Below are 51,181 nucleotides of genomic sequence, written 5' to 3' on the forward strand. Positions count from 1 at the left end.
TTGATAGAGAATTGTCTCTCGCTTTCTTTCAATATCCAAACATACTTCGAAAGTTCCGTTTCTGTCGAGTAGCGCGCGTTGTTGAATGACTTTTTGTGGTTAGAGAAACGGTTCTTGAAGCTTCCTGCTTCAAAACGAAACGAACCATCCAGCGAGAGAAACTGCAACTGTCGCGTCAAAGAAGAATGTCCATTATCAGGAAAATGCTTGTCAGAGAGCGTGGTTTACAAAGCTGAAATTACGCCAACCGACGACGGCGATACGAAAGAATATGTTGGAATGACAGCAGGAAGCTTCAAGAACCGTTTCTCTAACCACAAAAAGTCATTCAACAACGCGCGCTACTCGACAGAAGCGGAACTTTCGAAGTATGTTTGGATATTGAAAGAAAGCGAGAGACAATTCTCTATCAAGTGGTCCCTTTTAAAGCAAGTCCCGGCGTGTAGAGCTGGTGGAAAAAGATGTAATCTGTGTTTGGAGGAGAAACTTCATATCCTTGAATTGAGCAAAGACAGAGCGTTGAATAAACGATCGGAATTGTTTGCGAAGTGTAGACACCGCAATAAATTCAGCGCGCAAAAATTCAAAATCGCAAACGCACGCGCAAGTCATCTCAACGCGTCAGCAAACCGTTAGTTATAAAATCATAGTATCCATTCGCCTGAAGATCGCTTTTAAGCGTGAAACACAGTGTAGCGATGAAAATATTTTAAGATTAAATATAAATATATATATATATATATATATATATATATATATATATATATATATATATATATATATATATATACACACCCGTTTGCAAAAACGTTGGCCGCAGATAGATATATAGATAGATACCCGAAATCTAATTAGAATTGCATATGTTGTGAAATATTATTGAAATCCCATGCAAATGTAATCATATGCAATTTTAAATTGCATATGTTGTGTAATATGATTGAAATCCCTTGCAAATGTCATAATATGCAATTCTAATTAGGCTTCGAGTATCTATCTATCTATCTATCTGCGGCCAACGTTTTTGCAAATGGGTGTACATTGTTTACACATGTTGTATATATATATATATATATATATATATATATATATATATATATATATATATATATATATATATATATATATATGTATATGTTTATAATAATCCCACAATTTTTGGTCAACGCAGACAAGCTGCCCACCTGTTGAGACAGGAAATATGGGGGTTTTCGAGGAAATCTCGGGATATTTTGTTAGCTTACTCGGGATTTTTGCACAATTACAGCTGGCAACTATCCTCCCCTGCGTGTTTCTGTTTATATTAATTGTGCAATTATTGTCTCGCGGGTTGGCAACATCACAAGGCTTTCGGAACATTTGGATCCACTAAAAAGCGCAGTTTCGAAACACTTAATGTACTGTGACGACGTTAACTACCTACTTAACATGAACAATCTTTTTGACAACCTTAATGATTCTGGCTCCTTTTACTCTTACGCTGAACTCGTACCTTACATTACAAAAATACTTCAGTCTCTCAACCACACCAGTCACCATACTAACTCTAATCTGTTGTTGTTCCTCGAGGCACTGCATATAAAGTTTAAAAAGCCAGAACTCAATAGCGGTTTAAAGGCATCAAGGGAACTTATAGTTTTTCCTTAGACTGTATCACTATATGCATGAGAGTATCTCGTGAGGCCATGTTCTCGTATTTCTTGTTAACTTACTGATTTACGTCATCCTTACTTCCTGTCAAATTTGTATAAAGATCGTTTTGACAATGACTTTGAAATAGAGCCGAAATATCAACTTGAATATTGTGTCTTGTTTTTTAACAGCTCATGCATATCTTGAGTTTATATTTTCGGAGTATGTTTTCTCTTATATCTCGTAAAATTGTTTCCTGGAAAAGGTTTTTGGATTAAATTCTAAAGATGTGCGGTCGGAAACTTTTGCGAGAGGATAAATTAACATTAGACAAAACACTGAATAAAAGTTGCTCACACAAATGAAATCTCTAAAGCTGAAATGAAAAAAGAAGAAAATGAGAAAGGGGTATATCTTTAGTCAAAAATGGCAAAGGGAGAATAAACAGGTTGGCCAGAAAAAAGTTAAAGCAGAAAGATGTATGTCAAGACCAGGGTTTATTCTTTTCGCGTAGTAGGAAAAGGATCCTGCACTAGATGTGGAAAAGAGCATTCACAACAGTCAACAGGATACATGACAAGCGGTGGGGAGATTTGCTTCAAGTGTAATAATTAAGATGTCTCCACCATATGCCAAAATTCAAAGTGTGGAACAGGAATTTGGTTCTCAGATTAGGAGGTGACGGTTTTGTTCCCAACACTATAACTTGTGATCTTAGTGGAAAGTGAAGCTTTTACTAGCTGAAGTTTTAACCAGTGTAGCTATTACACTAAAAGAATTTTTTTTGGATAGAGGGAGCGTTAACTTAGATTTTGGTATATTACAATTTTACCTCAAAATTAACGGATTGACTAAATTGTGGAAAAATCGCAGTATAGCAGCTAATAATGAGAAAAACATTGCTTCCATTTAAGAAAAACTTGGGCATTATTCTAACTTATATTTAAATAAATCAGTTATCGTGATAATTTGTGGTGGTATATCAAAATTCAACAGTTTGTTTAGTGTCTACTGCATGTTAATAGTGCAGTGCGTACTTCATTTCAGCCAAAATTAATTTATTAATATTGCGTATTTTGCATATTTTAGAGACATTCCAAGCTAATGTACCGAATTTGAGGACTAATATCCCCATGAATTTCCTTATAAAATACAACTATAAAATATCAAAATCTAATTTGTTCTTTCCTCTGAATAATGAAAGTTGTCTCATTTCGATAACGTTACTGGATAAGAGGCTATTTTGAATCAAACCGGAGTATACTTTCTTTGGTACACCCGGTAGTCTAATGCTGAATACGCGCGTCTCCAAAATTTTCATCCTTATATTGTGACATGATAATAAGCGAAACTAGAGAACAGATATGAAGGATTGAATTAATCCGTTAGACCTATTCTGGAGATTTAACGTTAAAAAAGGACTATATAAGAAGTGAGTAATCATCAATAAGCTGAGCCGTAAACCACAAGAATCAGGCCAAATCTTGAAACTAAAAAACAAATTCTTAAGTTTGCATAGCATTGAAAAATTCCGAACCTAAATTTAGAATTACTTAATAAATCAAATCAACATATACAACAATATCTCCTGGATTTGATTACTTCTTCGTTTATGTATAACTCACCCTTCAATGGGATCAAATGTTATATCCTCATGATAACGAGTTCCAATTAACAACCTGCTGTCTTTGCCGTCAAGAGTAGCCACGTAAATTCTACTGCTCGGGATATCAATCCAGAATATACGACGTCCAATCCAGTCGATTGTTGATGCCCTTGCCTTAGCATCCTTCACTGCGCTCTCTTTGTACGTTCCGTCATAATTTGCCCTACGAATCTCCTTATCCCATTCTGCAAAGTAAATTTTTTTGCCAAATGCATCAAAATCCAACGTCGCAAGAATTTGTTTGCCGTCAACAATGACTTTTGTATCATATGTCGTTAAATCCATGGCCAGGATTGAAGTCCCGGCAGCCAATAGTACATATTCCTCAGGGTAAGGTCCTGGAAGAGATTACTGCTAAAGTCAAATATTATTTCAAAACCACGCATAACTCAGGAAATATGAATACATATTGCATGAATAAATACATTATTATATATAATTTCCTCGTTCTCAAAGTGGCGAAAAGCCAATCAAAATTGAAACGTAAAAATAATCAAATAATCGAAAGCGACATGACCGAAATAAAATATTTTCCCTCCGATTAAACAACGAGTCAATACAGGCCTCTAGCAAAGCCTCTGGATATGTTAGTGATGGATATACTATTCTGAGTGCACGCTTTTGTAACTTCTCCAAATCGTCTGATAGGTATTGGAGCAGCGAGTCATGGAAGACTGGGCAGGCGTATTCTGTAACTGACCCGTATGCATGTTAAAAAAATGGTATCAAATCCTTCACAGAAACTTTAGCACATTTTAACTGTGAAAGGAAATACAGCCTTTCAGAAATCTTTTAGAGACTCCCTCTCAATCTCTAGTACTGTAGTACATGTAGATTCTACTTGAGGTCATGTGATATTATTAGATTTATCAAAGGCTTTCAACAGTGTAAACCACGCCTTCCTTCTTGAAAAGCTCAGCAGTGCTGGAGCTTGTCTAAGCGTGACAAAGTGGTTTGAGAGCTACCTGACCGGAAGAACACAATCGGTCAGAATCGGTTCCACTGTCTCCACCCCTCTCCCTGTTTCATATGGCGTACCTCAGGGGGCAATCCTATCACCTTTACTCTTTAGCATTTATACTATTTATACCTCGACTCTTATTTGTCGTATGACCACCATATCACCAACTTAGTCTCTGCATGTATGAATTCTCTGTGCCAAATAAATCGAGTAAAAAAATGCTTCGATAAAGAAGCCTTAATTCTTATCATCTCGGCACTCGTTACGAACAAAATGTTTTACTGTTCAACGGTTTGGTCAAACACATCGTCCACTAACATCAAGAAACTACAGTTGGTCCAAAATTTTGCCCAAAAGTACTTTGTCTTGATATTTTATATAAATGTCTTATTTATTAGCGTAGATTAATTTCAAATTTTAAAAATTGTAAATAGATTAATTAACATCTTATTCATTGTAAATTAGTGTTGAAAAACCCTGCTTGGGAACACAATAAAGTTTGTATTGTATTGTATTGTATTAATTCAATCCCAGTAACATGCATGACACGACGTCTAATGGTTTATTATTCGCGGTAATATAGGAGCAAAAGTCCGTGAACGCCAAAGCGTTCTTTGCATTTGAAATATATGGAGTTCTTGGCATTTAGTTTTGTTTAACTGAAATTTGTTATTAGTTGACTGTTTTTGAAGTTTAAACACATGCAGGTGATTGCAATGTATTTATTTCATGTTCGTCAACCACTTCCCATATTGACGTATCATCAACATACTTCCAAGTGTCGGTGCCTTCAATTTCGAGGCATTTCATCATGCATTATGGCAAACAGCCATACCCCCTTGCGGTACATACAACCATATTCCCTTGCGGTACCCCCGCTGGGAACGCAGCCCATTCCAAACAACAATCCGAATTCAACTTCACTCTGTGCCTGCGATCTGTGAGAAAGTTCACTATCCTGCCTCAACACTAAGTAGTATATTAAGGGTAGCCAGTTTCCTCACGGGAATGTTATGATCAGATCAAACGCTTTTTTGAAGTCAAGTAAGTCAACAATTCGTACTGTGGAGCCATTTCCGTCAGTTTTCTCAGTCCACTTATGCATCATACATATTAAATCGTGAGTAGTAGATGACTTTGCGATTGTTCCAAACTGGTTGTTATCGATCCTTGTGGCTGCGGGCTGTTTGTAATTCTCAACCACTAATTCTTTCGCGAGTTCAGATAATATTGACGTAAGCGAAATGGGGCGTACACTACTGTGCAGAAATATCCTAACAAAAACCGAAGTCAACCTAGGTCAAACCTCGGTCCGATCGCGCTAGAACCGAGGTCAACCTGGTTGCCGTGAACTCGTTAACTTCAATTCCTAAACGGGATAATTTCTTTGGTTTTCAATAATAGTATTCAAGATTGGTCAAAACTAAATCAAGGACATTGTTACCGCGGGTTAGAATATGTGCAATTTCTCTTTACTTAGTTTGCGGTATGTAGAGTATCCATAGTTTGCATAAGTTGACTTAATATTCGATAACGAGTCGAATAAATAGTCCGACATCTCAGAATTATCCCATTCCCAGGTTGGTACACAATACCCACAAAGATATACTTATAGTCCCTTGGCAAACGAATTGGAAATAATTGGACCAATAGCAGCACTTCAAACGAAGAATTCCTCCTTCCTTCCGAAGTATTTTATATTGAAGTTTACCAAACGCTATTTGAAATTAGTTCGCAAAGTGTAAATCAAATTACTAACGTTCTCATTGAAATACAAACTTTTTGTCTTAGCTTTTTGTGTTGCCAATGGGCGACTTGCGCTAAAGCAAAGCATCACGGTAGTTTAGTTACACAGTAGAATTTTCCAATATGGCGATCGCGATGTGCTTTGTTGTGTTAACCGCGAATAACTCAACAATCCACGAGTAATTTTTTTATCTAGTTTAAGTAAAAAGCTTTTATAAATTCCTTAAGGCTTTTTCAGGCCTTTACCGTCTCATGGAATTTTTACAAGCTTTATATTTTGTAATATTCAACACCGTTGACAAGCGTGCGAAGTGAAACATGGCTTCGATTGAACATGGAGGAGCAGACATTTGCCTTTTCTTCACACTTAGGAGGTAGGTAAATGGATAAAAATCATTTTAAATGAAAGGCTCACTCTTGTTCGTTACGTGCGAGAAATATCTCGGCGATCACGCTGTTTTCAGCAACTTGAGGGGCTAAAATGTTCGTACAACTAGCCATCTAAAACAACACATGCTTTGATCAAGCGTTCCATTTTCAAACCAAAACATTGAGTTTGTTTGGCGGGAAAAATATCCGTTGAAATTGTTTGACATTTCATTTTTAAACATTCACATTGTTGATATTGTTAAAAAGTACTTTTAAACACCATTGGTTGCTCGTTTACAATTCTGGAGGATTAAAAAAAAATATTTTACGTATACTTGAAATACTCGAGCGTTGCCGCCGTCTATTTTAACGAATTTTCGACGTGTCTTGTTGCTCTCTTTTTACGAAAATATTATGGAGGAAACGGATAGTAAATCTCCTGGTACAAGCATACAGTGGACAAAATTACTTATTGGCATGCCTCCGTTCACACATGAACTGCTTAAACAACACCTAATTACTGACACCTCAGCTAAACATGGAAAACCACCAAATGCTATCAAACATAAAAAGTATGGCTATCAACTTTTCAAAGAAAAAATGGTCACGAAAGTACAAGTTAAGGCTAATGTAATGAAAGGCACTGAGCATTTCTTTCTTGTGAAAAGCGAGGTTCATGCATCAATGAAGAAGGCACAATATAATGTGTATGTTCATTTACACCAGGACACTGGTAAAGTTTCGCACGCAAGTTGTTCTTGTATTGCTGGAAAGGGTGGTTGCTGCAAGCATGTAGCTGCCTTATTATTTCAAATTCTTGACTTCATTCAACTTGAATTAAATGAAGTTCCAGATGACCTATCTTGTACACAACTGCTACAACAGTGGCATGTACCAGCAAGTGAATACACAAAATCTGCTGTACTTTTTGATCATGTCAAATTTACCAAAGCCACTTCAAAAAAGAGACCTTACTCAACTACCTTGTTAACTGACAATAACCCAGCACCTGCTTTTGCTAAGAATGCAAATCAAAGTGACATTATAAGACTAAAGAATGGGCTAAAATCTGCTAACACAAGCAATTATTTTGAAAGCCTTTTGGAATCAAACAATTGTAAACCATTCGATTACAAGGAGTTTCAAGAAGCTCTGCCCTCAAAAAAAAGATTTACTGAGGCTGGACAGAGGGCCAATCTTCTATATAATGTGGAAATTAGAGATAAAATCTTGAATGCAATTACGATTCCCAGCCTTGCTGAAGTGTGTAAGAATGTGCCCTGTCCTCCACAGCATACACCTTTTGTTCAGGAAAAACTTTTTAAAACAAAACAACAATTGCATGATATTGAATGCAGCACAAGAGGGCAGTCAAACAATGAACTTTGGTTTGCGGAGAGGCGTCTTCGTTTAACAGCCTCAAATTTTGGCCTAGTTTTAAAACGTCGGGAAAATATTTTTCCAAAATCATTACTTTCAAAGCAGTTTTCATCGGCTGGCAGCAAAACAAAAGCACCACAATCATGTGAATGGGGACGTAACAATGAACAAAATGCAATCATGACACATTTAGAAAACTGTCTTGACAATGGACAACAAATCAAAGCATGTGTTGAGTGTGGATTGGTAGTCAATGCACAAGCTCCATGGCTAGGTGCAAGTCCAGATTTTTTATTGTATGACCCCAGTGAAGAGAATCCATATGGTATTGGAGAGGTCAAGTGTCCATTTTCCAAAAGGGACATGAACATTGAAGAAGCCTGCACGGATCCTTCATTTTATCTGCAAGTGGCAGATGTGAAGGACCCTAAACCTATGTTGAAAAGAAGTCATGCATATTATTTTCAGGTGCAGGGCACCATGGCTTCATGCAACGTAGAATGGACTGACTTTGTGGTATATACTACAAAGGAAGTCCATTGTGAACGGATATACTTTGATCATGAATTGTGGAGCAAAACTATGCTTCCAAAACTTACTTCTTTTTACTTTAGTTACATTTATGCTGAACTCAAAGATTAATTAAATTATCAAATTACAGAATATTATGTGCCCTCAGTAATTGTTTCCTCAGATGGCTTATCGTTTATTAAGGGTGGCTGGAAAAGTGTTAGATATGAACAAATTACCCAAATTTTGTTCAGTTCTGGTGCCATGCTCAAAGGGAAAGTGTTTTTTATTATTCTGAAACATTTAATGCGCTAATGCTGAATTGCTCTTTCTACATGCACCCTAACTGCAGCTATTGTTCTTGTTTCACTCTCATCATTCACTGAAAGTTGATCAGCTCCATTTAGGAATGGTGGGATATTTAAGCCAATTCCACTAGGCATATCATCCTCAATATTAAACCCCCGATCAGCCATGATGTCATCTCCCGGCTCAAGCAAATTCAGAATGCCACAATCTTTTGTAATTTGTTTATCACTGGACCTCCCAGTATAAAGCTCAGATACAAATGTTGGATATCCAGCAGGTGATATCCCAATGAGCCCTTTAGCAGTATTGTGATTTTTATAAGAGGAATAAGTTGCAGACTGACTTCTAAATGATGTTGGCATTTCAATATAAATTTCTGTACAGTCAATTATAACACGGGTATTAGGATAGCTATCTTTGAAGGCTTGTGGCATGGTCTCCTGAACATGTTTACGTGGTGCCCAAATGGGGAGAGCCCTCATTCGGTGGTAAAGAAACCCCAACCAAGTGGTTTCAATGCGTGAGTACTGGGTGTGTGAAATTCCAAACCTGTTGGCAATGTCAAGTCCTAACAATCCACATCTCAACCGAACTAATACCATGAACAGTTCTTGTTCTGGGGAAAGTGACCGTGGCCGTCCGTGCTTTTGTTTTGTTGGCTCTACATGTTCCATGTTACATGATCCAGCATACATTAAAAAATTACAAGCTGGTTGCAAGTAGTCAAAAAATGCTTTGAATGTTGCATAATTCGGAAAACTAGTATAAAACTTGAAATTTGCATCACTTGCAATAACATGTTCTAAGCGTAGTACACACTGGCTGTATTTCATTAACAATTCCTCATGTTTGGTTTTTAATTCAGCAAGTTCAGTTTTTGGGTCATTGTATAGAGGCTCATCTTCATCTTCAGTCAACTGCTGTTTGTCAAGGATAGGGACACTGGTACTATCATTGCTGGTACTATCATTGCTGGCACTATTATTACTGCCCCGACCTTCATTGCTATTTTTGGTTGGTCTATGTGATGACATAGGACCAGTTGGGAATGCATCCAACACTTTCTTACCACCCGGGAAATGTAGTGAACATACTTTGTGGCTTTTTAAAGGCTGTTTTTGTATGCCTAACAAGTTTAGCCATTTTTCTTTCTTATGTGACTCCGAAGGAAATTTGTAAAAAGACAAATTCTTGTTCTTCACACTATTGCTGGAACAAAGTGGTACACAACCAGGTTGTTCCTCCTCTAGTTTTTAAAGCTACCTCCGTTTCCTCCATAATATTTTCGTAAAAAGAGAGCAACAAGACACGTCGAAAATTCGTTAAAATAGACGGCGGCAACGCTCGAGTATTTCAAGTATACGTAAAATTTTTTTTTTAATCCTCCAGAATTGTAAACGAGCAACCAATGGTGTTTAAAAGTACTTTTTAACAATATCAACAATGTGAATGTTTAAAAATGAAATGTCAAACAATTTCAACGGATATTTTTCCCGCCAAACAAACTCAATGTTTTGGTTTGAAAATGGAACGCTTGATCAAAGCATGTGTTGTTTTAGCTGGCTAGTTGTACGAACATTTTAGCCCCTCAAGTTGCTGAAAACAGCGCGATCGCCGAGATATTTCTCGCACGTAACGAACAAGAGTGAGCCTTTCATTTAAAATGATTTTTATCCATTTACCTACCTCCTAAGTGTGAAGAAAAGGCAAATGTCTGCTCCTCCATGTTCAATCGAAGCCATGTTTCACTTCGCACGCTTGTCAACGGTGTTGAATATTGCAAAATATAAAGCTTGTAAAAATTCCATGAGACGGTAAAGGCCTGAAAAAGCCTTAAGGAATTTATAAAAGCTTTTTACTTAAACTAGATAAAAAAATTACTCGTGGATTGTTGAGTTATTCGCGGTTAACACAACAAAGCACATCGCGATCGCCATATTGGAAAATTCTACTGTGTAACTAAACTACCGTGATGCTTTGCTTTAGCGCAAGTCGCCCATTACCATTCTTTACCTCTATGCCAGCGCCAGTGAATAATAACACACAAGTATTCACACAAGAATTAGTACCCTCGTACGGCGCTTCGCGCCGGCGAGAGTGAAAAGAGGTGATAAAACGGTTAAATCAGTAAGTAAAAAAGAGAAGTGTTTTAAATAACATCAAAAAGCATATGTTAAGACCATAACGATTTTGCTAAATACCATGGCACTTGCCACAATCCGTGATTATGCCAGATGCATGCCATGCATGGTATTTAGCCTGATGCCAATGTAATAAGAAAATCGATTAACTTACCTTCATAAAAGCACATGTTTGAATGCATACGCATTCTTTCCTTCAGGTACTTATTTTCGGCTCGGCAATATGAAGAATTTGATTCGCGGCGACCGTTGACAAAATTTGGTTTAATGTCTTTTAAATTCCCCAGACTCTCTTTCACACATATTTTTTCCCAGTTTTTCATGTCTTCTTTGAGCTGTTTCAATTGCATGTCACAAATAGGAATATCTTCATTGCAATTGATCATAATTCCGCCAAAGTATAGCAAGATCGTTAGGGTAAACAACATTTTGGTGGAAACGAGATTCATCCTCCACATCTCTGTGTATTTCGACAGAGAAGATAAAGAAATTATCTAAACAGAAAAAATTATGAAATAAAACTCCTGTGAGCAAATTATAGCAATTATTTATTGCAAGAGAAGAAAAAATATCATTTTAGGCCGCTTTCACGGTTTGAGAAACGCCACAAGTAAACAACTTCAGTAGAGACTGTTGTTGTATGATGGCAGAAAAAAGGCCGTTAAAACTAGATGTAAAGATACTGAATTAGCGAAGCTATAACACCAAAAATAATTATCCGTTGAGTTATTTGTACTTCCTGTGCTTTTCTATGGAACCGGGGCCGGTTGTATAAAGCTCTTAATCACGTTTTAATCACTATTTTTGTAGTTAAAACGTGGTTAACTCGAATCACGTAGTTAAGCCAGTTGTATAAAAGGGTAGTTAAAGTAGCCTTAATCCTAGTTAAAACATGCTTAAAGTTAATCATCCTCAAGGGCATCGTTAACTTTCCAAAACATAGTTAAAAATGGCGTGATGAACTTTTCAGCAGCGAGAAAACATTAAAATAAAAAACATGTTTTCTACCCTTATCCGCTCAGAAACTGAAGACCACATTAAAACTTGTAAACATTCAAAATGCTTTATTTTTGTCATTTGAGCAGCAACAGAATATATTTTTGAACCATGCATATAAAATCAGAACGTCATTTTCACCAAAAACTCCCTAATCATAACTCAATTCAAAATATGAGACCTCATGTCGTAACATTGCTCTTTAACTAGAAAGAATATCATTGCCGTTTAAACTTTGCGTGAAATACAACGAGTTTGCTATTGAACACAATGAACACGCGAATGCGAAGTATTTGAGCACAACGACAACGCGAAGTCGTTAAATCGAACGAATTTGAAAATCATCAGGCTTATATGAAATGCGTTGCACGGATCTTTACGATAACTTGTTCCTCGAGAATTCAGAATTAAAGTGGAGAGGTGACCTTACTGTCCTAAAACAACTCATAAAAAACGAATTAAACTCATAGCATGGAATTATCCAATACTTTTTCTTTATGTTTGCAACGGTTGTTGCAATAACTGAGTGACCGTTTTGGTGGAATTTACGAGGTATCAGTAGCGATATCCTGTGTTCACGTGAGTGTGAAACTGGGTTTCGTACGATGTCATGGCTTTGTTTACACGTCCTCCGACTCTGATCGTTCCGTTGCCATCGGGTTATTCCTTTCAGTTCTCCCTTTCTAATGCGATTATGGAGTGACTTCTGGCTTCGCTTTATCCAGTATAACTCGGCGTCTTCTAACCCGGTGCCGATATTGAAATAGTTCTTCTGAAGTATTTTCTGGCCGGGTCGACTGGGTTGTTTCTGTTTTCTCTTTGGTTTGACGACGGTTTTGTAGCTTCTTTATGAATCGAAACACGCAGCCGGTGAATCGAATAAGTTTTTTCCAAGCTCAAAATTTCTTACCTGGAATAATTTCTGACGGTTGAGTAACTTGCAATACAGGTGCAGGTTTTCGGCTTTCCGATTGATCAACTTCCTTAGGCCGTACTTCCATCTGCCGATCAATTGTAGAGCAGGTATTCTTCTCGATACATCGTCAGCGAAATCGTTTGCTCTCCAGGAACATGCCTCCATTGCTCTGGATTATAGACTTGCTCTGGACTAGACTTGCTCTAGATCTCGGCGATTCGATCTGAAACGAATGGTTAAAATTCTCTGGGTTGGATTCGGATCCATGAAAGGACAGTGTGGCTGTCTGAGAAGAAGATTATCTTTACAAACTGCATCCGAGACTCTTCGAGAATGAAACAACACAATCGTACTGCCAGGACTGCTTCTTGTAGCTCTAAGCGAGGTATGATCGGCGACTTCAGTGGGCTACTCTTGACTTTGCTGCGATGAATCTGGTTGCGAAAGTGTTGGTTTCTTTGCATCTCCCATGCGAAGGGGACGTTGTTTAGGTCGTTCATCTCTTGGAAGAATCGAATCCTCGCTGTTTGGCTCTTTTTGGTAGTTCCTCATCCCATCGCAATCCTTCTGGCCATAGTTTTTGCATTTCTATTTTGGCACGAATTAGGAGAGCTGCAGCTGCTCCAAAACGAACGTAAATTCGAGCTACTTGACTTAAAATTGCTCTCTTTGTAAATTTGGTTGGTTCAGGAGGATTTACTTTGAATTCAAATACGTCGTTGTGGTGATACGAGACCATTCCTAGGACTTTCTCTTCAACAGGACCTTTTATCTTTTCATCATTCTTCTTCATTAAAACCACCGTTGCGAAGGATTTCAATAATTTCTGAAGAAACTTTCTTAGCTTCTTCTTCTAAGTTCACGGAATCGTATATGTCGTCCATACATGCATGTAGGTGTTTTCCCTTATAACTTCAGCTATTTTGGGATAACAAAGACAAAAGTTGTGTAGTATTCTGATTATTATACTGGCCTAACCTGTATGTAGTAACATATAGAAAATAGTTATATGTCCTATATAAATAACATCACAACAAAAAATGAATTTCTTAAGAAATTGAATTTTTTTAATTTAAGAAAATATTTTCTTGTTTCAAGAAATAATGTTCTTAAATTGAGAAAATATTTTCTTAAGATTTTTTTCTTCTTAATTTGAGAAAACATTTTTTTGAAATAAGAAAATTATTTCTCGAGAAAATATCAGAGATATCACTTTCTTATCATAAGAAAATGTTTTTCTTAAAATGAGAAAATGTTTTCTTAAGAAAATATTGAGATATCAATTTCTTGTTATAAGAAATATATATTCTTAAACTAAGAAAATGCTCTTCGCATTAAATTTGAAGAATTTCAGCTGAGAGTACTTCAAAATTACTTGTGTTTCAAATGTTCTTTACTGTTGAAGTTTGCTGATTTCAAAAAGTTATATATGGTTCATATTTTATTGTTTTTCGTTCCGATCATTAGATGATTTTATTAATTTATCGCTAGCTAATTACATCAGTATGAGAAAAGTGCCCTAGTCAACAATGAAGCTTTTCGTACTAGCACTTTACAAGCATGGCGTGACATATTCGGTCAAGAACCGTTAAAATAGAACAAAGTCCTAATATAATGTTTGCAAAATGCTGCTTTCATTTACGGAACCCAGCGTGAGATAATTCAAAGCATTCAAAGGTTTAATACTTATAATTATATGGTCCAGCCTGACGCAGAGCCTGATTATTCAATTTATCCCATTATGCTTTTCGAGCGTAGCCCACGAGGGAAATTTGAATACTTAGCGAAACAACCTATACGCTATTATAAACGCATATTAAAGAAATATTGTTTTTTACGGCGAATATGGCATTTGTATCTTGTTATTATATATTACCGATAAAGATATGGACGTTTAGGATGTGAGAAAATATACACTATATCGGCGCAAATTTGTGGTATTTCATAAGGTGAGTTGATGTTTCATGATGTCATATGCCAACATGCTGATCGAGTGTGTTATTATATACAACGTATAAGCCTTTATTTGTTAGCCTTCGTTAGCCTTTATTCCACCCTATTATAGATCAAGAATTGTATTTAGGTCTTTCTGCATCGGTTAATGATTTGCGCTATGATTTTCCATGTTATTATCTGTTTATATAGTCAAATAGTTGGCTATAGCAGGGATAGCTAAACAATACCTTAGAATTCCTCAGCAATTATGGCCTAGAATACCTCAGAGGAGCAACATAGAATAGTCCAATGTTGTGATATATAACTAAGGAGCAGCATATGGCAGTGTTTCTAATGTCTTTGTTTGAAATGTAGGATTAGAGTTGAGTTGTATTTTCATATTGATACTAAATCCAGAGGGGTTATTAAATGTAACAGTGCTTCTCCACAGTAGGGTTGCGACTGTTCCAAAGGGTATAAATTGTGCATCAAAGTCTGCCTATATCATTAAAATTATCACAAAGCTCTCTATTTTGCCTTCAGATACATTTATCCATACATATTTTGTTAGGGACAATTTTTGGATTTAACACCATTTGATTTCATTGGATAAGGCCTCTATCTATATATTGTTTGAATTAATTTTATGCATTTTCATGGTGAATTGATTGGAATTAAACTATCATAGGGAAGTAAAAAAGCAGTGTAGAATGGGTTGAAGGATGGGTGTATTTGATAATGGTCTCAAAGTAGTTTCCTTAAAGATGCCGGTATTGCAAGCGATAGCTAAAGAATAGCTTAAAATTCCCCAGAGTAGCTAACTTATCATTTACCAGTATTTTTTGTTTGATATACTCAATTCCAGGGCCGTAGCTAGACCGCTTAATTGGGGGGGTGTATATTCATATATTCATGTTTATATACCATAGGAACAATAGCATACAAAAGAAGTCATTCGGGCATATGACGAATATATGAATATGCACCCCCCCAATTAAGCTTCTAGCTACGGCCCTGCTCAATTCCTAACATGATTGCAAAGTTTTATTTCAAGTTAAGTGTGATTTAGGATTTACTTCACACCAATTTTTAAATTATTTACTCTCAAATTTATCTGATGATGTCTCATCTGATTTTAAGCACCACAAAAATCCTTTTCCAATAATTGATCTGTACTGCAATAATTGATATTTAAAAACATATCAAATAAACACTTGACAAATACAAAACCTAAAACCTTCAAAGCCGTGATGCAATATTATATATAATAATTTCTCTGTATTTCTATATAATCATGTAGGGCCTATAATTCTCATGTATTAATGTCTGCTGTGTATTCTATATTATGACTCATGGATATTTTAGTAAATTTACAATACATTCTTACTTATAACAAAATATCATGTCAGAGTTTCTAGGGTTTCTTGAGAATAACTTTGTTGGAAATATTTCTTATATTAAGAAAAATTTCTTAAGAAAATTTTTCTCATTATGAACATTCTGTAAGAAATTTTGGACTAATTTCAAGAAAATTTTCTTAAACTGAGAAATTAATTGTGTGCAACTTTTCTTATTTTGAGAAAATTTTCTCAAGAAAAAAATTCTTAAGAAAAAAAGTAAGAAAATTTTCTTATTATTCTCCCAAGAAAATTTGAACTCATTTTAAGAAAATTTTCTTAAAATGAGTTTTTTTTTCTTGAAATAAGAAAATGATTTTTTGCTTTCTATATATAGAAAAAATATTTTTACGATTGAAATTGTATAAGAAATAACTTATGCAGTTCTTAAAAAAAATGAACATGAGAGGCAATTCACATCAATGATAAAACTAACATATATATCCTATACCAAAAGACACCAAGTTCTTTCCAGTGAACAGGAACTTGAGATATGAAGTCCACACAGCAAAAAATCATTTTCTTATTTCAAGAAAAAAAAACTCATTTTAAGAAAATTTTCTTAAAATGAGTTCAAATTTTCTTGGGAGAATAATAAGAAAATTTTCTTACTTTTTTTCTTAAGAAATTTTTTCTTAAGAAAATTTTCTTAGAATAAGAAAAATTGCACACAAATAATTTCTCAGTTTAAGAAAATTTTCTTGAAATTAGTCCAAAATTTCTTATAGAATGTTCATATAGAGAAAAATTTTCTTAAGAAATTTGTCTTAAGAAATATTTCCAAGAAAATATTTTCTTATAATAAGAAAAGTTAATTCTCAAGAAACCCTAGAACCTCTGACATGATATTTTGTTATAAGTAAGAATGTAATGTAAATTTACTAAAATATTCATCAGTCATAATATAGAATACACAGCAGACATTAATACATGAGAATTATAGGCCCTACATGATTATATAGAAATACAGAGAAATGCATGATTATATATAATATTGCACTCCGGCTTTGAAGGTTTTGTATTTGTCCAGTGTTTATGGACAGGCGTTCGGAAACTCTATATGAAGTACGTGCTTACCATATCGCAGGCTCTAGAAAAACAACGTGGGTTGTAACGTTTTGCTTTGAAAATTGAGTTGTGGTAAAAGAATTTGGACAATTTGAACGTTTTCTGATGGACATCCTTTGTTATTAGACTGTTTTCGGTATCGTTCTGTTATTTGGCTTGAACTGAAGAAGATTTGACTGTGTTTGAACGGTAAAATAAGCATGATTTCACTGATTTATTTACGTCGTGAAAAGTGCCAAGTGACAGTCATAGTATTTAATTTGTATTGTCTTATTTTCCTTGTTTATGTTCTTTGTAAGGTTAATATGTTTGTTTAGATATTTATGTCCTATTTTACTTTGTAATTTTATATAATTTGTCCTTTTTAGCGTGAAATAAACCGTTCGTTATTCTGTGTGTACTTCATGTAACATTGCACTAATTGCAAAATATCGAAGGCGCTTGGGTTGGTCGTCAACTAAACATTGAAACGAGGCCTAACGCTGTGAACATTTTGGTCCTTCGAGCCGGATGAGAGTTAACTAGACAGAACTGACAAAAGCTAAATAATTTTGGAACAATACAATGTCTGTAGCTGAAAATACAAGATCGCGAAAGGATAAAAGGTCTCAAAAGGATGAAACGGAGCATGAGGAGACAAGGCAAACCTCTCAAGCTGATCAGAACGTCGAGAAGGTAGATAACTCAAGAAATGTTAGGGAAGACCCATCAACCCCCCTCTCCGAAGTAATTAAAGGTATTCGCTTTAAGAGACGTGTTGCGATAGGTGTTATCAACAGATATATTGATGCGACCAACAAAATGATGGAAGAAAAACGTAGCCGAACTGCTATAAAGAGAAATCTACAAGACATCCAAAGTAGATTCAAAGAAGTAGTAGCCTACAATGACCAGCTCGAAAAGTATCTTGAAGGGGATGAAGAAATACTTGCAGACATGTATATCCTCACCGACTTAACAGTGGATGTAAACTGCATAACCGGAATGGTACAGGAACATTTAGAAGATCGAGCCGGTGAGACCTCGACACATACTGGTTCGGAGACTAGTTCGCAGCATGGTAGTCCACCCCCTGAACCCCAAGTGGAAGGCGATGATCAAGATAAAATTGACAAGCAGCAACTGAAAGACCTTGAAGCTGAACAGAAAAGAAAAGATGAAGCAGCCCATCTCTCGGAATTAGCCCACCAAAAAAGAACTGAAGCCGCTCAACTTGAAGCAGAAGCCGAGGAAGCTGAAAGGCAGTCAGAAGCGATTGGAGGTATGTGTGACCAGTCAAGGCCGAAACTGCCCGTAAACCTGCCTACACAACCGGCGATATGTGGTGAAGAAAAGGCTGCGCTTTATGTACAACACCTTGAAAAGGTCAAGACGCAGGGAGCCCAATCTGAGAATCCTAGTACAGAAGATTGGATTGTTGAATTCCGAAAGACACTGGAAGTTGATGTTCAATCAGTGAACCCTGGAAAGCTTCCTGTAAGAGCGGACGTGCCCATTTATTATGGTGATCCATTAAAATGGTTGTCATGGAGTGGTCTCTTCAAAGCGCTTGTACACAACACGAAGATGACCTCGGAGGCCAAGATGGGATTTCTTCACACGAAACTGTCTAAAGAATGTGACCAAGTGATCGCGGGTCTATTCCCAGATGACGAAGGATACGCCGAAGCCCTGATGCTGTTACGGGACAGATATGGGCATCCAACTACGCTACAAGCAGCTCATCTACAAGTACTAAAGTCACTACCCGTGGTTGATTCCAGAGGCTCAGACAATTCAGCACTTAGTTTCCAGTCCTTCGTTGATCAAGCGAGAAGTCACCTTTCTGTACTTAAACGATATAGTAAAGGAGAATCTCCATTCGTGTCATCTCTTATTTATGAACTGACTGATAAGTTACCACAGGAGGATGCCAAAGCCTGGCGGTCAAAAGTTGGTGAAGGTCAAGTGAAGATGACGCTAGAATCATTTAGTACATGGTTGGGAGCAAGAGGAAGGTGCTATTGGAGTGCATTACCCCCACAAAATGCTCGAAGAAAAGAGAATCGGAACAACCGAAATCGCCCCAGGAGATCTCTATTTGGCCAGCAGGTTGCCAAGTGCTCGAAATGTGATGACAAACACAGGACGGAGAACTGTACTAAGTTTAAAGAGCTGTCAGCAGACAACCGTCTCAACCTTGTGAAAGAGAAGCGCCTTTGTTTTGGTTGCTTAGAAGAATCTCACATTTCTCGAAATTGCCCAAAGAAAAAGGAATGCGGCATAGGGAACTGCAAAAAGAAACATCACCCGTTATTACATCAAGAAGAAAATGTACATGCAACCACCACGAAGACACCACAGTCCGGTGTAGCCTTTGGAGTTGTGGAAGTTTCCGTTGTTGGTGCTGGTGGAACTCAGGTGAAAGGAAACCTTTTGTTCGACGATGGTTCAGACACAACGCTGGTATCAGAATCTTTCATGAGGAAGCTGGGATTGCGGGGAAAGAAGACCACGCTCAACATTTCAGGTGTTGGAGGCAAAGAAAGCAAGAGAACATCTTCTCAAGTCACTCTCCGTGTTAAGACACCAGAGGGTGATGCTGAATATGTTAATCTCACAGCCTGGAGCCTTCCAAGATCTGTCAGCCAGTTGGAACAGTTCCATGGCCTGATATTAAAGGAAAGTGGACGCATCTGGAGAACATCAACCTAAAAGCCATTGGCGGTGAAATTGATATCCTGCTTGGCCTGGATCATGCTGATTTGTTGATACCTTTGGATGTAAAGATGGGGAAACCACGAGAACCCGTAGCAAAAAAGACAAGTTTCGGCTGGATGGCAGTTGGACTGGTCAGTGAGTCTCATGGTAACATCCACAACTATCATATTGCTCGGGCTGGGCCAGAATCACTAGATGTTGCCTTTAAGCGGTTCTGGGACAGTGAGTCGTTCGGAACCGGGACAACTAATGCACCACACTACTCCAAGGATGAACAGCGGGCCTTGGATATATTGGAACGCGAGACCAAGAAGTTGGAGAACGGTTATGAGGTCCCATTGTTATGGAAAGAAAACGAGCCACAGCTTCAAAACAATCGAGAAGTCGCGCAAAAGAGACTGGAAGGCTTGCAACGGCGATTTGAGCGAGACCCACAGTATGAGAAGGACTATCGTAAAGCAGTAAGCAAGTATGTAGAAGACGGATATGCGCACAAAGTGGACAAAGAAGACAATCTTGGTGGACCGAACCAGTGGTATCTCCCCCATCACGGAGTGTATAAGAAATCATCCGCCGAGAGAAAGCTACGAGTAGTATTTGATGCCTCAGCTAAGTACAAAGGTAAATGTTTGAACGATGCTCTGCTACCAGGCCCAGTTTTACAGAACGAACTTCCGCAGGTTCTCACAAAGTTTCGAGAAGGTGATGTTGCGTTCGGAGCTGACATTGAGGCAATGTTTAGCCGAGTAAGATTGCAGAAACAAGACGCAAGATACCATCGCTTTCTGTGGAAGGAGGAAAACAGTGATGTTGTGGACACTTATCAGATGGACAGATTAGCATTTGGGGACACTTCGTCGCCATGTGAAGCAATTTACGTCACTCGCCGAGCTGCTAAAGATTTTGGCCAGGGACAAGAAGATGCTGTAAAAGCTATCAACGAGAACTTGTATGTGGATGATTATCTTGACTCTGCAGAGACAACGGAACGAGCAATAGAGAGAGGACAGCAAGTAAAGGAAATCTTAGCGAAGGGTGATTTACATTTAAGGAAGTGGACTTCCAACGTCCCGGAAGTAGTATCTGAGCTCGGAGAAGAAAGAAACAGGATGTCGACGCTGTGACCAATCTTGTCGAACATGAACCAGAAAAGAAAATTCTCGGGGTCAAATGGAACACTGAAACAGACGAACTTACATTCGCAGTTGCACCTGTTGAAGATGTAACCTACACACGACGAGGACTCCTCAGTAAGTTAGCCGGTGTATTTGACCCCCTTGGGTTAGCTTCGCCATTCATCATCAAGGCAAAGATCCTAACACAACAGTTGTGTCTACTCGGCCTCGATTGGGATGACCCCATTCCTAATTCCCACCTGACCAAATGGAAAACTTGGTTGCAAAGACTGCCGGAGCTAGAGCGAGTGAGTGTACCACGATGCATACAACCTAAGAAGAAAAACGTGATTGAATCAGAGCTTCATACGTTTTGTGATGCCTCGGAGGAAGCCTTTGCAACCGTGGTCTACTTGAGAAGCATTTACGACGATGACGACATACGGTGCTCCTTCCTGATGGCCAAAACAAAAGTAGCTCCAAAGAAAGCTTTGAGTGTAGCAAGACTTGAATTGCAAGCTGCTCTTCTAGGTGCCCGCCTGGCAAATTATGTTAAAGAAGCTATGACACGACACATCGATCGCGTCTTCTTTTGGACGGACAGTAAATGTGCTATCGGTTGGATACGGTCTACCGCAGTCTGGTACAAACCATTCATTGCGCACCGAGTTGGTGAGATCCAAACCCTGACAGACCCGAAGTCTTGGCGCCACGTACCTGGCAAACTGAATGTGAGCGATTGTGCTACCCGTTCGAGATTCGATGAGCGATCGGAATTGATCCCTGTTCGTTGGTTCACAGCTCCAGATTTCCTTTATCAAGGTGAAGATAATTGGCCAAAGGAAATTCCTGTTGAGGAACTACAGCAACACGAAGAAATCAAACCAAGCAAAGTATTCGTTGCCAAATCCAATCCTGAGCGTGTTCCCGTCTATGCTGACGTCGATTTAGAACGACTTTCTTCTTTGTGGAAAGCACAGCGAGTGGCAGCACAAGTTCATCGCTTTTTCAATATATGTAAAGGAAAGAAACAGCAGAGTGGTGTCCTAACTGTAGAGGAATTACGAGTCGGACTGACCGCCCTAGTACGGCAATGTCAACGAGAAGCATTCCCCGACGAGCTCCAATCCTTGAAAAGAACCAAAAGTGTCAGCAAACGATCGAAGTTGTTATCATTTACTCCCTACCTTGACGAAAGTAACGTAATCCGCGTTGGAGGAAGACTTGACCGTGCTCGATTACCCTACGAAATACGACACCCGATCCTCTTGCCTCAGAAACACCGTTTGACCGAACTGATTGTCCAGAGCTATCATCGTTCAGAAAACCACGGAGGAACTGATCACGTTTTGGCTGCAGTTCGTCAAAAGTTCTGGATAATTCGTGGACGACAGGAAGTCAAGAGTTTCAAAAGAAAGTGCACCGAGTGTAAGAAAGAACGAGCGAAGCCTGGCAGTCAGCTTCTAAGTGAACTTCCTATTGAAAGAATAACTGCCATGCAACCAGCATTTTACCATACTTCTGTGGACTATTTCGGGCCAATCGAAGTTAAGTTGACTCGCAACACGACGGCGAAAAGATACGGCGCCCTGTTTACATGCATGACGACCCGATGTGTTCATTTGGAAGTCGCAGAATCGTTGTCCACCCCTGATTTTCTGCAAGTCCTTCATAATATGATTGCGAGACGCGGAGAGCCAAGAACCATCTACAGTGACAATGGCACAAACTTCGTCGGCGCAGTATCTGAATTGAAATCGCTGGTCAGAGAATTGAATCATAGTGAAGAACTCCAAAACCGCCTAGCTAGAATTGGAGAAGGGATCACCTGGAAGTTTCAGCCACCCGCAAGTCCTCACTGGGGAGGAGTACACGAGAGTTTAGTTAAGTCAGTCAAGACAGCACTTAACCGTACCCTGAATCCAAAAGGAGGACCGAAGATAAGTAACCCTACAGATTTGCAGTTGTCTGCCCTATTTGCGGAAGTCGAGCGATTCGTCAATTCACGACCGATAACCTACGTCAGCAACGACCCTGAAGACATAGAGGCTTTGACACCTTACCACTTTTGGTTACACCGACGCTCGCCAGTTGTCCCACTCGGAGAGTATAGCCGACCAAACTTGCAAGATCGTTTCAAACGGACTCAGCACTTAGCAAATCTCGTGTGGCAGCAGTGGGTGAAGCTCTACCTACCTAACCTCATCTCTCGGAAGAAGTGGCGTAAAGAGGAAAGGAACATTTCAGTTAATGACGTTGTTCTTATAGCCGATCCGGGTGTTTTACGTGGTGAGTGGAAGTTAGGACGAGTCGTTGAAACATGCCCTGGAAAAGACGGACGAGTTCGAGCTGCTAAAGTGAAGACCAACAATGGCGTTTACACTAGACCTGTTACAAAATTATGTCTTCTCGAACAGGACTGCGGGTACGATCGTCGCCCCGAAGAAATCGAGACGAACGATGGGGAGGAGTGATGGACAGGCGTTCGGAAACTCTATATGAAGTACGTGCTTACCATATCGCAGGCTCTAGAAAAACAACGTGGGTTGTAACGTTTTGCTTTGAAAATTGAGTTGTGGTAAAAGAATTTGGACAATTTGAACGTTTTCTGATGGACATCCTTTGTTATTAGACTGTTTTCGGTATCGTTCTGTTATTTGGCTTGAACTGAAGAAGATTTGACTGTGTTTGAACGGTAAAATAAGCATGATTTCACTGATTTATTTACGTCGTGAAAAGTGCCAAGTGACAGTCATAGTATTTAATTTGTATTGTCTTATTTTCCTTGTTTATGTTCTTTGTAAGGTTAATATGTTTGTTTAGATATTTATGTCCTATTTTACTTTGTAATTTTATAAATATTTGTCCTTTTTAGCGTGAAAATAAAACCGTTCGTTATTCTGTGTGTACTTCATGTAACATTGCACATAATTGCAAAATATCGAAGGCGCTTGGGTTGGTCGTCAACTAAACATTGAAACGAGGCCTAACGCGTGAACAGTTTATTTGACATGTTTCCAAATATCAATTATTGCAGTACAAATCAATTATTGCAAAAGGATTTTTGTGGTCCTTAAAATCAGACGAGACATCATCAGATAAATTTGAGAGTAAATAATTTAAAAATTGGTGTGAAGTAAATCCTAAGTTCACACTTAACTTAAAATAAAACTTTGCAATCATGTTAGGAATTGAGTACATCAAACAAAAAATACTGGTAAATAATAATTTAGCTACTCTGGGGAATTTTAAGCTATTCTTTAGCTATCGCTTGCAATACCGGCATCTTTAAGAAAACTACTTTAAGACCATTATCAAATATGCCCATTCTTAAACCCATTCTACACTGCTTTTCTACCTCCCTATGATAGTTTAAATTCCAATCAATTTACCATGAAAATACATGTAATTAATTCAAACAATATATAGATAGAGGCCTTATCCAATGAAATCAAATGGTGTTAAATCCAAAAATTGTCCCTAACAAAATATGGATGGATAAATGTATCTGAAGGCAAAATAGACAGACTCTGATGCACAATTTATACCCTTTGGAACATTCTCAACCCTACTGTGGAGAAGCACTGTTAAATTAGTTAACCCCTCTGGATTTAGTAATTAGTATCAATCTGAAAATACAACTCAACTCCTATCCTTCATTTCAAACAAAGACATTAGAAACACTGCCATATGCTGCTCCTTAGTTATATATATCACAACATTGGACTATTCTATTTTGCTCCTCTGAGGTATTCTAGGCCATAATTGCTGAGGAATTCTAAGGTATTTTTTAGCTATTCCTGCTATATTAGTGCTATAGCCAACTATTTAACTATATAAACAGATAATAACATGGAAAATCATAGCGCAAATCATTGAACGATGAAAATACAATTCTTGATCTATAATAGGGTGGAATAAAGACTAACGAAGGCTAGCAAATAAAGGCTTATACGTTGTATATAATAACACACTCGATCAGCATGTTGGCATATGACATCATGAAACATCAACTCACCTTATGAAATACCACAAATTTGCGCCGATATAGTGTATATTTTCTCACATCCTAAACGTCCATATCTTTATCGGTAATATATAAAGTTAATAACAAGATACAAATGCCATATTCGCCGTAAAAAACAATATTTCTTTACTATGCGTTAATAGCGTTAAAGGTTGTTTCGCTAAGTATTCAAATTTCCCTCGTGGTCTACGCCTGAAAGGCATAATGGGATAAATGGAATAATCAGGCTCTGCGTCAGGCTGGACCATATAATTATAAACAATTATTGAATGAGGTTGAGCAGGATATTACGAATTATTAAGGCCGAGGTTTGTGTTATCTGCCGAAGCCGAAGGCTGAGGCGGATAACACAAACCGAGGCCTTGATAATTCCTCATATCCTGCGAGAACCGAATTCAATAATTGTTTTATTATTTATTTGCAAAAATTTACCTTTTCTTTGATTTAGCCATTCGTATCTTCCCGCTTTTAGGTTTTGGCACAAGCCGCATAAATTAGCGTGACGTCATACCGTGCAATAATTTTTTTCATATCTGACGAAGTGACGTCAAACGTGCAATAATTTTTTTCATATCCGACGAAGTGACGTCACTGTCCAAATTTGGGCAGCTGCCAGCGGATATGACGATTTCGCCAACAGCTGCTGGCCAATCAAAACTCTTGACTCATTTTCAATAAATAATAATAAGTATTAACTTGGAATGCTTTGAATTCTCTCACGCTGGATTTCCGTAAATGAAAACAGCATTTTGCAAACACTGATTATATTATGACTTTGTTCTTTTTTAAGGGTTCTTGACCGAATATGTCACGCCATGCTTGTAAAGTGCAAGTACGAAAGCTTCATTGTTGACTCATACGGATGTAGTTAGCCAGCGCTAAATTAATAAAATCATCTAATGATCGGAACTAAAAACAATAAAATATGAACCATATATAACTTTTTGAAATCAACAAACTTCAATAATAAGGAACATTTGAAACACAATTAATTTTGAAGTTTACTCTTAGCTGAAATTCTTCACATTTAATGCGAAGAGCATTTTCTTAGTTTAAGAATATATATTTCTTATAACAAGAAATTGATATCTCAATATTTTCTTAAGAAAACAATTTCTCATTTTAAGAAAAACATTTTCTTATGATAAGAAAGTGATATCTCTGATATTTTCTCGAGAAATAATTTTCTTATTTCAAGAAAATGTTTTCTCAAATTAAGAAGAAAAAAATCTTAAGAAAATATTTTCTCAAAATGAGAACATTATTTCTTGAAACAAGTAAATATTTTCTTAAATTAAGAAAATTCAATTTCTTAAGAAATTCATTTTTTGCTGTGCAGAAGATGTCCAGAGTTGAAGATACTGTATAGTGTGCTGGTGCATGCGTAATTATTTATCATTAAATACATGGACACGCTGTGAAAAGGCTCGAAAAAATATATGTTTTTATATGACATTGCTTTGGCACACTTAAACTATGTTCAAAGAAAAATTTAAACCTTTCAACCGCGCTGGGATGCAAATACAAACGCGTTTAGAGTTTTCGTGATAAAAATGCAAATGCAAACAAATGCAAACAACATCAACGGTAGAATATCGCCCGTCGTATAGTCTAAACCACACATCCCTTGACAAGCAGAATAAAACTTATGTTGCCAATGATTCAATATTATATATATTATATATATATATATATATATATATATTGAATCCCATTTTTTTAAACATATATATATAAAATATATAAATATATATATATATATATATATATATATATATATATATATATATATATATATATATATATACACGTATAAGTAAAATCCTACATAGACTACTCTCGAGCTATCAGATTCAGCTATAATGAATGTCCTTTTTAGGGGTAATGTGACAATCCCATGGGTGTAGGTTCTATTTCCGCGAAAGGGTCTTTAAGTTGCACTAGCTTTTCGCCATGTTCCTGGTTACTCTGGTTAGGTCTTAAGAATCCTATGAATAATTTTTCTTTCGTTGTCCTAAAAAACCATCAACATGAGTGCTCGAGGCAATCCACACCAATGACAAAAACTCACATATATCCTAGACTAAGAGATATGAAGCCCATGCAGAAGATGTCCAGACTCCAGAGTTGAAGATCCTGTATAGTGTGCGCTTACTTATGGACACGCTGTAAAGAGTGAGAGAGCTCGAAAAAATATATGTTTTTATATGACGTTGCTTTGGTAACACACTTCAATTATGTTCAAAGAAAAATTTGGACTTTTAAACCGTGCTGGGATACAGATACAAACGCGTTTAGAGTTTTCGTGATAAAAGAAACAATAAAGAAGCAGGCAAGATGCAATTAAATATTGCTTGAAGAATTATTGCCACATGCGTATATTGTAAATTACTATATTAAAGCTGATGAATCCGTATCTTGGCCTTTTATAATGTTTTTTCAAAGCAATAGGTCCACATCATTCGCTGATAAAACAATTTCTATATTTCAATGGCAAACAAATGCAAACAACATCAACAGTAAAATATCGCCTGTCGTAGACTAAACTCGACATCCCTTGACAAACAGAATAAAACTTATAGGTTGCCAATAATTTACGGAGCTTTTAGATCTAAGACACAACCTACAATTTTTTTCAACTATATACGTGCAGAAATATATTTTATTAACATTGCTTAGACACGTCCTTAATTTAGAGGGAAAGTGTTTTAATAATTAATATTAATTGTAGGAGTTTTTATGACATTGCTTTGGTAACGCACTTAAACCGTTTGCAAAGTAAAATGCAAACGTTCTAACCGCCATACGAATTCAAATGCATGCTTAATTCTTGCAGTAAACATAAAACATGAAATAGTGTTATGAATTATTTAGTTTTGTATAGCAAAAACTAAAATCGGTAGCACTTAAACCGTTTGCAAAGTAAAATGCAAATGTTCTAACCTCCATACGAATACAAATGCATGCTTAATTCTTGCAGTAAACATAAAAAATGAAATAGTAATATGAAATATTTAGTTTTGTATATAGCAAAAACTAAAATAGGTAGAATGTGTTTATAACAATGTAAAAATAAATGAAAATATTAAAAAATTGACACCTGCATGTCGCAAAGAAATTCATCCTGTTTGCTTATCCCCGCGCCGTGCGAGGGTACTAATTCCGCTGGGAGATTTATTACACCCGGGTATTGTGACAGAACATAGCGGAATCCAAAGTTGCTCAAATTCTATGTCGTGGACCGTGGACAAAGAGTAGATATTATAAAGAGGTTTCACTCTGGCGAAAATCGGTCACACGCATAGCTGAGCCACACTACGCATGCGTAATATTCCAGCCAGTACCTTTGTGGTTTTTAATGAGGAAAACACCAATTTTTATCATAAAAACAACGATTTTGAAAAAACTATCCAAGCAATTTGCTGTTTTGTTACAAGTTCAAAAGAATGCTGTCGAGTTTCTTTTATAGGTGATATATGTATAATGATATGTCTTCCAAAATGCGATATCTGCTATTTGGGATGTCTATACACCAGGTGTATTTCTGAGTTAACTATATACGTGCAGCAATATATTTTATTAACATTGCTTAGACACGTCCTTAATTTAGAGTGAAAGCGTTTTAACAATTAATATTAATTGTAGGAGTTTTTATGACATTGCTTTGGTAACGCACTTAGACCGTTTGCAAAGTAAAATGCAAATGTTTTAACCGCCAGCATACGAATACAAATGCATGTTTAATTCTTGCAGTAAACATAAAACATGAAATAGTAATTAGAATTATTTAGTTTTGTATAGCAAAATCTAAAATAGGTAGAACGTGTTCTGAGTATTTCTGAGTTAACTATATACGTGCAGCAATATATTTTATTAACATTGCTTAGACACGTCCTTAATTTAGAGTGAAAGCGTTTTAATAATTAATATTAATTGTGTAGGAGTTTTTATGCATGACATTGCTTTGGTAACGCACTTTAACCATTTGCAAAGTAAAATGCAAACGTTTTAACTGCCAGCATACGAATACAAATGTATGTTTAATTCTTGCAGTTAACATAAAACACGAAATAGTAATTTGAATTATTTAGTTTTGTAAAGCAAAAACTAAAATATGGGAAAATTGTGGTTTTTACCAATGCATGTAAAAAGAAATGAAAATATTAAAAATGACACATGTCGCAATGAAATTCATCCCATTTACTTATTTATACATAGCACATTTATATATATATATATATACCAGACATACATGCATCAAAAATCCCCTCGCCTGAAGGATTAATATATAATTTATTTTCAACACTGAAATGTCATAGTACTTGTGTCTATTGCATGAATGATCGACTTCCCAGTTGTATAAGTAAAATCCTACATCAAGAATACGTTTAAGACGACTCTCGAGCTATCAAATTCAGCTATAATTGTGCTAAGAATAGTTTTAGCTAAATGAATTTTTTAAGGGTTATGTGCGAATCCCATGGGTGTAGGTTCCATATCCGCGAAAGGGCACTAGAAAATTGCACTAGCTTTTTGCAATATTCCCGGTTACTCTGGTTAGGTTTTAAGAATCCTAAATATTTCTTCTTTAGTTGTCCTAAAAAACCATCAACATTAGTGCTCGAGGCCATCCACACCAATGAAAAAAACCGACATTTTTCAAAAAATTTTAGCAAAGTAAAATTGCTTGCATGCTTTAAAATACAAGATCTACCTATGTAACCGTTAAGAAACAATCTTCAATATAGCTTCAAAACAATGCATTTGAACCATAGTTTTTCTGTTTGAGAACAAGAACCAAAAAAATTTAAAAATCCTACCATGGCTTGCACTAGCTGCTGTCGAGTTTCTTTTAGAGGTGATATATAATGATGTCTTCTAAAACGCGATATCTGCTATCTGCATGGGATGTCTATACACCAGGTGTATTTCTGAGTTAACTATATACGTGCAGCAATATATTTTATTAACATTGCTTAGACACGTCCTTCAGTTTAGAGTGAAAGCGTTTTAATAATTAATATTAATTGTAGGAGTTTTTATGACATTGCTTTGGTAACGCACTTAAACCGTTTGCAAAGTAAAATGCAAACGTCCTAACCGCCAAACGAATACAAATGCATCCTTTATTCTTGTATAGTAAACATAAAACATGAAATAGTAATCAGTTGAAATATTTAGTTTTGTATAGCAAAAACTAAAATAGGTAGAATGTGTTTATAACAATGTAAAAAGAAATGAGAATATTAAAAAATTGACACCTGCATGTCGCAATGAAATTCATCCCGTTTGCCTATTTATACATGCAATATCACATATATATAACTGACATACATGCATCCAAAATCCCCTCGGCTGAAGGAATCAATATATATTTCCAACACTGAAATGTCATAGTACTCGTTTCTGCTGAATGATTGACTTCCCAGTCGTATAAGTAAAATCCTACATAAAGTACATTTAAGACGACTCTCGAGCTATCAAATTCAGGTATAAATGAGCTAAGAATAGTTTTTGAACATTTTTTTTACAATTTTTGAACGAAGTTTCAATCGCCTTTTTAAGAAGATTAACTTTAAACTCAGCTTGAAATATCTGATTTTTCCATTTTCAATCAATTTCAGCGAAATTTAGAAATAATTCCAAAGATATATAACTATATAGCTATATATGTCATATTGCATGTTAATAAACCCACATATATCAAACTTAGAAAACGCGTGCTTTAAAATACAAAATCTAACTATTTAATCGTTCAGAAAAACTCTTTAATAACTTCACAACCATCCATATGAATCAAGGGGCCAGGAAATGTTATAGTACTTGTGTCTATTGAATGATTGACTTCCCGGTGGTATAAGTAAAATCCTACATCAGGTACATTTAAGAAAACTCTCAAACTATCAAATTCAGCTTTAATTGTGCTAAGAATAGTTTTAAAACAATTTTTTACAATTTTTGAACGAAATTTCAATTGCTTTTTTAACAAGATTCGCCTTAAACTTAGTTTGAAGTATCTGATTTTTCCACCTTCAATCAATTTTAGCGAAATCAAACTGCGTGCTTTAAAATACAAAATCTACCTATTTATCCGTTAAGAAACACTCTTCAATAGCTTCAAAACAATGCATTTGAATCTTAGTTTTTCTGTCCGAAAACAAGAACAAAAAAAAAATTAAAAATCCTACCATGGCTTGCATTAGCTGCTGTCGAGTTTCTTCTAGAGGTGATATATAATGATGTCTTGCAAAATGCGATATCTGCTATCTGGGATGTCTATACCGACCAGGTGTATTTCTGAGTTAACTATATATACGTGCAGAAATATATTTTATTAACATTGCTTAGACACGTCCTTAATTTAGAGTGAAAGTGTTTTAATAATTAATATTGATTGTAGGAGTTTTTATGACATTGCTTTGGTAACGCACTTAAACCGTTTGCAAAGTAAAATGCAAACGTTCTAACCGCCATACGAATACAAATGCATGCTTAATTCTTGCAGTAAACATAAGACATGAAATAGTCCCCGAGCCGGTGCGGAGCACCGTGCGAGGGTACTAATTCCGCTCGGATATTTACACCCACGATGTGCAAATGCGAAATCAAAGTCGTCCGCCATTATGCAATGGACCTCACGCCATAGACGGTCTTCTACGTTATGCGCATGCGCCAGTGTGAAGTACAAGCTCTTGATTGGTCGAAACAAAAATTTGTATTTTCAAACGTCAATGAATAACTGTCATTCAGTAAAATTTTGATGAAATTTACAAATTTATATTTTCATAAATATGGAATATATGTATTTTTACTAAATTAGAGGGAAACTCGAATGAGGTCAGGACTTTTCACGGTTTAACAAATAACAAGACGCCTGTTCTGGCGTTAACTCCGGCGCACGTGCCAGTCTTCAATATAGAGCTTCTGAACATAAACAATACAGTTCATATTCGCATTTAGATGCCTTGCGAACCTAAATGTTCGATCGCGAAATTCAGAAGCACATCGTACTTTAAAAAGTATAGAAGTTAAATCGTTCAAGAATGTAAATAAACGGTATGATACATTCGCTTTGTCTTACACTTTGCCTTTGGAATTCGCGCTTATATAGTTATAGCGCCCATACACGACCACATCATCTTGTTAAACGGCGAAATAGCAGCGATATTACTAAAATAGGACCAGAATCTACACGTATTAAATATATTCTTACCCCAATTCAGTCTAAACTTAATCGAAAAGCATGAAAAGAACGGTTTATTTGTTTCTCTTGGAGGAATTGCTGTATCATGCGAGCGAAATCGAATCGCGCATCGGAAAATTAGCCAAAGCTGTGCACCACAACTCTTGGGAGAAAAGACTAGGACATAGATAAATCCAATCACATACACATTTTAAATACTAGAATGTTTCGCGCCATTACAGACTTGCGACGACGAAAAATAATAAAAAAAAAACAAATAAAAAAAAAAAAAAAAACAAAACCGAGGCGAATTTTCAACTCCGTCGCTGACGCCGGAGTGACAAGACCAAATTTTCGACCATGTATAATGATTGAAGTTTATGAGTTCACGGCAACCAGGTATATAATCCATCGTAATTATCGCTACTCTGGTTTTAGTAAATGAAAGTAATCACCACACAAAGATTAACTTTCACGACCCAACGTTTCGACACTCCGGTCTAGTGTCTTCATCAGGGGTGATCTGATGTTGAAACTCGGTTCCTTATATACTCTCAAAATGACGTCATCTATTAATCAGATGTAAATACTCTTTTGGCAAATAGCTTCCGTCATCCCTATTAAGGGCACAAAGACCACTTGTCCTCAGTGTACTGAGAGAGAACAACTATCCTCGAAACTTTTTAAATGATTGTCTAAAATCCCCTGTCTCGACTAGATGCAATTCCTCAGAGGGTGATTCCTCAAAAACAGGTTTTGCTATAGTTCCATACATTCAGGGAATTGCAGAACCAATCAAGAGGATCCTGAATAATTGTGGTATAAAAGTTGCCTTAAAACCCTTTCAGACATTGGGACATATTTTCGCGAAACCCAAGGATCGCGTAGCGACTAAACAGAAAACTCATGCTGTATACTCTATACCATGTGGTGATTGCGAGAAAGAATATCTAGGTCAAACAAAACGCCAGTTCGGCACACGTTTAAAAGAACATCAAAAGGCCGTATCGAACTTAAACAGTTCAAAATCAGCCTTGGCGGAACACGTGTGTCAAACTAACCATAACATTGGGTGGAACGATTCAAAAGTCATTACCACTAATGATCGTTATGGACAAAGGCGTTGTTTGGAAGCCTGGCATATTAATGCGAGTCTTTGTGCCCTTAATAGGGATGACGGAAGCTATTTGCCGAAAGAGTATTTACATCTGATTAATAGATGACGTCATTTTGAGAGTATATAAGGAACCGAGTTTCAACATCAGATCACCCCTGATGAAGACACTAGACCGGAGTGTCGAAACGTTGGGTCGTGAAAGTTAATCTTTGTGTGGTGATTACTTTCATTTACTAAAACCAGAGTAGCGATAATTACGATGGACGTGTATAATGATGTCGGAAGATTTTACACTTGATAATATTTCATCCGGCACAGCTTTTTCTGGTAAACACAACTTTAATATTCTCAAATGTATTTCACTATAAATCTGAATGTGTTATGTGATAAACAGCATTATAATTTCATTTATAAACTCCGTTTTCATAATGACAAAAAGAAAGAAAATCAAAACATTCCCGTGCAAAAACCAGTCGAAGCGTATAAACATAAAACTTCGGAAGTTGTATGAGACGTCTGATGTTATATTTCATGGTATTTAATAATTAAAATAATTTACAAAACACTGATTATAGATGAGTAACTTAACTTCCAGAAAAATGTAAGAATCTTGTCGTATTTTTGCCATTTTTTCACAAAAATATGAAGGTAAACTTTGATTCTTTAAAAATATACGGCCGTTGTAGTGAGTTGCTATGGCTACAGTGTTTCCAGGTGCAGAAAAATATTTCCATACTTTTCTCAATTTCTATTTCTCACATACCATGTGCCCTTCAAAACCCCCAACCCACATAAATTTTCTAACAATCATGTTACCATCCCTACGCTTAACTAATTTCATTTCACCGAGGCGAGGGGGTGCTGCATGCATGTATTTCTAGTAATATGAAATATTTAGTTTTGCATAGGAAAAACTAAAATAGGCAGCACTTAGACCGTTTGCAAAGTAAAATGCAAACGTTCTAACCTCCATACGAATACAAATGCATGCTTAATTCTTGCAGTAAACATAAAACATGAAATAGTAATATGAATTATTTAGTTTTGTATAGCAAAAACTAAAATCGGTAGCACTTTAACCGTTTGCAAAGTAAAATGCAAACGTTCTAACCTCCATAAGAATACAAATGCATGCTTAATTCTTGCAGTAAACATAAAACATGAAATAGTAATATGAAATATTTAGTTTTGCATAGGAAAAACTAAAATAGGTAGCACTTAAACCGTTTGCAAAGTAAAATGCAAACGTTCTAACCGCCTTACGAATACAAATGCATGCTTAATTCTTGCAGTAAACATAAAACATGAAATAGTAATATGAAATATTTAGTTTTGTATAGCAAAAACTAAAATAGGTAGAAGGTGTTTATAACAATGTAAAAATAAATGAAAATATTAAAAAATTGACACCTGCATGTCGTAATGAAATTCATCCCGTTTGCTTATTTATACATGCAATATCACATTAAGGGCCCGTTCACACTAGCGTTTTTAAATCGATTCGAAATCGATACGAGTCCGAATGAACCAAGTGTGAACAGGCACAAGCGAAGCGAAAACGAATTCGATCCGATTGAAAGTAGTCCACTTCAAGAGGTGGTCTCGATTCGAATTAATTTGGTCCGTTTCCCAGTGTGAACGCACTAATCAAGTGAAACGAATCAGTCAGGACCACTGAGCTCAATATATTACCTGGAGAGATCGCTCGGGAAAAAGCGCGCGAAAACTTTATTTTTGTTTTGGTTTCTCCATAGACTATCGAAGGGAATGGACTGGAAACGCTAATATAAAGCGCTGATACGATGCGTGATACGCCTGTGCGATTTGCGCGCGAAATTATATCCAAGATGGCGGAAAGCTTAAACAGCGAAACTGTTAACTGGGATACAATTTTTGAATATACTCATAAAGAAGAAGCTATTGAAAGCGAAGAAGAAAGTAGCGAGGAAATTAACGAAGACGAGGCATTCATTCTGAGTGAAGAATGTCCAGAAATAAATGATAATGTTGAAGAAACGCCTGGTAAAAATTTGGGAACTGAATACTAATAATTAGTATTTTTATTAAACGTCCAGCTGTGAAATATAAACTGATGTACTTGCTTTATTTGATACGTTTATTAATCAATCAATCAATCAATCAATCAAATCGTTTAATCAATCAAATCGTTTGATAAATATACATCTCGCAGTCATTAAGAGTCACTGTGTCTATTTGAATAGTTTGGCATAAAAGAGTTTTTAAAACGATTTGTATAATTGTTTAAATAATAAATTTGTGATTTTTTAATGAAGTGAAGTAAATCTGTTTCTATACTGTTTCTGTTTTACGAAATTATGGGAAGAATTGCAATCATTCCATTTCCAAACAAAAATATTGAAATCCTTTATATAAGAGTCTATTCTAAATCCTTGACATGATGTGGTTACATATTATAGAAAGTCATGGCAAATATACAAAGTATTCCTTTTCTAAGCTCTGTGCTGGTGGTGAAAAGTTAGTGGAGGAAACTATGAGTGATATTATTAACGATCCCTTCAACAAGATAAAAGGATCACTAAATGGACCACAACTGATTGGTACTGCTGAGTGTTTTTTGAAAAATAAAGATCAATGCAATGTTGAAAGGTTGCATGCTTCATTGTCTATGATTTGGAATGCTGTTTCTGCTGGTGATTCAAAAAAGATTCTGGCTGACCAGCGTGAGAAAATGTGGCAAGCTTTTCACAACATGTGCTTAAACTCTTCTTTTGTTGAGGGGTTGAAGTCTTACTTGCGTCCAGCCTTGAATGATCATCCCCCATTGACAATTTTTATTCAGACCTTAGTACGAAAGCTGTTTGAAAAAATAATTGTTCTGAATCTGGTGCACAGTTTAGCTCTGAAAATCCTGAAAGTCCAGAGAAAATAACAAATGTCGAGGAGAACATCCTGAGATATGCTGCAGGTTTTGTTCCCTTTGCATTAAAGAAAAGGTGCAAAAAGAAGCAGTGCGGGGAGAGTGATGCTCAAACCCAGTGTCTTAATGCTCTTGGTGTGATGAAGGGAGTGGAAAATCCACAAACATTTTTAGACTACACAAAATGCTGGATTGACAAGCAAAATAGAGGTGGTTTATTTCAACTGACAAATGAAGCTTTCTTGTTCTTTAGATCAGTAGAATGTCATTGCCGCAAATATTTTCAAAAAAACCATATAAAAACTACGGCTGATTCAACGGATATAAAATCCCCAGTTTTAAATGCTGTACTTAAGGACGAGGTGGTAAAGCAGCATTGGAGAGAAGCAACAGGACAAAATGTAACAGAATCAAACCAGGTCATGCAAATGTGCATACAACTGTGAGTTGATATTCGAGGTCATGCATTTGCAGCACATTGGATGAACATTTCAAACATCACCAAACTATTGAAGCATCAAAGAAAAAATCCCTAAGAAAAAATCTGAAAAATGCAGAAATTATGTAACCATGGATTCATAACTTTTCATAACTGTTAGAAAAAAAGTTTTTTTGGTTTTCTTGGCCTCTTTGGAAGTGGTGTGTCATCAATTTTGTTTTCAGTGCATGACCTTTTACAGTTGCCATTGACTGGGGCCAGTGCCTGAGAACCTAGCAGACGAAGATTGTTCTCATTGTAGTTGAATTGAGCAACTGTAGGATTGTCATTTCCTCCCTTCATTTGTCGATGCTTGCCAAAATGTGATTCTAACGGATCTTGGTTGAAGCGTTCACTTAAAATGTATTGCACACCAGTTTGTGCAAGCAAGTACTGTGTCAATTCAACAAATGAATAAACTGAAGGAAAGAGAATTTATAAGAGTGTAAATATTTGCAACATGAAATGAAAGGGCATATAAGTAACCTTGATTGAACAATACAGTAAATCATTATGTTTTCTTCTAATACCTGTCATATGTATCCCTTCATTTGTTTGATTGCTCAATCTCATTTTCGCCTTTTCTTTCGATTTCAGTCCCTGGAAGTGTGAATCTACTGATGTTGCCCACCTTTCCAGGTATTTTAGAAAATCATCCCTCAGCCACTATGTAAAGCAAATAAATATTTTCTACATTTTGCTCCAGGCTATACATGTATTGACTATACCGAAATATCGTTGGTGAGGTCTAACAATTACCCCACCTTTAAACGCTGGTCATTTGGAGATTTATATGGTGCCATATTCGGTTTCCTGTTCCTGTCAGCCTCTGTTAGTGACCGACTATTCAAACAATCGAAAAATTTATCAAACATTCTGATGAATTTTACGGTTCCTTGAACTTCCTGTCCATAAAATGAATCCAGTGCATTTGCTACCGTCGTACTAATTACCTGAAAAACAAAGAAAATGCATTCGGATATTAAAATTGGAACTTCAGAAATATCATAGTATAGACCATCCCTTCGATAGTCTATGGTATAAGCCTAGTAATTAAACATTTTTCTCAGTCACCAGCTTGGGCGTAATTATTATTAAATTAAACCATAAACTATGATTAAACCATAGACTTCCCTTTGATAGTCTATGATTAAACATATATTCTCTTAGATAGTGCATATCCTTCCATAGTGTATGGATAGTGACATTGAGGGGAATCCCCCTAGAACGGTAATTAGCCTGTTGGTTTTTCATTACTATCAACATCAAGTATCGTTGCCCCGGAGTCGGGCAAAATGGAAGAAAATAGCGTTTTTGTCTGTACAAACTGCATGAATAGGATTCCTATCTTAGACCTACTAAATTGATGCTATGACGCTTTGGTATCTAATTACCTGAGTGGCCAAATGGACTTTCATCCTCGAATATGATGTCAGGTAAATGTGATCGTATTTCAGCTTAGGAACTAGTTTGAGACCACTGCGCCGCAGATCATCCTTGTAAAGGTTAACCAAATGTATCCACGAGATGCTGTATCCTGAATTCTAAAACATATATACAGGCCGATTTGGTACATGCAGATAAGTGATAGATATACAAACCGAGTCTTGATGGATCATAAAATTAGCTCAGAAAAAGTTGCAGTTTTTTTCAGTCAATTCATTCATTTCATTGTGGTATAATTACCCATAGTTGTCTTGTCTTTTTGTTCCATCCGCTGTTTTCCCAATTATTCCTAACCGTTTTGAGTAAATGAGGAACATCTGCTATAAAGAACAGATCCCTTCCATCTTCACTGAAGATATTCTTTGTTTTGTAAATGGTAAGCCCTTTTGCACTTTTGGGGGGCTTGTGAATCTTAACAAATCTCCTATTTGTGGAAGCTCCATCAGAAGTACTTGCAACAACTTTAACCCCAATAGTTTCAAGGTGCCTCACTGCATCCCAGACAAGAGGGAAAATGAAATCTGCTGTTATGCTGCTGTTACAAGGAAAATGTGCTAGGGGGTACTCCAGCCTAATGGTAATTCCTCGGACCATAAACACAAGCATGTAAGTTGCAAGGTCTGGCATTGGGTTGGCATCTTCTTGGCACTGCTTTTCAAAATCTAGCAATGTGTTGTTGATATTACCCAGGTTGGCAAATCCTATAAGTTCTCCAGTATGCTTGCAGTACACAAGATCGCTCTTTATTTTTACTTCATCATGAAGCAAGACCACAAATTTCTGCCATTCTTCCAGCTCACTACTACTCATATCCACAAGCAAACGTTCAAATGAGGAAGGCTGAAATCCAGATGTTACTTTCGTCCAATGAGTATAATCTCTTAATGTTCTTTCACTTGGCAGCTTTATGAATCCAGAGTCTCTTAGTGCTTTGTATGCTGAGGATGATCTTAACTTAATGTTCAGGCACCACTTGATCATAACAGGATGCCATCTCATTTGCCTTGAGTCATTGCAGGACAAAGCCTGCATCTGTTGTTCCCACAATAACCTTCTAAATGATCCTTCAGGTAACTCATTTGCAAAGTTTTCTTTATTTGATAAGATGCTAGAAAGGTCATCATTAATTTGGGGATCTAAAACATGGCCTTCTGTATCAATAAGATGGGCAAGTCTGGACCTCAATTTATTTACCAACTGATTTTTTGATCTGAGTTCCTTTTGCATTGACCTCAACCGTTCTGTTTTTCCTTCTGAAGACAAATATCTGTAATTGACAGAACTGTTTGAGCCTGTGTAGTAGTTTTTATCATATATGGCCATTTTTTGTTGTCTGCATTTGACTGTTCGTAAATATGCTCTATATTTTGAGCATTCAGTGCATCTGTCATATCTTCCTGCAATCAACATGTGACATTTTTCTCCTCGAATTGTGCTCTCAAAATGCTTTCCATTACATTCAACTTCAAACTGTGCATCAATATTTGAACGCATTCTTTCCAAATCAAGCATTGGGTGTGTTTCACTTAGGAGGTCAAGATCAGGATTTCCACAGCATATCTTAGCATCATGAATGGTTGACACAACTTCAAAGAATGCTCCACTAGACTTAATAACTTTATGCTTAACAAGATTTTCCAATCCACTGCAATCAAACTGTTGGACAGTTTTGTTATGCACTCTTATACTCCAAGTATAGTCTTCATAGACTGCCAATGACTTAATAATCATGGGATCTTTCATGGGATTTCGCTTCCTTTGCTTAATGAGAACTACTTTTAACAATTTGCTGTCACTGTTTACTAAAGTCCATCCAGGAGGTAGGCCTATAACTTTTATAGTATTTGCTATTCCCTTTAAAGATGTTGTAGGGGTATAATTGATTGCTTCAGCTATAGGTTGACATCTATAATTGTCCTCGATAGTTTCAGGCATACATGTTGATGTAGCACAGGTGGTAATGTGGTTTGTTGCTGTGGTAGCTATTTCACTTGTAGGGGTATGATTGATTGCTTCAGCTACAGGTTGACATCTATAATTGTCCTCGATAGTTTCAGGCATACATGTTGATGTAGCACAGGTGGTAATGTGGTTTGTTGCAGTGGTAGCTATTTCATTGCCCAATTTATCCTTAAATAGAAAAGAAAATGCATTGCCATTAGCTTTTTAGCTACATAATTACATCAGTTTGTGTATTAAGACTATTACGGTTTACCTGCATGATATCTTCAATAATGTTTTCTTGCTCTGTAAGCATTTGTAATTTCTTAGTCCTATTCAACCTTTCCTTCTTAAATCTCTTTTTTACAGAAAAACCTCTTTTGTATGGCATCTCGAAAAAAAATTACATTATAATTTTAATTATTTATTAATTAAAATACATAACTCACATTATATAAGAACTGCAACTCGATCCTGAATCAAAATAAGTTTATACATATGGTTAATCTTTCGAGGTACATGTAGGTGTAGGGTAATAAAAACAGATAAAGATGTTTGTTTTTAATAAGTAATTTATATACTTGTAGTAATTTTGGTTGTCTTATAAGAAATATAAACATCAATTTCCCTTAATTAATTGCCAACGATAAAATATCAAAGCTATAAAATATAACTTAAAGAATTGTAGCATATTCATACAAATAAATGTTAGAAAACAGTATATTTTTTATGACGAACTTTACGGCTTGATATTTCGGAAGATCGTTAATGCAAGCTCACAGTCTTGCAAACGTTGCAACATGACTTCGGGCTTGTGTTCTAGTTTTTGATAAATTCAAAACATAGTACATCTTTTTTAAACGAAGAACAGTACGGCAATTAAACGATGACCGTTTCGTAGCCCTATCAGTGAGGAATTCGTCTATTTAAATTTTAGAGAAAAAATGTTTCTTGTTCTCAAGCTGCAGGGTTCCTTTTGTGCCGCTTTCTTGAACAATAACAATGCTTTTTTTGCTTCGTGCGAATTTAATACTATCCAACTTGGCCTATCTTTTTTCTTGCAATACAACAGAATTGATTTACATATTTGACCCTAGCTTTATAAGTGTGCATCAAGAGAGTCTGAATTAGTAAATATAAGTGAATTTTGGGAAATTAAGCGTGGTTTATAGTATTACTTTGGATCATGTACTTCAACAATGACATAGACGATGTGCGTTTCTTGTGAAAATCACAACTGAAATTGATCAGCTTTTATTTAAAAATGATAGCGAAAACGGGAACAGGTTATGTATGCGTTTCGTTGACACATTGTGTAGGGATAAAATAATGTGTAACATATTATTAAAAACAGAATTTCTAAAGAGTTACAGGGTCCTTTAACCTTCACATTGACCTTTAACTTCCGGTGCGCCATTTTATGCTAAACACACGGAAGCGCATACCGTTTTGGGAGCTATTTCCCCCAAAAGTCAACCTTTTCTAAAAGTTCTTACCTTCTCAACTGTTTGTCTTTTAATTTAACAGGAGAAAAATATATCCTAGCTGTTATATTTGGAAAAAAATCGCCGTAAAGTCGAACTTGCAGTCTTGCTGTGAAAAATTTTCTTGTTTCTTCCTGCGCTTAATTTCTATGGTAACGCAAAAAACGATTCGTGCTAACCCATATCACGCGTGTATTCGTCAGACACAGCGCTTTATATTAGCGTTTCCAGTCCATTCCTTTCGATAGTCTATGGTTTCTCGCAAGACCCGCAGTGCAAAAATAATTCTTCTGCTTTGAAAACAATGGCAAAACGGGGAGAAACATGGTCGGAAAAAGAAACGTCAGCATTAATAGCCATATGGGGAAACGAAGAAATTCAAAGAAAGTTAAGCAACACACACAAAAATTCGCAAATTTATAAAAAAATTAGTAAAGATTTAAAAACAGTAAGTGGTTTTGAGAGAGATCATGTCTAATGCAGAAATAAGGCGAAACAACTGAAAAGCGTGTATAAAAAGCACAAAGATTCTCAGACAAAGTCTGGTGCTGGAAGAAAAAAACCACCAAAGTTTTTTGACGACTTGGACAATTTTCTCAATGACAAGCCAGATGCTACTGGTCTTGCGAACGCCATTGATACGTCTCACACTAGTGTAAACGAAGCAGACAATGAAAGTGATGTTTCCGTTGATACAGGTAAACTTCTAATTGTTTTATTTACTGTGTACGTGATACATGAAATACAGATGATGAATATTTTTCAATGATTAAAAATTGAGTCTTAGTTTACTTTTATTTGATAACATGTAACTGAACGTTTTATAGAATTTGATCTTGTCCAAAAATATGGTGAAGGGTCTGTGATTGAAAGGCCTTGTCCAGATTGTGGTTACATTGTAGAGTTGCAGTCAAGCGGAGTCCACACTACTGACAATGGATGTGTGAAGGTTTACTGTGAGGACGACGAGTTTAACTGCCCTAAATGTTCTTACACTGACAAGGGTAAAAATTGTACACATAATTATTCATTCACGGTTTTTAAGTTTCAGCCAATGAAAGACATTTTTTTTAATGATTTTACCCCAGATATGGAAATAATACTTCTTAACATCTTATCATGTGTGGTAACTAATAAGAACAATATCTGCTTTCAGGATCTGGTGAGGTAGAGGTGCAAAACAAACGGAAATCTGAAAAATCAGAGCTTAAAGGGGTCAAAAAAAATAAAAAAGAGACAGCTGTTGAGAGAGCAATCGGAAAATTTACGGAGTACCAGAAAGAATCAGATAAAGCCTTCCTTCATCATATGACGGAGCAGGCAACAGTAGAAGCTGATTTGAGAAGCCAGGAATTAAAAGCCTTTACGGATTCAATGGCGTTATTTGCAGGGGCAATTGCTGGAAACCATGCTAACTCAATGGAAGCACAAGAAAGGGGTTACAATAATAATTATCAATCCAGGATCGTTGATGGTGGGAACACTTACTTCACATTTTGAACTATTTGAACTGTTCATATTGAGTTGTGTGAAAAAACACTTGTACTTTATGTTAAAATTGTTATCTACAAAGTAGTATTTCTAAATATACTGTACTTTTGCTGTTTGTATTCAATAACAAGAATAAAATGTCACAGTTAACGTTAATGTGTTTTGAAATGCTCAGTCAAGGCTTCTCTTATTTCATGGGCATTGGTGTCTACTTGGGATCCAAAGTCAAAGCTGTCATCAGGGGCTGACTCAATTGTGTGGAGCCATTCTCCTTGAAATCCATCTCCCCTCTTCTCACAGAGATTGTGAAGGACACAACATGAGCACAATTTTTGGTGGTAGATACTTCAAGGTTGTATTATTTCTTGTTAACAGGCAACGGAATCTGCCTTTTAGTCTGCCAAATGCTCCTTCTACAACATTCCTCGCCCTGCTTAGCCGGTAATTAAATGCTGATTGTTCCCTGTTTACAACTTCAGCATTTGTATATCTTTTAAGCAACCAAGATAACAGTGGATACGCTGGATCACCAATTAGAAACAGTGGTATATCACAGCCATTAATATTTTCTGTCCACTATTAAAAATAAGAACATGTCAAGTGTATGAGAAATATGGTTGGTTACATAATAAACACTCAGCTATAATGCAAGGGAAACTATTTGTCCTGTAACAGAAATTTTGTAAATTGTTTGGGGAGGAGGGGGAGAGGGAAGAGCTGTATTCAAGTCACAAATTGTGAGTTGTGCACACTTAGAATTATAATCATCTTTGCTAGAGTTGTGATGATTTGGAAAAACCTAGCTAAATATCTCTCAACACAATTGTTAGCTTCGCAAAGTCATACTTACGTCTGGGAAAAGTTCACCATTCTGACCTTTGTGGTAGAGACTAGAGTTACTCAACACTCGAGCATCATGCACTTTTCCCGGCCATTTGATGTATACATCCGTAAACCTAAAACCAGCAACATCTCCTTGCTTGAAATTGCTCAAAACATTAGCATATAATTTTCAATTAATTTTCCATTTATTTAATGATTCTGAGACAGTTGGGTGTAATTATATACAGTATGCATACCTGTATAAATGGTCAACCACAGCTTGCAAAACAATTGAGTAAAACCCCTTTCTGTTGTAATAGTATGCCGGGTTCTCCGGAGGTGCAGTTATAGGAATATGGGTTCCATCAATTGCTCCAGCACATTGAGGAAAATTCCACTCTGAAGCAAATCCATCAACAACAGCTCGTAGATTATCTCCCGTTGGCCATGTGACGAATTGCGGCAGCAGAATGCTTACGATTGCTTGGCAAACTTCGTTGATGATTTCGCATGCTGTGCTCTTTGCCACATCAAATCTCCACCCGAGGGAGCGAAGATCTTCTCCGGTTGCCAGATGCCACAAGCAAATAGCCACACGTTTCTCGATAGGGATTGACATTCTAAATCGAGTATCCTGCTTATTTAACACAGGGGAAAGCTGCTCGCAAATAAAATAAAAAGTACTCTTTTTCATGCGTAGATTCTCAACCCAAAGCCTGTCTTCTGTCCACGAAGAAATTGTGTGTTCCCAAAAATATCCGTGCCCTCTGGTTGGTTCGATCCAAAATTCTCTTTCAACTGCTGTGTTGACTACACTTAGCATAGCAATTATACATCTTGTCTTATTTTGAAAATATTGTATAATTGTTTGTTGCATTTTCTTCCGCTGCCTTTTTCGTTTTTTAACAATTTTTTGATGGTTAGTTGTCACAACAGCAGCCAATGCTGTCAACGTGGAACTATCAGCTAAATCCCGAAACTTTACAGTTGACGCCATTTTGAATTTGGCCGCGGAGAGGCGTGGATACTTGTAAGTTTAAGTTTAGGTTATAAGCCCATGTTACGGGTCACGGAATATATAATTAGAATAACGGAAATATATAACACAGTGTTTCCAGTTTTCTGTGTTTCCATGTTTCTATGTTTCTTATTTCTATAGTTCTAGTTCCTATGTTTCCAGGTTTCTACGTTTCTGTGTTTCTACGTTTCTGTGTTTCCACGTTTCTGTGTTTCTACGTTTCTATGTTTCTGTGTTTCTACGTTTCTGTGTTTCTACGTTTCTGTGTTTCTATGTTTCTACGTTTCTGTGTTTCTACCTTTCTGTGTTTCTACGTTTCTGTGTTTCTATGTTTCTATGTTTCTACGTTTCTGTGTTTCTATGTTTCTGTGTTTCTGTGTTTCTGTGTTTCTATGTTTCTGTGTTTCTATGTTTCTGTGTTTCTATGTTTCTGTGTTTCTACGTTTCTGTGTTTCTACGTTTCTGTGTTTCTACGTTTCTGTGTTTCTATGTTTCTATGTTTCTTATTTCTATGCTTCTAGTTTCTATGTTTCCAGGTTTCTACGTTTCTGTGTTTCTACGTTTCTGTGTTTCTACGTTTCTGTGTTTCTATGTTTCTACGTTTCTGTGTTTCTACGTTTCTGTGTTTCTACGTTTCTGTGTTTCTATGTTTCTACGTTTCTGTGTTTCTACGTTTTTGTGTTTCTACGTTTCTGTGTTTCTATGTTTCTACGTTTCTGTGTTTCTATGTTTCTGTGTTTCTGTGTTTCTATGTTTCTGTGTTTCTATGTTTCTGTGTTTCTCTGTTTCTGTGTTTCTGTGTTTCTGTGTTTCTATGTTTCTGTGTTTCTATGTTTCTGTGTTTCTGTGTTTCTGTGTTTCTGTGTTTCTGTGTTTCTGTGTTTCTATGTTTCTGTGTTTCTATGTTTCTGTGTTTCTACGTTTCTGTGTTTCTATGTTTCTATGTTTCTTATTTCTATGGTTCTAGTTTCTGTGTTTCCAGGTTTCTACGTTTCTGTGTTTCTACGTTTCTGTGTTTCTATGTTTCTGTGTTTCTATGTTTCTACGTTTCTGTGTTTCTACGTTTCTGTGTTTCTACGTTTCTGTGTTTCTATGTTTCTACGTTTCTGTGTTTCTACGTTTTTGTGTTTCTACGTTTCTGTGTTTCTATGTTTCTATGTTTCTACGTTTCTGTGTTTCTGTGTTTCTATGTTTCTGTGTTTCTGTGTTTCTGTGTTTCTGTGTTTCTGTGTTTCTATGTTTCTGTGTTTCTGTGTTTCTGTGTTTCTGTGTTTCTGTGTTTCTCTGTTTCTATGTTTCTATGTTTCTGTGTTTCTACGTTTCTGTGTTTCTACGTTTCTGTGTTTCTACGTTTCTGTGTTTCTATGTTTCTACGTTTCTTTGTTTCTACGTTTCTGTGTTTCTATGTTTCTGTGTTTGTACGTTTCTATGTTTCTGTGTTTCTGTGTTTCTACGTTTCTGTGTTTCTATGTTTCTACGTTTCTGTGTTTCTACGTTTTTGTGTTTCTACGTTTCTGTGTTTCTATGTTTCTGTGTTTCTCTGTTTCTGTGTTTCTGTGTTTCTGTGTTTCTGTGTTTCTGTGTTTCTACGTTTCTGTTTTTCTACGTTTCTGTGTTTCTACGTTTCTGTGTTTCTATGTTTCTACGTTTCTTTGTTTCTATGTTTCTGTGTTTCTGTGTTTCTGTGTTTCTCTGTTTCTCTGTTTCTGTGTTTCTGTGTTTCTATGTTTCTGTGTTTCTACGTTTCTGTGTTTCTACGTTTCTGTGTTTCTACGTTTCTGTGTTTCTATGTTTCTACGTTTCTTTGTTTCTATGTTTCTGTGTTTCTGTGTTTCTATGTTTCTGTGTTTCTTTGTTTCTACGTTTTTGTGTTTCTACGTTTCTGTGTTTCTATGTTTCTACGTTTCTTTGTTTCTACGTTTCTGTGTTTCTATGTTTCTGTGTTTCTACGTTTCTATGTTTCTGAGTTTCTGTGTTTCTACGTTTCTGTGTTTCTATGTTTCTACGTTTCTGTGTTTCTACGTTTTTTGTGTTTCTACGTTTCTGTGTTTCTATGTTTCTATGTTTCTACGTTTCTGTGTTTCTATGTTTCTGTGTTTCTGTGTTTCTGTGTTTCTATGTTTCTGTGTTTCTATGTTTCTGTGTTTCTGTGTTTCTCTGTTTCTGTGTTTCTATGTTTCTGTGTTTCTGTGTTTCTACGTTTCTGTGTTTCTACGTTTCTGTGTTTCTACGTTTCTGTGTTTCTACGTTTCTGTGTTTCTATGTTTCTACGTTTCTTTGTTTCTATGTTTCTGTGTTTCTGTGTTTCTATGTTTCTGTGTTTCTTTGTTTCTATGTTTCTATGTTTCTACCTTTCTGTGTTTCTATGTTTCTGTGTTTCTACGTTTCTATGTTTCTGTGTTTCTGTGTGTCTGTGTTTCTACGTTTCTATGTTTCTATGTTTCTGTGTTTCTATGTTTCTATGTTTCTGTGTTTCTGTGTTTCTGTGTTTCTACGTTTCTGTGTTTCTGTGTTTCTGTGTTTCTGTGTTTCTGTGTTTCTACGTTTCTGTGTTTCTACGTTTCTGTGTTTCTATGTTTCTACGTTTCTGTGTTTCTGTTTTTCTATGTTTCTATGTTTCTACGTTTCTGTGTTTCTATGTTTCTACGTTTCTATGTTTCTGTGTTTCCACGTTTCTGTGTTTCTATGTTTCTGTGTTTCTATGTTTCTGTATTTCTATATGTTTCTATGTTTGTATGTACTCTTCCTTCTCAGGTCTTTCCGAGTAGTCATGTTCAGCCACAATCCATTTACATTTGATATTCCTTTGCAAAATAGAAATGCCATGCAAAATTTCTTCTACTTCCTTACGCGAATAATTTTCAAGTCCCTTAACCTTGCGGTCGTTGATTGTTTTCGAATCTCTCTATGTCTTCCAGACACCTTTCTGACAAAATATTCTAATTTTTGCCCATATTCTGCTATCAGAATGTGTTCATTCTTTGAGTTTTTGTCACTTGGATAGATGACATTTTTTTCTCGTTTTCTTGGGCCAAACTGTACAACATTCTAAACATTTTCGTATATAGTAATTGAAGCCCTATGCGGTTGGTTGCAACAATTTTCTTTAAATCCCTGTGAAGTCTTTCATTTTTGTTTGTTCCACACCCAACAGGTATGTCCGACAAACAACCCTTATTTATGTGAAGCTGAATGTTTTTTATCTCCTTCAACATTTCATTAGTAAGAACACTCCATCCATGCAGCTGCATTTTTTACAGATTCCCATTTATTGCTAAATTTTTCTAAGTCTTTCGAAATAACGTCAGGCGAAGGCCTAGACCTTTTTTTCCCGATGTCTCCTGGTTGACGGAAAACTAAGCCATATTCTTTAGCTATGCCACTGATGCCAGACGAGTATTTCGAACACTTTGGTATTTTACGCACTAATCTTTGCACTGCGTAGAATATGTCTAGCTTAATGGGTACACCGGGAAAATGCTTGCTTTCTATTTGCAACACTTATCGAGGAATATTCCTTCTTAAATGTTATTTTGTGTCAAAAATCTTTTCGAAAGTTGTTGAGACAAATTTTCAAGCTTAGCTGTTCCTTCCGTTTTAGTGAATTTCCATTGGATAACTGTGCCTTTTTCATTTAACACGCTAAATAGGCTTTGAAATAATTTTACCATGCACTTATTATCACTTTCGCGTAAATATCCGATATTCGAAGTTGCTTTAAATGTGTGATCGCAACTAATCCATCTTGCAGGAATTATTGAAAAAGAAATGCCGCTAAAATACTTCTTCTGACTTAAATCTGGAAATTATTGCACCCCCAACTAGCGTATATATGTCCTACCCATGGTAGGTCCATTTGTTCGAACGTTGGGAAATTTTGACTTACTTCTTTTGTTAGGCCATTGTTTATAACAATGTTATGATCACGGTAATAACGTTGCGCTCGTTCATAAAATGCTTTTTCGAACCACAGAAACATAAAAACGTAGAAACACAGAAACATAGAAACATAGAAACACAGAAACGTAGAAACACAGAAACGTAGAAACATAGAAACACAGAAACACAGAAATATAGAAACATAGAAACACAGAAACGTAGAAACAGGGAAACATAGAAACACAGAAACGTAGAAACACAGAAACGTGGAAACACAGAAACACAGAAACGTAGAAACACAGAAACGTAGAAACTTAGAAACACAGAAACGTAGAAACACAGAAACACAGAAACATAGAAACATAGAAACGTAGAAACACAGAAACACAGAAACATAGAAACGTAGAAACACAGAAACATAGAAACGTAGAAACATAGAAACATAGAAACACAGAAACATAGAAACACAGAAACACAGAAACACAGAAACATAGAAAGAAAGAAACGTAGAAACATAGAAACACAGAAACGTAGAAACACAGAAACGTAGAAACACAGAAACGTAGAAACACACCTGTCCCTCACCGTAAACTCTAAAACTAACCAGAAGGTATTGTAAATTCAAATATTTCAATATTGAAAAAGGTTTAAAAAAATTCCAAAAAATTGTGAAAATAAAAAAGACCATACCAGGGATCGAACCAGGATATTCCGCACACAGGGAAAGCTCATTACCTTTTGACCACTTGAACGCTGCTAAAATTTTCCGTATTTTAGCTGTATTTATATTCCTCACGAACAAAAAATAGATCAAACAGACGTGGTTACAAAGCTAAAAAAGTGTAAAGTTTCGGGATTTAGCTGCTTTTCAACGTGGAATTGTCCGCCATGTTTGTTTATGAAAACACGATCCCTGGAATGCCCTATCAGTTGACTACTACCCCTATATATCCTTTTCTATACATTATGTTCCTTGACACAGACAAAATGTAGCCCAGATGCGACTCGCCAAGTGTGAACACTCCCATTAAATCGATTCGAAATCGAATCGAACTCGAATTAACTAAATCGATTTTCAACCGAGCTAAGTGTGAACGGGCCCTACCAGACCTACATGCACCCAAAATCCCCTCGGCTGAAGAAATTAGTATATATTTCCAACACTGAAATGTCATAGTACTCGTTTCTGCTGAATGATTGACTTCCCAGTCGTATAAGTAAAATCCTACATAAAGTACGTTTAAGACGACTCTCGAGCTATCAAATTCAGGTATAAATGTGCTAAGAGTAGTTTTTCAACAATTTTTTACAATTTTTGAACGAAATTTTAATCGCTTTTTTCAGAAGATTCACTTTAAACTCAGCTTGAAATATCTGATTTTTCCATTTTCAATCAATTTTAGCGAAATTGAAAAATAATTTCAAAGATAGCTATGTCATGTTAATAAGCCCATCATAATATTAACTTAGAAATTGCGTGCTTTAAAATACAAAATCTAGCTATTTAATCGTTCAAAAAAACTCCTTAATAACTTCACAACCATCCATATGAATCATAGTTTCTCCGTTTGAGAAAAATAACCGCGTTATGCTGAAGCGTACAAAAATTTTAATTTAACTAATCGCTTACAATTTTGCTAGTTATCGACCTAAAACCTTAAATATTAAGCTTCCTCATTAAATTATTGCGGTCTTACAAACTTAAGATTTGATTTACATAATGATGCCTTATAGAGCATATAAACCAAATCATTTTGCAAATGATGAAATGCATTAAAATGCATTTTGTCAAAGCATTTTTATAATTTATTATAAACAGACTAGTGTCCAAGGAAAAACGTTATCATGCAACTATAAACAGAAGATCGATAAATAGTTAAGACCATAAATTGAGCTAAAAGAGTCGAAATACGCGTAAATTTATGCCTTTTGCCACAAGAAAAGTATACTATAGTTCTCCTATTTCCCGTAGCTCCTGAATCGCATGGGTGTAGGTTCTATTTCCGCGAAGGGGCCTTTAAGTTTCACTAGCTTTTCGCAATGTTCCTGGTTACTCTGGTTAGGTCTTAAGAATCCTAGATATTTCTTCTTTATAGTTGTCTAAAAAACCATCAACATGAGTGCTCGAGGCCATCCACACCAATGAAAAAAACTGACATATATCCTAGACTAAAAGATATGATGTCCAGAAGATGTCCAGACTCCACTAGAGTTGAAGATCCTGCAGGTGTAGTGTGCGCTTATACTGTGGGTATATTTATCATTAACTACATGGACACGCTGTAAAGAGTGAGAGGGCTCGAAAAAATATATGTTTTAAAAGGACATTGCTTTGGAAACACACTTTAACTATATGTTCAAAGGAAAAGTTAGACCTTTCAACCGCGCTAGGATACAAATACAAACTTGTGTAGAGTTTTCGTGATAAAAGAAACATAAAAAAGCAGGCATGCAAGATGCAATAAAATATTGTGAGGAGAATTGTTGCCGCATGCATGTGTATTGTAAATCACTAAATTAAAGCTGATGAAACCGTATCTTGGCCTTTTATAATG

At 36.3% G+C, this 51,181-nt stretch overlaps 4 protein-coding genes across 4 annotated transcripts; 1 reads left to right on the top strand and 3 right to left on the bottom strand.

Moving 5' to 3' along the window:
• Positions 1 to 8,575: 8,575 nt before the first annotated feature.
• LOC114538606 lies at positions 8,576 to 9,607 on the bottom strand. Its single transcript, XM_028559734.1, has one exon. It carries the CDS (start codon positions 9,605 to 9,607, stop codon positions 8,576 to 8,578), a length of 1,032 nt encoding a protein of 343 aa, XP_028415535.1.
• A 10,187-nt stretch (positions 9,608 to 19,794) lies between these two features.
• On the top strand, positions 19,795 to 23,830 carry LOC114538607. The gene is made up of 3 exons (XM_028559735.1): positions 19,795 to 20,780; positions 20,825 to 23,536; positions 23,717 to 23,830. The coding sequence occupies exons 1-2, from the start codon at positions 19,795 to 19,797 to the stop codon at positions 23,313 to 23,315; spliced, it is 3,477 nt and encodes a 1,158-aa protein (XP_028415536.1). The 3' UTR covers positions 23,316 to 23,536; positions 23,717 to 23,830.
• A 12,832-nt stretch (positions 23,831 to 36,662) lies between these two features.
• LOC114538608 lies at positions 36,663 to 41,508 on the bottom strand. The gene is made up of 7 exons (XM_028559736.1): positions 41,429 to 41,508; positions 40,207 to 40,323; positions 38,232 to 40,121; positions 37,940 to 38,089; positions 37,310 to 37,498; positions 37,076 to 37,211; positions 36,663 to 36,964 (listed from the first exon to the last, which is right to left on the bottom strand). The coding sequence occupies exons 2-7, from the start codon at positions 40,321 to 40,323 to the stop codon at positions 36,663 to 36,665; spliced, it is 2,784 nt and encodes a 927-aa protein (XP_028415537.1). The 5' UTR covers positions 41,429 to 41,508.
• Positions 41,509 to 43,201: 1,693 nt separating this feature from the next.
• Positions 43,202 to 44,726, bottom strand: LOC114538609 (protein ANTAGONIST OF LIKE HETEROCHROMATIN PROTEIN 1-like). Its single transcript, XM_028559737.1, has 3 exons — positions 43,987 to 44,726; positions 43,758 to 43,863; positions 43,202 to 43,483 (listed from the first exon to the last, which is right to left on the bottom strand). Exons 1-3 carry the CDS (start codon positions 44,724 to 44,726, stop codon positions 43,202 to 43,204), a joined length of 1,128 nt encoding a protein of 375 aa, XP_028415538.1.
• Between the last annotated feature and the right edge of the window lie 6,455 nt (positions 44,727 to 51,181).

Source organism: Dendronephthya gigantea, unplaced genomic scaffold, assembly GCF_004324835.1.
Source record: "Dendronephthya gigantea isolate DGI-Jeju-01 unplaced genomic scaffold, DenGig_1.0 000189F, whole genome shotgun sequence".
In the NCBI taxonomy this organism is placed as follows: domain Eukaryota; kingdom Metazoa; phylum Cnidaria; class Anthozoa; order Malacalcyonacea; family Nephtheidae; genus Dendronephthya; species Dendronephthya gigantea.

What these genes read in the sequence shown, in the direction of transcription:
- LOC114538606 (XM_028559734.1), bottom strand. Translation starts at nt 9,607, where the DNA reads ATGTCATCACATAGACCAACCAAAAATAGCAATGAAGGTCGGGGCAGT.
- LOC114538607 (XM_028559735.1), top strand. Translation starts at nt 19,795, where the DNA reads ATGGGGAAACCACGAGAACCCGTAGCAAAAAAGACAAGTTTCGGCTGG. An exon ending in GGTGATTTACATTTAAGGAA is followed by an intron (nt 20,781 to 20,824) that starts GTGGACTTCCAA and finishes AGCTCGGAGAAG; the next exon opens with AAAGAAACAGGATGTCGACG.
- LOC114538608 (XM_028559736.1), bottom strand. Translation starts at nt 40,323, where the DNA reads ATGCCATACAAAAGAGGTTTTTCTGTAAAAAAGAGATTTAAGAAGGAA. An exon ending in AAGTCCATTTGGCCACTCAG is followed by an intron (nt 37,499 to 37,939) that starts GTAATTAGATAC and finishes TTTGTTTTTCAG; the next exon opens with GTAATTAGTACGACGGTAGC. An exon ending in TGAAGGGATACATATGACAG is followed by an intron (nt 36,965 to 37,075) that starts GTATTAGAAGAA and finishes TCTTTCCTTCAG; the next exon opens with TTTATTCATTTGTTGAATTG.
- LOC114538609 (XM_028559737.1), bottom strand. Translation starts at nt 44,726, where the DNA reads ATGGCGTCAACTGTAAAGTTTCGGGATTTAGCTGATAGTTCCACGTTG. An exon ending in GTGGTTGACCATTTATACAG is followed by an intron (nt 43,864 to 43,986) that starts GTATGCATACTG and finishes TGCTGGTTTTAG; the next exon opens with GTTTACGGATGTATACATCA. An exon ending in ATGGTGAACTTTTCCCAGAC is followed by an intron (nt 43,484 to 43,757) that starts GTAAGTATGACT and finishes TATTTTTAATAG; the next exon opens with TGGACAGAAAATATTAATGG.